At 38.6% G+C, this 72089-nt stretch overlaps 2 protein-coding genes across 2 annotated transcripts; both read left to right on the plus strand.

Annotated features, from left to right (window-relative positions):
- The first annotated feature begins 5795 nt into the window (after positions 1–5795).
- Positions 5796–6293, plus strand: LOC132561685 (uncharacterized). The gene has a single exon (XM_060226387.1). The coding sequence runs from the start codon at positions 5796–5798 to the stop codon at positions 6291–6293; it is 498 nt and encodes a 165-aa protein (XP_060082370.1).
- A 14467-nt stretch (positions 6294–20760) lies between these two features.
- LOC132561686 (uncharacterized) lies at positions 20761–49381 on the plus strand. Its single transcript, XM_060226388.1, has 7 exons — positions 20761–20795; positions 21170–21413; positions 39277–39393; positions 41699–42332; positions 42488–42653; positions 43015–43439; positions 48720–49381. The coding sequence occupies exons 1-7, from the start codon at positions 20761–20763 to the stop codon at positions 49379–49381; spliced, it is 2283 nt and encodes a 760-aa protein (XP_060082371.1).
- The last annotated feature ends 22708 nt before the right edge of the window (positions 49382–72089 follow it).

A 72089-nucleotide genomic window follows, 5' to 3' on the forward strand; every position in this document is an offset into this window, starting at 1 on the left:
ATAATTCCGAGACTGAATCACGTCTCTTTTACAGCAATTTAGAATAAGGAAATGAAAGCATTTTTAATTAGGTAATCTATGTACCATGCACGCTGAAAATGTTACGCTATTTTCAAACATGAAGACGTAGTCTTCCTTCAGTTCTAGTAATTTATTTGTGGGGCAGTTTTATAACATGTTTACAGCTGTGGGATCACACAACGTGCACGATCTATGCACGATAAGACAGCTGGACGAAATTTTCGCACGTCGTGGGGTTCAATCGTGGTTGAAATCAATTTAGAAACGACTTTGAGAAAAATGTGGGAGACAGCTTATTTACTTTCTAAATACATAATAGTACAAGTATATTTCCTAATCAAGCCGTTAATGTAAAGGTTGGACACATGTAGATCTATCACGTACACACCAAATAGTTAGATACACTCTTAAGTGTTTGTTATACGGATGACGGGCACGGATGCTGACCTGTTACGTATATACCGTAAAGGTACGTTTTGTTGCTCGCTGCACCACCACTCGCAACTCCCTGAGGTGTTAAACTTTCTACGACAAGACGAATTAATGCAGGGCCCAGTGTTACTTCGAAAACTATTAAATTGAAAATGACTTTTACAATCACCGATCAATTCTATTAAACATGTGATCGCTGTTAAGTCCTAAATACACAAGTTTCACGTTTAATTTTCAATCCGTAATATCAGCCAACCATTTGTACCAAACCGCACGGTGAGTATGTCATCAGATTGCGACTTTCAAGTATTCGTCCTGCTATATCTACCAGCTTAGATAAGCATTCCCATAAAAAGTTCCATGTGATTTTATCATCTTTTCGTGATGTATAACACAAACAGCCGTATTCAAACAACCAACAGGTTTTACAGACCAGCACTGAAAACATCGCAAGTTCAGGTAGTGATATGTGTTGTGGTCTTATTGGTTGGACATCTATAGAAGGTTATATTGATATTAAAAAACTGTTATTCTTTGGAAGATTGTGTTGTCTAGATAGAACTACGTTAACGTTTACTATATTCTTAAGACGACTTTACTCGCCACTTCTTAGAATGCCGAAAGATAATGTAGGAATTGTAGATGACATGATCAGAATTATTAAAAAGTATAACCTATATGGTATATTAGAAACTTTTATACAAGGAAGTGTATTCCCCTTCAAAGCGGCAATGGAAAAAACTAGTGAAAGCGAGTGTATGGTTGAAAAAAGAGCAAGAGTGGAAAGAACGTATGTCACGTGATAGTGAATTTTATATATTTAGAAATGTTCATTGTAAATTAGAGCCACACATATTTTGGAAGCTCGCAATGAAATTTCCTGAATGTAGAAGTTCAATACATTATGTCATGAAAATAATTGCAACTAGTTATATAAATGACCACCCAGAGTTGTGTCATAAATGTGGTATTTTACATAATGATATTTTAACTCATGTTGTGTTAGTATGTACTTACACAGAAGATGTACGTGATCTATTATGGTGTTCTATTTCCAATATTAACAATGACGGTATTTCACTAAGTGTTTATCTACATTCCCTATCAAGTCAAGAGTTATTATACATCCTCCTAGGAGGACAGATGACTTGTGATTTAAATGAGCATGATATGTATGTCTTTAGATTACGATCAGTGATATTTATTGAGAAAAGTTTTAAAATGTATCACCTCTGGTAGCATATGATCGCCTAACTGAGAGCATGTGCAATTCATATCATTTTTTTTCTATACAAGAATTATGTACATCATAAGGATAGTGAAACTATTAAATGAACTGTATTTCTTAATTATAATTGCCAATTATGTTTTTCAATTGATGTATATCTAGTATGCTCATGTAATGTTATTGTTAACAATTGTATATGCGTTGATATGTAAATGACTATTATTCTGTTTGTAAAATCTTCAGCTTGGAGGAAATAAAGAGAATAATAGTATAACACAAACAGCCGTATTCAAACAACCAACAGGTTTTACAGACCAGCACGAAAAACATCGCAAGTTCAGGTAGGATTTGTTTGGTTTTACAGATAACCCTGATAAAATAATGGGTTATCACGCCCTATATGTACAGGACAGGGGCGGTCTAGATATGTGTTAGTGTTTTTGTCCACATTCACCTCTTATATTGTATAACTATTTTAGATAAATCTTGAAGACTTAGACTCTGCTGTGATTTTCACGATTGGTCAGCTTTTTTTTATCAATTTCAGTGAGATGGTGTCGTGATCGACTGCATTATCGAGTGCCACTTACTGTCATACTGTTATTCTGAATAACATCCATGTTTTTACCGGATCAAAATATCGGGGACATTATTTTTCAGTTGTTTGTTTGTCTGTCTGTTGTCAACATCAACCTTACCCATAACTATTGCACCATTATAGGTAAGGTTTTCATATTTGACATGTGTGTGTAGTGTTCTCCTATTTGATACAAGCACTGATATGAAACAGACTATAAGCACGTGTTATGCAATTTCCACGTATGACGCCATCTTGAATTATACCGAGTCCACGAAGCTGACGGTCTTGTTTATCTGTCTTAATTAAGTAATTTATCGAGGACTGAATAATAGAACATGGTGTCAGAATTGAACCAGTGAAAAACTTTTAAAACACCTACAGAACAGACCAGTCGAAAAAAATGGCCACTTATCAGGTTACCGCGCCAGAACAATTTAATTTCTCGAACCCCGAGGAATGGCAGCGATGGGTAAGGAGGTTTCAGAGATTTCGCCAGGCATTCGGTCTTAGTGATAAAAGTGAAGAAACACAAGTGAACACACTCATTTATACTATGGGTAGTGCAGCCGAGGACATTTAGGCTTCATTGAACTTGTCCGAGGAGGAACGTGTCTATGACACAGTTGAAACCAAATTCAATGACTATTTTGTTGGGAGACGAAACACAATTTATGAAAGGGCCAAATTTAATCAGAGGAAGCAAATGGACGGTAAGTCTGTCGACACATTTATTACTTCCCTCTATCATCTTGCTGAACATTGTGGTTGCGGTACCCTACATGATGAAATGATAAGGGACAGATTAGTTGTTGGTTTGAGAGATGAACGGCTGGCCGAAAAGCTGCAATTATACTCAAAAATTAACACTTGAAAAGGCCATGAAACAAACTCGCCAAAGCGAAGCTGTAAAGAAACAACAGTCGGTTGTTAGAAATGACGTCATGAACAATAGTGCCGATCATAAACCCGTAGATGCAGTACACAGTAAATTTGTTACAAATGTAAACAAATCGCAACAGAACTTTCGCCAAAACAAACAATATCGGGGGAATACCAAGCGTGGCGGAGGCACCACATCTGGGGGTTCTAAATACAGAAATGTTGCTCAACAGGGTTCTTCCAGTCCGAGATGCGGGTATTCGCCTAATCACCTCAGGGAAAGGTGTCCAGCTAAGGATATAACCTGCAGTAAATGCAAGAGACGTGGAAATGTTGTCTGGGAAATGTCGGCGAAGTTTACGAGTATGACCATGATAACGTGAACTATTATGAGAACCCAAGGCCAGAGGAAGTCGCATTTCTCGGAGAAGTCGGGTGTATAGATTCGAATCCGTGGTTTGTGAATGTTCAACTTGAGCAGAGACAAGTGAAATTCAAAATCGACACTGGCGCAGATGTGGCAGTCATACCGAAAGTGCAAAAACGTAAAATTGCGGCGATCAGACAGAATTCTACACGGACCGTGCCACAATAAATTTGAAGTGTGCGGAATGTTTACCGGAAAACTACACGTCGGAAATAAAGTCGCGAGACAAGATATCTACGTCGTGAATGGTCTACGGCAACCACTACTGGGACGACCGGCAGTCGAACTTTTGGGACTTGTGACTAGAGTTGAGGAAGTCGGCGCCGGAGAGGAAACCGATTTCAAGGTCAAATATACGAAATTATTCACGGGTTTGGGAAAAAAATCAAAGTTGAATACCAGATTAAACTCCGCAAAGATGCATTTTCTTTTACGTTAACAACACCACGTCGCGTACCGATACCGCTCCTTCCAAAGGTGAAGGCCGAGTTGGCTCGGATGGAAGAACTATGCGTTATAGAGCGCGTCGACAAACTATGTGACTGGTGCGCGGAGATGGTGGCAGTGCCGAAAGCCAAAGGAACTGTGCGCATTTTTGTAGATTTGACTAAGCTCAACGAGAGTGTTTAAAGAGAAAAACACCCCCTACCGGAAGTTGATCAAACGCTAGGACAGCTAGCGGGTGCTAAACTTTTCACAAAGCTCGACGCCAATTCTGGATTTTGGCAAGTGGAACTGGTCAGAGAATCAGCGTTACTGACAACCTTCATCACGCCGTTTGGACGGTATTACTTCCGAAGGTTACCGTTCGGAATCTCGTCAGCGCCCGAGCATTTTCAAAAGAAAATGTCACAGATCTTGGAAGGCTACGAAGGAGTCGTGTGTCAGACATACGATGTTCTCGTTTAAAATAAAATCGAACACGACCGACGAGTAAACGCCGTATTACAGAAACTTCAAAACTCTGGTGTCACACTGAACAGTGAGAAATGTGAATTTTCCAAAACCGAAATTAAATTCGCCGGACATGTCATAAACAGTGATGGAATTTCACCTGACCCCGACAGGATCAAGGCAATCCGCGACATTGATTCGCCTACAGATATTTCTGGAGTCCGTCGATTTCTGGGAATGGTAAACCAGATGGGAAAGTTCTCGCCAAACCTCGCAGAGAAAATGACACCGATTCGCGACCTGCTCAGTAAAAAGAACATGTGGCCATGGGGTAGCGCCCAAGAGCAGGCATTTTCGGACATAAAACAGGAACTTTGTTCTAACCCAGTTGTAGCCCTTTACGATCCGAACAAGGAGACGCTAATATCGGCTGACGCGTCGTCATATGGAATCGGGGCAGTCATCACACAGGTGCAGGAAAACGGAGTGCGGAGACCGGTAGCGTCATGTTTGCGTGCGTTAACTCCGACGGAACAGCGTTACGTGCAAATCGAAAAAAAGGCTATAGCCCTCACGTGGGCATGTGGCCGATTTAGCGTCCTTATCATAGAATTGAAGTTCCGAATGGAACTTCCGCCGCGTATTCAGCGTTTCCGTATGCGACTTATGATGTTCAGCTATGACATAATCCACGTGCCGGGGAAGGAACTTTATACACCAGACACGTTATCCCCCTCCCCCGTGCATGGGGGTATTTCAGCCGAAGAGGAGAATTTCACCAAAAACACACAGTGTTTTGTGGAGTCGATTGTGGACAATTTTCCCGCGACAAACTCTCGGTTGGAACAAATAAGGACTGAACTAAAATCCGACCCAGTATGTTCAAAGTTAATGACATTGGGAGAATTGCCGAGTGACAAAACACACCTAGACGAACTTGTGAAACCGTATTGGGGACTGCGAGGTGAAATCCTCGTGGTTGACAGATTGATGTTGAGAGGTGATAGACTTGTTATACCGCCTATTCCGGGATCCTAGAGAAATTGCACGAGGGCCACTTAGGAGTCGCGAAGTGTCGAAAACGCGCGAAATCGTCAGTCTGGCGGCATGGTCTTAGCAGCCAAATCGAGGACGTGGTAAATTCTTGCCATATCTGTGCCGAGGCAAGGAACGACTCTGCCGAACCGTTAATACCAACTCCGCTACCGACACGTCCATGGCAACGCGCGGGTACAGATCTCTTCCATTTCAAAGGGAAAACAGACCTTCTTGTTGTTGACTATTTCTCACGTTTTGTGGAAATCGCCAAGTTGTCGTCAACGTCATCGGAGGATATGATCGTACATCTCAAATCCATATTTAGCCGTCACAGGATACCAGATGTGCTAATTTCTCATAACGGACCACAGTATGCGTCTGAAGTGTTTGTGCGATTCGCAAAGGAATTTGGATTCCAACACGTAACCAGCAATCAGAGATATGCACAGAGCAATAGTGAAGCGGAACGCGCCGTGCAAACCATCAAGAAACTGTTGCGCAAAAACAAGAATCCGTACGTCGCCCTAATGTCGTATCGTGCGACGCCCTTATCGAATGGGTATAACCCTGCCGAACTTCGCATGGGTAGACAAATACAAAAAAAAGTGCCAGTTAAGCCAGAAACACTCATCCCAAAATGGCCTTATCTAACAGAGGTGAAGGACAAAGATACTGAGCTGTGCGACAACCAAAAACGGAACTATAATCAGCGTCATCGCGTCAAAAATCTTGCACCGCTCAATCCAGGAGATCGCGTTTGGATAAGGGCAGTGGGACTCGTGGAGAGGTCGTGAAATCTGCACCCACCCCTCGATCTTACGTCGTTAAAACACCAACAGGCGAAGTGCGTAGAAACCGTCGCCATATCGTACCAACGACTGGACCAAAACTTCCGGAACCTATAGAGTACGATAACATTCCTACAGCTAGTGTTACGCGACCGCCGATCGTTGACCACCACCAGAATCGTACCGAGCCCGCGTCGCGTCCGATGGACAGTACACGTAATGGCTACCAAACAAGATCTGGACGGATGTCAGTGCCGCCAAAGAGGATGGACTTATAAAGTTAAAAGGTTTTTTAAAAGTTTAAAGTTTAAAATGTTTATCTTAGTTCTCATTAACATTCGTGAAAAAACTTTGACAGTTTTAGTTTAAAAGTAGTCGAAAAACAGTGCTAAAGGAACCTTGAAAGGAGATGTAATGTTATCCTATTTGATACAAGCACTTATATAATCACTATAATCACGTGTTATGTAATTTCCATGAATAACGCAATCTTGAATTATACCGACTCCACGAAGCTGACGGTCTTGTTTATCTGTCTTAATTAAGTAATTTATCGAGGACTGAATAATAGAACAGTGTGTTTCTTGTGACAAGATCTTTCTGGTTGTATCAAAATTTTGACCATGTGATTTTAATGTTGTTGCAACCATAATGTCATAATGTTTCATAAACACATCATATCTCTGGTGATAAGGTCGTGTGAATCAAACGAAGGTAACATTTCTTTTCAGAAAGTCAAACTAGCTTTTCAATTATATAAGTTTTATTACTGTTATAACTCTTTGACAAATTTGTATTTCTAGTACATTATTTTACAACACTTTATCTATTTCATTTCTAAGTTATGTTTTTAACTTTTAGAAGAAAAACTGTTTTAAGACTGAGTTAGTGTTAACTGATATGTAACTACTACAGCAGATAAGAGAGTGTTAAATGTAACATAAAATGGCTGTGAACCCGTTACGTCCTCCATTAAAACACCTATCCATCACAGCCTAACATACCTTTGTCTCATCATGAAACTATGAAGGCTAAATGGGAAAAAAATCACACCTTTTCAGCCTTACCAACACATTTGACTCGTTGGAAATTTAAGTTCAATAGTTACACATTATCAGATATAGAAATGCAATATGTCGATTTATATTTTTGTCATTGCAGTAACAGGATAACGATATTAATTTTTTTAACGTTTTCTCATTTGCACCACCAGAATTTTAACCCCGCTAGCCAACCACAAGGAACACAGGAAATGAATATTGTGTTATCACGACTGACAGGGGACGTACATTTCCATAGGGTGTGAGCTGACACGTGTACTGGACATCTACTTACATATCTGTACTAGACACGTGCACGGATGTGTGAAATTGGACACGTGGTTACACACGTTTTATTTCTGTACGAGTGTGTGGTACTGGGTACATGCTTACACACGTGATATTTCTGTACTGGTGTGTGATACTGGGTACATGGTTACACACGTGGTATTTCTGTATTGGTGTGTGGTACTGGGTACATGGTTACACACGTGATATTTCTGTACTGGTGTGTGGCACTGGGTACATGGTTACACACGTGGTATTTCTGTATTGGTGTGTGGTACTGGGTACATGGTTACACACGTGGTATTTCTGTACTGGTGTGTGGTACTGGGTACATGGTTACACACGTGGTATTTCTGTACTGGTACACACGTGGTATTTCTGTACTGGGTACATCGTTACACACGTGGTATTTCTGTACTGGTGTGCGGTACTGGGTACATGGTTACACACGTGATATTTCTGTACTGGTGTGTGGTACTTACTGGGTACATGGTTACACACGTGGTATTTCTGTACTGGTGTGTGGTACTGGGTACATGGTTATGCACGTGGTATTTCTGTACGGGTGTGCGGTACTGGGCACATGGTTACACACACGTGGTGTGGGTACATGGTTACACACGTGGTATTTCTGTACTGGTGTGTGGTACTGGGTACATGGTTACACACGTGGTATTTCTGTACTGGTGTGTGGTACTGGGCACATGGTTACACACGTGGTATTTCTGTACTGGTGTGTGGTACTGGGTACATAGTTACACACGTGGTATTTCTGTACTTGTGTGTGGTACTGGGTACATGGTTATGCACGTGGTATTTCTGTACGGGTGTGCGGTACTGGGCATGTGGTTACACACGTGGTATTTCTGTACTGGTGTGTGGTACTTGGTACATGTTTACACACGTGGTATTTCTGTACTTGTGTGTGGTACTGTGTACATGGTTACACACGTGGTATTTCTGTACTGGTGTGTGGTACTGGGTACATGGTTACACACGTGGTATTTCTGTACTGGTGTGTGGTACTGGGTACATGGTTACACACGTGGTATTTCTGTACTGGTGTGTGGTACTGGGTACATGGTTACACACGTGGTATTTCTGTACTGGTGTGTGGTACTGGGTACATGGTTACACACGTGGTATTTCTGTACTGGTGTGTGGTACTGGGTACATGGTTACACACGTGGTATTTCTGTACTGGTGTGTGGTACTGGGTACATGGTTACACACGTGGTATTTCTGTACTGGTGTGTGGTGTGTGTGGTATTTCTGTACTGGTGTGTGGTACTACACATGGTTACACACGTGGTATTTCTGTACTGGTGTGTGGTACTGGTGTACATGTTACACACGTGGTGGTTGTGTACTGATGTTTACACACGTGGTATTTCTGTACTGGTGTGTGGTACTGGGTACATGGTTACACACGTGATATTTCTGTACTGGTGTGTGGTACTGGGTACATGGTTACACACGTGGTATTTCTGTACTGGTGTGTGGTACTGGGTACATGGTTACACACGTGGTATTTCTGTACTGGTGTGTGGTACTGGGTACATGGTTACACACGTGGTATTTCTGTACTGGTGTGTGGTACTGGGTACATGGTTACACACGTGGTATTTCTGTACTGGTGTGTGGTACTGGGTACATGGTTACACACGTTTAATTTCTGTACTGGTGTGTGGTACTGGGTACATGATTACACACGTGTTATTTCTGTACTGGTGTGTGGTACTGGGTACATGGTTACACACGTGGTATTTCTGTACTGGTGTGTGGTACTGGGTACATGGTTACACACCTGGTAGTTCTGTACTGGTGTGTGGTACTGGGTACATGGTTACACACGTGGTATTTCTGTACTGGTGTGTGGTACTGGGTACATGGTTACACACGTGATATTTCTGTACTGGTGTGTAGTGTGTGGTACTGGTGTGTGGGTACATGGTTACACACGTGGTATTTCTGTACTGGTGTGTGGTACTGGGTACATGGTTACACACGTGGTATTTCTGTACTGGTGTGTGGTACTGGGTACATGGTTACACACGTGGTATTTCTGTACTGGTGTGTGGTACTGGGTACATGGTTACACACGTGGTATTTCTGTACTGGTGTGTGGTACTGGGTACATGGTTACACACGTGGTATTTCTGTACTGGTGTGTGGTACTGGGTACATGATTACACACGTGTTATTTCTGTACTGGTGTGTGGTACTGGGTACATGGTTACACACTTGGTATTTCTGTACTGGTGTGTGGTACTTACTGGGTACATGGTTACACACGTGGTATTTCTGTACTGGTGTGTGGTACTGGGTACATGGTTACACACGTGGTATTTCTGTACTTGTGTGTGGTACTGGGTACATGGTTACACACGTGGTATTTCTGTACTGGTGTGTGGTACTGGGTACATGGTTACACACGTGGTATTTCTGTACTGGTGTGTGGTACTGGGTACATGGTTACACACGTGGTATTTCTGTACTGGTGTGTGGTACTGGGTACATGGTTACATACGTGGTATTTCTGTACTGGTGTGTGGTACTGGGTACATGGTTACACACGTGGTATTTCTGTATTGGTGTGTGGTACTGGGTACATGGTTACACACGTGGTATTTCTGTACTGGTGTGTGGTACTGGGTACATGGTTACACACGTGGTATTTCTGTACTGGTGTGTGGTACTGGGTACATGGTTACACACGTGGTATTTCTGTACTGGTGTGTGGTACTGAGTACGTGGTTACACACGTGGTATTTCTGTACTGATGTGTGGTACTGGGTACATGGTTACACACGTGGTATTTCTGTACTGGTGTGTGGTTCTGGGTACATGGTTACACACGTGGTATTTCTGTACTGGTGTGTGGTACTGGGTACATGGTTACACACGTGGTATTTCTGTACTGGTGTGTGGTACTGGGTACATGGTTACACACATTTCTGTACTGTGTGTTGGTATTTCTGTACTGGTGTGTGGTACTGGGTACATGGTTACACACGTGGTATTTCTGTACTGGTGTGTGGTACTGGGTACATGGTTACACACGTGGTATTTCTGTACTGGTGTGTGGTACTGGGTACATGGTTACACACGTGATATTTCTGTACTGGTGTGTGGTACTGGGTACATGGTTACACACGTGGTATTTCTGTACTGGTGTGTGGTACTGGGTACATGGTTACACACGTGGTATTTCTGTACTGGTGTGTGGTACTGGGTACATGGTTACACACGTGGTATTTCTGTACTGGTGTGTGGTACTGGGTACATGGTTACACACGTGGTATTTCTGTACTGGTGTGTGGTACTGGGTACATGGTTACACACGTGGTATTTCTGTACTGGTGTGTGGTACTGGGTACATGGTTACACACGTGGTATTTCTGTACTGTGTGTGTGTGTGGTTACACACGTGGGTACTGGTGTGTGGTTACTGGGTACATCAATACACACGTGGTATTTTTGTACTGGTGCGTGGTACTGGGTACATGGTTACACACGTGGTATTTCTGTACTGGTGTGTGGAACTAGGTACATGATTACACACGTGATATTTCTGTACTTGTGTGCGGTAGATATAATACATTGTTACATCAGTTTACAGGTGTACGTTATCCTTGTTATAACACAATTAGTTCCTGTGTGATATCGAAGTTCTTATAACACAACTAGGAAAAGATTTGAGAGTCACTAGTACTGACATACGTAGTATACGAGATGGTATGGAATCGACCAAATTTTTTCGGTTGTCCTGTGGACCAATGTAAATTAAGGTCGAAAATAGTGTGACGAGATGGTAAACAGATTACAGACTAAATATACACAGGATGGTAACAATGTATTGAAGTCAAATTCGGCTGCGGTTTAAGACTTGGTCATAGTGATATATGCGAGAGTCTTGTGTAGAATTATTTGTGAGTGTAGATTTCTTTTTTCAGGAACAGAGAAGGCTTTCACTCTGATCTGGTGAATGTGTCGTCTTCCTGGGATCCCGAGTCTTTCTGATGTTCATTCAGTCGGGTCCCGAATCTCCTGCCTCTTTCTCCGATATATGATGCGTCGCAGTTCTTGCATTCGATTCTGTATACATATTCTGTGACATTCTCTTTGAGTGTTTTATCCTTAGGATGGACTAGCATATTTCACAGAGTGTTGTGGGGTGTCATAGCGGCTGCAATGTCATGTCCACGATAAATCCTCTGAATGGTTTCTTTGATGTAAGGGATGACATCTTATCCTTTCGTTTCAGTCGTTTAACTTTTACCAAATTCATTGTTATCTTTCTGAATAGCTCAATCCGGGTATTCACATATTTTCATGGTAATATGAATGTATTTTTGTTCTTGCTTCTTGTTTTGTTGTTCTGTGACAATCCTTTAACATCTGTAAAGGGAAGGTGCGTACAACGCCAAACTTCTGGTGTAAGGGGTGGTGAGACCGGAAGTTGGGGTTTGCGCCTATAGAGCAATACTTTGATAGTTCCGTTCTTTACTAGGAAGGTGTCAAGGAATGGTATAGTACCACCGATTTCCTCCTCAGAGGTGAATTTGATGTTATTAGTGATGTCTACGGTATTGATAAGCTCTGTCAAATCCTTCTGTGACCCTTTTTTAAGTAAATGTCATCAACATATCGTTTCCACAGACTAAGCTTACATTCTACAAGGGCCGTGGCTATTGCCTCTTTCTCCAAGTGCTCCATGAATAAGTCAGCCTTAGTCAGAGATACTGCACTTCCCATGGCTGGGCTGAACCATTAGTCTTTGAAAGCAGTGTATGTTGTTGTAAGCACAAATTCTAGAAAATCCTTGATGTCTTGGATATGAAGATTGGTGTTCTTCGCCATGACCGGTCTTGCTCTAGGCGGCTCGGAATGATACCAAGTGCTTTGTCAGTGGGTGTGCTGGTGAAAAGATCCATTCCTGATCGTTTTGGATAAGTACCGTGGGTATACTTTCTGCAAGGTCTTTCGAGTGATGTTCAGATTTCCCACCAAGGGCCCGAGAATGTCTGCTAATGACCTGGAGACATTGTAACCAATGGAACCAGTATAGTCCACTGTAGGCCGTAATGTATTACCTTCTTTGTGGTACTTAGTTGTGCAGTAGATACAGGTGTCTGTATTGTAATTGGGTGCTCTTATTATTTTACTTTAGTTTTGATAAGATAACTACCAGGTGCTTTATTTTAACTTTCATACCTTTTGTTGTTTCCAAGCATAGCCACGAATTGTTCTCATATTCGTCGGAGTCCATGACAACTGGGGCTTTCCAGGTGCTCGTAACACCATGATAGATCTGTCCTTGCTCGGTTGTTTAAGTGAGATGTATTCGTAAACAGAATTGAGTACAGTCTATAATCTGTTTACCATCTCGTCACACTATTTTCGACTTTAGTGTACACAGGATTATAGTACAACCAACAAGGCTTGCCGATCCTTACCATCCCGTGCACTACGTACGTCAGTGCTAGTACACTGGTCATTTGTCTGGTGTAGGTGACCGTGTAGTCATTGAAACGTCACACTCAAATCTGCTGTTGGTTGTGTTATAAGAGGAAGGTGACCGTGTAGTCATCAAAACGTCACACTCTTATCTTCTACTGACTGTGTTATAAGATGAAGGTGACCGTGTAGTCATCAAAACGTCACACTCTTATCTTCTACTGACTGTGTTATAAGATGAAGGTGACCGTGTAGTCATCAAAACGTCACACTCTTATCTTCTACTGACTGTGTTATAAGATGAAGGTGACCGTGTAGTCATCAAAACGTCACACTCTAATCTTCTACTGGCTGTGTTATAAGATGAAGGTGACCGTGTAGTCATCAAAACGTCACACTCTTATCTTCTACTGGTTGTGTTATAAGATGAAGGTGACCGTGTAGTCATCAAAACGTCACACTCTTATCTTCTACTGACTGTGTTATAAGATGGTGACCGTGTAGTCATCAAAACGTCACACTCTTATCTTCTACTGACTGTGTTATAAGATGAAGGTGACCGTGTAGTCATCAAAACGTCACACTCTAATCTTCTACTGACTGTGTTATAAGATGAAGGTGACCGTGTAGTCATCAAAACGTCACACTCTAATCTTCTACTGACTGTGTTATAAGATGAAGGTGACCGTGTAATCATCAAAACGTCACACTCTAATCTTCTACTGGTTATGATTTAGGAACTTCTATTCTGCAGACATTACCAACCTGATAAAAATGTTCTAAAATGAAAAGTAGAAACGGAATTTTTTCACCTTTTCACTCTCAACATTTTCATTGTTTCTTTGGAAAATTGTTAAAGCATTATCGAACCTCTTAGGAACTCCCCAACACTATCAGAACGGTATATTGACAGAGAATTGATCGCCGATTACAGCATTGGGGTGCTCTGTTTGTAATATGACTGACATTCCGGCCTGAGGGCACAAGGTCACACCGCTCTATTATCATTGTAAATGTATCAAGGTCAAGACCAGATATATTTTTACAAATGGCGCCAAGTCGTTATCTCTCGCTTACTAAGAATGGATTTTGTCTCAAATGTTTCTGTAACTGTCGTTTGCTTAAATGTTGCCAAATACCTCGCGGTATTTTGTCGTAGTTTTAGCGATATTCTGTTAGACTCCAAGTGTTCTATATTGTAACGCTATCATGTCCGGTTACGTTGTTAATGTACCGCGACAGAACTTAGATTAAAAGTTTTATCTGAAATAACAAAAAACATTGAACGGTAAATGACATACCGATAATCGTGGAATATTGCTTTATTTCTTTTTGTTTTGTTCAGTTCATTAAAAGCTTGATACGAAGAAATATTTAGAAATGGAAAAAAGCGGATCCGAACTGGCACACACTTTGTTGTCATATATTTTTTCTATGCAAGACAAAAGGAATGAACAGGACTGAATTGTGCAGCTTCTATAAACAAATATACAGTGGCAATTTGGTAGAATATCCTCAACAGACTCACGTTCGGCGAGACTTGGCCGAGATTTCTACCCCTGTCTCTCAGAGCTGAAATGTGGCCAAAGTAATATTGTATTGTCACGGAAACCTCCCTTTTGATGGACTGAAAAATGTTACACTTTACTTGAAATCTAACTAAAGTTCTGATATAAGGTTGTTTGTTGAATGTTTTCCCAAATTCATTTTGTTTTTGTTTGTAATTCCTCACAATTTCATACAATCAAGACCTAGTTACATGTCATTTGCCTTCAGATATTGTCTTCCTTTTTAATTAAAACACACCAACTCATTATGTCATTTAAGATTATGTTTGATAACTATTAATATTGCGTAGCTAGATATAATCTGTCAAATGAGGGGGAAACTTCCATTAAATGAGATTGGAACTTATTGGAATGGTAAACACTCCGTCCGCGAACTTGATGAAATCTTTGAAAACAGTGAGCAGATCGAGAGAAAACCAACAAAGGTAATCGGATATCCTTCTTACTTGATAACCTCTCTGTATCCAAAGGTTTAGTCATTAAAAAGAAAGAAACAAACAAAAATCAGATAAACAGTACTTTGTAGTACAGCTTTAGAATGATGTACTATAGAACCAGATATTAGCTGTATTGACATAAGTTTTGTCCTTCCAAAATTCGTAAGTGATGCAGAGGGTCCCGATTTTGAAGCTTAGAAAGCAAGTGTCGATAAATTTAGTATTTTTTTATATCTGATAATTTCAGAAGAACATCAAGTACATGTATATATTCTGAACCGTGCTACTATTTGAATGAATTGGCGTGTGGCATTCAGATCCACCAGCAGTGTCTTAAACACTATACAAAATACACACAGGATGATAGCATCTTTTAGTACAATCCTAGTACGTGATTGGAGCCGTGTAACCCGTATCAATATTTAACACAATATCTAATGTACAACCACAATGAAAACACATACTTTTTAATATGGATATCTCAACAGCGTTTTCTCAGAGAACCAATCTTTGTATTACAACAATGATAAGGCTTTCCATCCAGATAGACAATGCTACGATTCCCAGCAGAAATAGCACTATGTGTGATACAGTATAGTGAGTTGTAGGCAGTCACAATGCTTATTTTTTAATCTATTTCTGTGTTTGAATAGCACAGGACGTATAACAGAAGCTAAGAAAGTGTTGTGTGGTTACATGAAGTTACTCTTAATGTTGGATACAAACTAACGAACGTATGGGGAAATTCCAACTCAATGGAACGGGGCAAAATATAAACGAAATAAAGTATAAAAAAAATGTGCAGGATGAAGAAAGGGAACAATCTCTTCTGCTTCATCTTTTGACATCTTGTGGTGTACTTGACGTTGTTCTAAAATTGTCAGATGTAAGAAAATTAGGAAATTCCTAGAAGTGAGGGGATAGAACACCTACTCCATATAGACATTGACTTTTCTTTCGATCACTTTGGATTTTCCTCAGTCGCCTCCTAGGTTTCAAACTCTTTTGATCACTGACGAGTCCTACAAGTAGGACACAGCTGCATGGTGCAGTTTAGATCATCTTTGGCTATGCATATCTAACTAAATTTATATTAAAGGTGACCTTCACTTGTGCGTCTTTTATACAATCTTGGACATCCACGGGAGTCGTGATATTACATAAAGTCACATTGTATGAAGATTTCATGTACAAATAAAAACAGATAAATGTAACTTCTTAAATGTGATTTACAAATATATGCAGTACATACATAATGATACTTAATTCATACTTATGGAACATTACCCCTCCTTCTGGTACATCACCCCTCCTTCTGGTACATCATCCCTCCTTCTGGTACATCACCCTCCTTCTGGTACAACACCCCTCCTTCTGGTGCATCACCCCTCCTTCTGGTACATCATCCCTCCTTCTGGTACATCACCCTCCTTCTGGTACAACACCCCTCCTTCTGGTGCATCACCCCTCCTTCTGGTGCATCACCCTTCCTTCTGGTACAACACTCCTTCTGATGCATCACTCCTCCTTCTGGTACATCACCCCTCTTTCTCATGCATCACCCCTCCTTCTGGTGCATTACCCCTCCTTCTGGTACATCACCCCTCCTTCTGGTGCATCACCCCTCCTTCTGGTACATCACCCTCCTTCTGGAACAACCTCCCTCCTTCTGGTGCATCACCCCTCCTTCTGATACAACACCCCTCCTTCTGGTACATTACCCCTCCTTCTGGTACAACACCCCTCCTTCTGGTACATCACCCCTCCTTCTGGTGCATCACCCCTCCTTCTGATACAACACCCCAGCTTCTGGTACTACACTCCTCCTTCTGATACAACACCCCTCCTTCTGGTACAACACCCCAGTTTCTGGTACAACACTCCTGTTTCTGGTACAACACCCCTCCTTCTGGTGCCTCACCCCTCCTTCTGGTACAACACCCCTCCTTCTGGTAGAACACTCCTGTTTCTGGTACAACACTCCTTCTGGTGCATCACCCCTCTTTCTGGTACACACCCCTCCTTTTGGAACAACACTCCTTCTGGTGCATCACCCCTTCTTCTGGTACAACACCCCAGCTTCTGGTGCATCACCCCTCCTTTTGGTACGCACCTTCCTTCTGGAACAACACTCCTTCTGGTACACACCCCTCCTTTTGGAACAACACTCCTTCTGGTGCATCACCCCTTCTTCTGGTACAACACCCCAGCTTCTGGTGCATCACCCCTCCTTTTGGTACGCACCTTCCTTCTGGAACAACACTCCTTCTGGTACATCACCCCTCCGTCTAGAACATCACTCCTTCTGGTACATCTACAACAAAATAACTATACAGGTGTTGACGTTTTAATTTTACATCAGGACGATACTTGTGCTCTCTCGTTCATAGACCTCTCATTCCACACGTCTAAAAAGGGATGGAGACTATTCACCCATTCGTTAGAGTCCCTCTATCCCTAGAGTGGATTAATTGTCTGCACTTTCAACAGTTATACTTGCAAAAAGGAAATGATAACCTTGGAAGGTCACCAGGAGGTTAGGAGGTTAGGAGGTCAGGAGGTCATCAGGAGATTAAGGGGTCACCAGGAGGAGGTCGCCTGATAGCCCACATATCCTGATGACTGATTTGGAAGTTTTATTGCAGAAGCGAATCTTTTGAATGTTGCCGGCAAAGTTCTGCCACTGTATGGAGCCTGTCTGTTACACACAATACCTTCCAACGACATGTTTACATGTTGGTACAAAGATCGCATTGTCATCAGGCATTACTGTACGTTTTAGTAATTTTCGTCGATAAATGACATTAAAAAAGTTTTCTTCATTCTTCCGTGGTTCTGTTCAGCGGCTTTGTGTTTTCTATCTACTATTTTACATATGCTGTTTTCTGACTACACATCACAAAATCACAATAGAACTGTATGTTTAATATATGCCTACTTGTATCTCGGAATAGACATGTTCATTGTATCTATTCGACAAATATTGACGACCTTTATCGTTCCTTCCTTAGTCCTTTCAGTTGACTTTAAATTAAACATTAATTTTTCATCCATCAATTTTCAGTAATTGATTTGCCGTTACCGCCTTGTCACCTTATCATAAATACATATCATAATGGATTATACCCCCGCAGCGACTTTCAACTCTTCCCGACAATACATCAACTGTAAAAAATCGAAGTATTTCATATCACAACAGACATGTTACATATTTTTACAATATATTGAAGCTGATTAGAATTCCTAATTTTACCTGAAAAAGACCAGCTTCCAGTTGATCTATACTTACCTTATATTGGAAATACAAATAAGCTTGCACAAACTCGTGTCTCTACGTAGTCGCCAGGCAATTCAGTATTTACAATGGATTTGTTTCGGTACAAAAGCTCTTCCTGAAATGACAAAAGACAACTCTAAAAAAATCTTTCATCTGATTTGGAACATAAATCAGTACCGTTTATAACCTGTATTCCGATTTCTTGTGGTCTTAAGTATCAGAGAAAAAGGTTGATCCTGCAGGGCGACATAAAACATGAGTAAGACAATAGCAAGAAGACAGACGTAGATGTAATAGTACGCGTCCGTGTACAATGAAAAAGAGAATTCCTATCAAGAGTTCTGGAACGATAAGACCTCTCGGCTTCGTCGACGATACCTGCATTGCATAGTCCTTGAAAAACACAATTGATGAAGGATAACCTACGGCACATCACAATAAACTAGGAGAAGAACTGATCCGCAGTCTTTGTTTCTGTAAATGTGGTTATATTTGTGTTGTCTTAATGAAGTAAAAGATGTTTAAACCAAACCTGACACAATTTGGATATTATTTGTTAATTCATGATTGATCGCAGAGTACCAAAACTTTGTTATACATAAATTTGTAAGTAAAATACTTTGTTATTCTCCTCGTTGATAGTGGAACAACTATTTTTGTTGACAGTGGAACAACTATTTTTGTTGACAGTGAAACAACTATTTTTGTTGACAGTGAAACAACTATTTTTGTTGACAGTGAAATAACTATTTTTGTTGACAGTGAAACAACTATTTTTGTTGACAGTGGAACAACTATTTTTGTTGACAGTGGAACAACTATTTTTGTTGACAGTGAAACAACTATTTTTGTTGATAGTGGAACAACTAGTAGAACAGTGGTTTTGTTTATAATTGGACCGGCCATTTTTGTTTATAAGTAGGACAACTTTTTTTATATGTTATACAGCTATTATGTTTAATGGTGAAACAACCATCTATGTAGATGATAGAACAGCCATTTTTGTTGATAATAGAACAGCCATCTTTGTTGAAAACAAAACAACCATCTTTGTTGATAATAGAACATCCATTTTTGTTGATAATAGAACAGCCATCTTTGTTGATAATAGAACAGCCATCTTTGTTGAAAACAAAACAATCATCTTTGTTGATAATAGAACAGCCATCTTTGTTGAAAACAAAACAACCATCTTTGTTGATAATAGAACATCCATTTTTGTTGATAATAGAACAGCCATTTTTGTTGATAATAGAACAGCCATCTTTGTTGATAATAGAACAGCCATCTTTGTTGAAAACAGAACAATCATCTTTGTTGATAATAGAACAACCATCTTTGTTGATAATAGAACAGCCATTTTTGTTGATAACAGAACTGCATTCTTTGTTGATAATAGAACTGCCATCTTTGTTGAAAACAAAACAATCATCTTTGTTGATAATAGAACAACCATCTTTGTTGATAATAGAACAGCCATTTTTGTTGATAATAGAACTGCCATCTTTGTTGAAAACAGAACAATCATCTTTGTTGATAATAGAACAACCATCTTTGTTGATAATAGAACTGCCATTTTTGTTGATAATAGAACTGCCATCTTTGTTGAAAACAAAACAATAATCTTTGTGGATAATAGAACAACCATCTTTGTTGATAATAGAACAGCCATCTTTGTTGATAATAGAACATCCATTTTCGTTGATAATAGAACAGCCATCTTTGTTGATAATAGAACTGCCATCTTTGTTGAAAACAAAACAATCATCTTTGTTGATAATAGAACAACCATCTTTGTTGATAATAGAACAGCCATCTTTGTTGATAATAGAACAGCCATTTTTGTTGACATGTGGAACAGCAATGAGTGCGCCTTGTCACGACTTTTATTGTAATTTTGTGTAATGGAGCGCCGCGATATTTGAAGACCAGCAAGAAATGCTGTATTTTTGATATGAGGATGGCCCAGTAGAAGTGTAAACTGAAAACACATTTCTATTATCACTGACATTGACCTTTAGATAATTTGATGTCGGATAAACCCTGTAGTTATAAAACATTGTCTCACGACAGTAAATGTTTAATGTCAGTGGATGTGAGAACTGGACAATCATATTGATTCTTAAAAAGAGAACCATAACTTCAGGTCGAAAAACTACAATCAAAACCTTTAGGTATAACAATGTTAAAAAACAACAATAAAATTACAACATGTAGAGCAAACTGAATAAAAAAATAATAATACACCAAGACTCCAGAAAAAAAAAAAAAAACAGGTGTTCCGAAAGAGCAAGCGTCTTCTGCTTCATCAACGACATCCTACATATAAACTTTGACTGCACATTACATTTTCTCTGACATATTAGAATACTTTATTAGGCTAGTTTTCAAATGCTTAACAAAATGGCTAGGGGTCCAACAAACGAAGTGAATGGGTTGTAGTATAAAAATTTACCAGTGTACATTACCTAGGACATGAACAGAAAATTCAATATCAAGAAAACGTCTCACATAATTTGTTTGGTGGGTTGAAATATGCATCATTTGACGTGTATATAAACTAAATTTAGAATTGCACTATTCCGAAAAGCAGCATGAAACATGAAACATTCCTAAATTTACAAGCGGTATCAGGAGTTATCTAGACCTTCATGTTATATTTTCGTGTGCCCCGGATCTAAAAAGACAACGTAATCGCACTGTAATTAATTTTATCATGGTTACTCAATATTACTACAGGTGATACAAAAGAATTCCATCTGTTTATGACATTACAACAGTTGTTTCATCAAATCTCCCTTTTGTGTTTCAGACCTAAGGCGGTATTAGAGAAGCACGAGTCGGCCTTGCTGATGCTGCTCGGGTTCGGTGGGTTTTCCATCATACTTGCCATGTTGCATAACGCCGTACGTAAACACATCTTCCACGACGAACACAACTTGGACACGACGTTTGACGCCGGCGGAAACGTTAGTATGAGTCTGACGGCTGTCACTGTTGCGTCACAGCTGTTCTGGCCCGGGGACATCCTTCACAGTGCTACACTTACTACCAAGGTTAGCATTTGGTATTCACTTTGTATTTGTCTTGACGTTAACCACTTACGATCACAATCTTACGTGATGGACACTACTAACATGGTTTGATCTGTATGTTACCTTGACAATGGTATTTGTGTGTTAACTCGACAACTTTGATTTGTGTGCTTCGAAGACAACCCTGATCTGTTAAATACCAAGACAACCTTGATTTTTGTGTTTCTATGATAATCCTTATTTGGTTGTTTCCATGGTAACCATGCTATTTTGTTACCATGACTACCCTGACAACCTTTATCGGTGGCTGCTTAAAGTGAGCTCTATGTCAGGGATTCTGAATAACGTTAGTTCAATTGGACACTGAAACTCTGTCCCGTACTCGCTAATGATACTCCCTTGTCACAATGAATGTCCTCACACATAATTACAGTATTTTAGTTTCAAATCATTGCTAATGCCCTCCAAGGTTTGGCGTATTTATACAGCAGTAGTCCGTGTTGTATCAGTGATATGATCTTCTACAAGAATTTGCCTTTCACATGTACACATGTACTTGACGCTGTTCTAAAATTATCTGATATATTGAAAATTATGATTTTGCTGGTGCACCTCCCCTTCTACCTTTTGACTTTCTTTCCGATCACTTTGAAATTTTCGTCAGTCGCTAACTGGCTTCAACATTTATGTCCTTAGCATTATTGGCGAGTCCTAGAAGGATGAAACAGGTGTATGGTGTACCATCACTGACGAGTCCTAGAAGGACGAAACAGGTGTATGGTGTACCATCACTGACGAATCCTAGAAGGACGAAACAGGTGTACGGTGTACCATCACTGACGAGTTCTCGAAGGACGAAACAGGTGTACGGTGTACCATCACTGACGAGTCCTAGAAGGACGAAACAGGTGTATGTGTACCATCACTGACGGGTTTTAGAAGGACGAAACAGGGGTATGGTGTACCATCACTGACGAGTTTTAGAAGGACGAAACAGGTGTATGGTGTACCATCACTGACGAGTTTTAAAGGGACGAAACAGGTGTATGGTGTACCATCACTGACGAGTTTTAGAAGGACGAAACAGGTGTATGGTGTACCATCACTGACGAGTTTTAGAAGGACGAAACAGGTGTATGGTGTACCATCACTGACGAGTTTTAAAGGGACGAAACAGGTGTATGGTGTACCATCACTGACGAGTTTTAGAAGGACGAAACAGGTGTATGATGCAGTTTCATTCATTATTTGGCTCTGTTGTATCTAAATCTGAATTATTTAAAGGTACTTTTCACTTCTTGCGTACAATCTTTGAAATGGTGAAATTTGTCATCATTTGCTAACTGACGGACTCTGATGTCCTCATTACGCACAGTCTTAACAGAACAGAGAAAATATCACATTTCCAGAAAATAAGAATGAAAGTAATTGTAATGATTAATTTAATGTTTTTAAATTTAACTAAAACGTTAAAAAGACCTTTTAAACAGAGATAGGTGCGATAAATGACAAATGATTCATAACTCCGAATTCTTAACATCCTTCTCAGACAATCAAAATGTATGTTCCTTCAACAATTGTAGTCTTGTCCATTCACGGATTAGTCCTGTCAACCTCCCAGATTTCCACTGGTCAGTAATTCTGCCTAGTCAGTAACCGCCAATCTAAAGGGATGTGTCTCGTCAACATAATCACAAAACGACCAGTCAGTCACCCTGGACAGTGGTGTTTACGTGGTATAATGGCGGGTCCATGTCTGTGATGTTCTGTGATGGCTGTACCATATAAATTCGGGATGTGTTTCAGTTTCTCATCTAAGTATGACCTAGATATAGTTCCTTTAGAAACACGGGTCTGGACAAACCCCTTACCTTAACAACAGAGTTGAGTCCAACACTTTATTATAAAGACTTCCTACGTAACAATGTTGTCAGCTTAAAACCTGTCCCCATAGCAACCAGTCGTACTCAAAATATAGTTATCAAAGAAGTGAGAACTAGTTTGTTCCTATTCTTTTTATAAACTTAGGTCTTGGTAGGTTCACTTTCAACGGAGTCCATGAGGGCTAAGGTTACTCGCTTATTCCTGTGATTCTTACTTACATAATCTGGCATATTTAGTATACAATGAAAATCTTAACGACATTAAAAGTAAGTTTACTTACTGTCTCAGGTTATCCATAAAAGACACATTTTTCTTCATATAACATCAAAGTCTATGATCTCACGATGCTGAGTAGGCTTTAGGGGCCAGTGTTTTGTTTGAAGGCTAATTGGCCATATCCCATACGAACACGTGTCCGCTACGTGATGCGCACGACGTTTTAATATAGGAAGTAGGAATAATTCTGTTTGAGTGACTGGACGATAGACTGACATTCTGGCAATAAAAAACTCCTCTTTCTGAATTACAATGTGACGTCACCGTGGTGACTGGGTTCTGGGTTTGTTTCTCTCCTTCTTTTTCTATACCTTTTATATCAGTCCAGTTAACAATAATATTTATTTCTGATTTATACATCTTAAAGATATTGATATATCTATACTGATATAACTATTAACGACACTCATATATATATTAATGATACTGATATAACTATACTGATATAACTATACTGATATAACTATTAATGATACTGATATAACTATACTGATATAACTATACTGATATATCTATACTGATATAACTATTAACGACACTGATATAACTATTAATGATACTGATATAACTATTAATGATACTGATATAACTATTAATGATACTGATATAACTATACTGATATAACTATACTGATATAACTATTAATGATACTGATATAACTATACTGATATAACTATACTGATATGATATAACTATTAATGATACTGATATAACTATTAATGATATAACTATTAACGATACTGATATAACGATACTGATATAACTATTAACGATACTGATATAACTATTAATGATACTGATATAACTATTAACGATACTGATATAACTATTATATGATACTGATATAACTATTAATGAACTGATACTGATATAACTATTAATGATACTGATATAACTATTAATGATATGACTATTAACTATACTGATATAACTATTAATGATACTGATATAACTATACTGATATAACTATTAATGATACTGATATAACGATACATAACTATTAATGGTACTGATATAACTATTAACGACACTCATATAGATATTAATGATACTGATATAACTATTAATGATATAACTATTAATGATACTGATATAACTATGATATAATGATACTGATATAACTATATACTGATACTGATATAACTATAATGATACTGATATAACTGATACTGATATAACTATTAATGATACTGATATAACTATTAATGATACTGATATAACTTTAATGATACTGATATAACTATTAATGATACTGATATAACTATTAATGATACTGATATAACTATGATACTATACTGATACTGATATAACTATTAATGATACTGATATAACTATTAATGATACTGATATAATGATACTGATATAACTATTAATGATACTGATATAACTATACTGATATAACTATTAATGGTACTGATATAACTATTAACGACACTCATATAGATATTAATGATACTGATATAGCTATTAATGATACTGATATGATATAACTGATATAATGATACTGATATAACTATTAATGATACTGATATAACTATTAATGATACTGATATAACTATTAATGATACTGATAACTATTAATGATACTGATATAACTATTAACTGATACTGATATAACTATGTGTGTCGGTGTATGATATAATGCTATATAGAGTGTCGGTGTATGATATAATGCTATATAGAGTCCCCCTCAGTGTGTGTCGGTGTATGATATAATACTATATAGAGTCCCCCTCAGTGTGTGTCGGTGTATGATATAATGCTTTATAGAGTCCCCCTCAGTATGTGTCGGTGTATGATATAATACTATATAGAGTCCCCCTCAGTGTGTGTCGGTGTATGATATAATGCTATATAGAGTATGATATAATGCTATATAGAGTCCCCCTCAGTGTGTGTCGGTGTATGATATAATGCTATATAGAGTCCCCCTCAGTGTTTGTTGGTGTATGATATAATGCTATATAGAGTCCTCCTCATTGTGTGTCGGTCTATGATATAAGGCTATATAGAGTCCTCCTCAGTGTGTGTCGGTGTATGATATAATGCTATATAGAGTCCCCCTCAGTGTTTGTCGGTGTATGATATAATGCTATATAGAGTCCCCCTCAGTGTGTGTCGGTGTATGATATAATGCTATATAGAGTCCCCCTTAGTGGGTGTCGGTGTATGATATAATGCTATATAGAGTCCCCCTCAGTGTGTGTCGGTGTATGATATAATGCTATATAGAGTCCCCCTCAGTGTGTGTCGGTGTATGATATAATGCTATATAGAGTCCCCCTCAGTGTGTGTCGGTGTATGATATAATGCTATATAGAGTCCCCCTCAGTGTGTGTCGGTGTATGATATAATGCTATATAGAGTCCCCCTCAGTGTGTGTCGGTGTATGATATAATGCTATATAGAGTCCCCCTCAGTGTGTGTCGGTGTATGATATAATGCTATATAGAGTCCCCCTCAGTGTGTGTCGGTGTATGATATAATACTATATAGAGTCCCCCTCAGTGTGTGTCGGTGTATGATATAATACTATATAGAGTCCCCCTCAGTGTGTGTCGGTGTATGATATAATGCTATATAGAGTCCCCCTCAGTGTGTGTCGGTGTATGATATAATGCTATATAGAGTCCCCCTCAGTGTGTGTCGGTGTATGATAATGCTATATAGTGTGTGTCGGTGTATGATATGCTATATAGAGTCCCCCTCAGTGTGTGTCGGTGTATGATATAATGCTATATAGAGTCCCCCTCAGTGTGTGTCGGTGTATGATATAATGCTATATAGAGTCCCCCTCAGTGTGTGTCGGTGTATGATATAATGCTATATAGAGTCCCCCTCAGTGTGTGTCGGTGTATGATATAATGCTATATAGAGTCCCCCTCAGTGTGTGTCGGTGTATGATATAATGCTATATAGAGTCCCCCTCAGTGTGTGTCGGTGTATGATATAATGCTATATAGAGTCCCCCTCAGTGTGTGTCGGTGTATGATATAATGCTATATAGAGTCCCCCTCAGTGTGTGTCGGTGTATGATATAATACTATATAGAGTCCCCCTCAGTGTGTGTCGGTGTATGATATAATACTATATAGAGTCCCCCTCAGTGTGTGTCGGTGTATGATATAATGCTATATAGAGTCCCCCTCAGTGTGTGTCGGTGTATGATATAATGCTATATAGAGTCCCCTTCAGGGTGTGTCGGTGTATGATATAATGCTATATAGAGTCCCCCTCAGTGTGTGTCGGTGTATGATATAATGCTATATAGAGTCCCCCTCAGTGTGTGTCGGTGTATGATATATAGGGTCCCCCTCAGTGTGTCGGGGTATGATATAATACTATGTAGAGTCCCCCTTAGTGTGTGTCGGTGCATGATATAATGCTTTATAGAGTCCCCCTCAGTGTGTGTCGGTGCATGATATAATGCTTTATAGAGTCCCCCTCAGTGTCGGTGTATGATATTGCTATATAGATTCCCCTCAGTGTGTGTCGGTGTATGATATAATGCTATATAGAGTCCCCCTCAGTGGGTGTCGGTGTATGATATAATGCTATATAGAGTCCCACTCAGTGTGTGTCGGTTTATGATATAATGCTATAAAGAGCCCCCCTCAGTGTGTGTCGGTGTATGATATAATACTATATAGAGTCCCCCTCTGTGGCTGTCGGTGTATGTTATAGTACTTTATAGAGTCCCCCTCAGTATGTGTCGGTGTATGATATAATGCTATATAGAGTCCCCCTCAGTATGTGTCGGTGTATGATATATAGAGTCCCCCTCAGTGTGTGTCGGTGTATGATATAATGCTATATAGAGTCCCCCTTAGTGTGTGTCGGTGTGTGATATAATGCTATATAAAGTTCCCCTCAGTGTGTGTCGGTGTATGATATAATGCTATATAGAGTCCCCCTCAGTGTGTGTCGGTGTATGATATAATGCTATATAGAGTCCCCCTCAGTGTGTGTCGGTGTATGATATAATGCTATATAGAGTCCCCCTCAGTGTGTGTCGGTGTATGATATAATGATATATAGAGTCCCCCTCAGTGTGTGTCGGTGTATGATATAATGCTATATAGAGTCCCCCTCAGTGGCTGTCGGTGTATGATATATGATATAAGTGTGTGTGTGTGCTATATAGAGTCCCCCTCAGTGTGTGTCGGTGTATGATATAATGCTATATAGAGTCCCCCTCAGTGTGTGTCGGTGTATGATATAATGCTATATAGAGTCCCCCTCAGTATGTGTCGGTGTATGATATATAGAGTCCCCCTCATTGGCTGTCGGTGTATGATATAATACTATATAGAGTCCCCTTAGTATGTGTCGGTGTATGATATAATGCTATATAGAGTCCCCCTCAGTGTGTGTCGGTGTATGATATAATGCTATATAGAGTCCCCCTCAGTGTGTGTCTGTGTATGATATAATGCTATATAGAGTCCCCCTCAGTGTGTGTCGGTGTATGATATAATGCTATATAGAGTCCCCCTCAGTGTGTGTCGGTGTATGATATAATGCTATATAGAGTCCCCCTCAGTGTGTGTCGGTGTGTGTGTGTCGGTGTATGATATAATGCTATATAGAGTCCCCCTCAGTGTGTGTCGGTGTATGATATAATGCTATATAGAGTCCCCCTCAGTGTGTGTCGGTGTATGATATAATGCTATATAGAGTCCCCCTCAGTGTTTGTTGGTGTATGATATAATGCTATATAGAGTCCCCCTCAGTGTGTGTCAGTGTATGATATATAGAGTCCCCCTCAGTGTGTGTCGGGGTATGATATAATACTATGTAGAGTCCCCCTCAGTGTGTGTCGGTGTATGATATAATGCTATATAGAGTCCCCCTCAGTGTGTGTCGGTGTATGATATAATGCTATATAGAGTCCCCCTCAGTGTGTGTCGGTGTATGATATAATGCTATATAGAGTCCCTCTCATTGTGTGTCGGTGTATGATATAATGCTATATAGAGTCCCCCTCAGTGTGTGTCGGTGTATGATATAATGTTATATAGAGTCCCCCTTAGTGGGTGTCGGTGTATGATATAATGCTATATAGAGTCCCCCTCAGTGTGTGTCGGTGTATGATATAATGCTATATAGAGTCCCCCTCAGTGTTTGTTGGTGTATGATATAATGCTATATAGAGTTCCTCTTAGTGTGTGTCGGTGTATGATATAATACTATATAGAGTCCCCTTAGTATGTGTCGGTGTATGATATAATGCTATATAGAGTCCCCCTTAGTATTTGTCGGTGAATGATATAATAATATAGAGACCCCTTAGTATGTGTCAGTGTATGATATAATGCTATATAGAGTCCCCCTCAGTGTGTGTCGGTGTATGATATAATGCTATATAGAGTCCCCCTCAGTGTGTGTGTGTGTGTATGATATAATGCTATATAGAGTCCCCCTCAGTGTGTGTCGGTGTATGATATAATGCTATATAGAGTCCCCCTCAGTGTGTGTCGGTGTATGATATAATAATATAGACACCCCTTAGTATGTGTCGGTGTATGATATAATGCTATATAGAGTCCCCCTCAGTGTTTGTCGGTGTATGATATAATGCTATATAGAGTCCCCCTCAGTGTGTGTCGGTGTATGATATAATGCTATATAGAGTCCCCCTCAGTGTGTGTCGGTGTATGATATAATGCTATATAGAGTCCCCCTCAGTGTGTGTCGGTGTATGATATAATGCTATATAGAGTCCCCCTCAGTGTGTGTCGGTGTATGATATAATGCTATATAGAGTCCCCCTCAGTGTGTGTCGGTGTATGTGTCAGTGTGTGTCGGTGTATGATATAATGCTATATAGAGTCCCCCTCAGTGTGTGTCGGTGTATGATATAATGCTATATAGAGTCCCCCTCAGTGTGTGTCGGTGTATGATATAATGCTATATAGAGTCCCCCTCAGTGTGTGTCGGTGTATGATATAATGCTATATAGAGTCCCCCTCAGTGTGTGTCGGTGTATGATATAATGCTATATAGAGTCCCCCTCAGTGTGTGTCGGTGTATGATATAATGCTATATAGAGTCCCCCTCAGTGTGTGTCGGTGTATGATATAATGCTATATAGAGTCCCCCTCATTGTGTGTCGGTGTATGATATAATGCTATATAGAGTCCCCCGGTGTATGATATAATATATCAGTGTGTGTCGGTGTATGATATAATGCTATATAGAGTCCCCCTCAGTGTGTGTCGGTTTATGATATAATGCTATATATAGAGTCCCCCCCAGTGTGTGTCGGTGTATGATATAATGCTATATAGAGTCCCCCTCAGTGTGTGTCGGTGTATGATATAATGCTATATAGAGTCCCCCTTAGTATTTGTCGGTGAATGATATAATAATATAGAGACCCCTTAGTATGTGTCAGTGTATGATATAATGCTATATAGAGTCCCCCTCAGTGTGTGTCGGTGTATGATATAATACTATATAGAGTCCCCCTCAGTGTGTGTCGGTGTATGATATAATGCTATATAGAGTCCCCCTCAGTGTGTGTCGGTGTATGATATAATGCTATATAGAGTCCCCCTTAGTGTGTGTCGGTGTATGATATAATGCTATATAGAGTCCCCCTCAGTGTGTGTCGGTGTATGATATAATGCTATATAGAGTCCCCCTCAGTGTGTGTCGGTGTATGATATAATACTATATAGAGTCCCCCTCAGTATGTGTCGGTGTATGATATATAGAGTCCCCCTCAGTGTGTGTCGGTGTATGATATAATACTATATAGAGTCCCCCTCAGTATGTGTCGGTGTATGATATAATGCTATATAGAGTCCCCCTCAGTATGTGTCGGTGTATGATATAATGCTATATAGAGTCCCCCTCAGTGTGTGTCGGTGTATGATATAATGCTATATAGAGTCCCCCTCAGAGTGTGTGTCTCAGTGTGTGTGTATGATATAATGCTATATAGAGTCCCCCTCAGTGTGTGTCGGTGTATGATATAATGCTATATAGAGTCCCCCTCAGTGTGTGTCGGTGTATGATATAATGCTATATAGAGTCCCCCTCAGTGTGTGTCGGTGTATGATATAATACTATATAGAGTCCCCCTCAGTGTGTGTCGGTGTATGATATAATGCTATATAGAGTCCCCCTCGGTGGCAGTCGGTGTATGATATAATGCTATACAGAGCCCCCCTCAGGGTGTGTGTCTGTGTATGATATAATACTATATAGAGTCCCCCTCAGTGTGTGTCGGTGTATGTTATAGTACTATATAGAGTCCCCTCAGTATGTGTCGGTTTATGATATAATGCTATATAGAGTCCCCCTCATTGGCTGTCGGTGTATAATATAATGCTATATAGAGTCCCCCTCAGTGTGTGTCGGTGTATGATATAATACTATATAGAGTCCCCCTCAGTATGTGTCGGTGTATGATATAATGCTATATAGAGTCCCCCTCAGTGTGTGTCGGTGTATGATATAATGCTATATAGAGTCCCCCTCAGTGTGTGTCGGTGTATGATATAATGCTATATAGAGTCCCCCTCAGTGTGTGTCGGTGTATGATATAATGCTATATAGAGTCCCCCTCAGTGTGTGTCGGTGTATGATATAATGCTATATAGAGTCCCCCTCAGTGTGTGTCGGTGTATGATATAATGCTATATAGAGTCCCCCTCAGTGTGTGTCGGTGTATGATATAATGCTATATAGAGTCCCCCTCAGTGTGTGTCGGTGTATGATATAATGCTATATAGAGTCCCCCTCAGTGTGTGTCGGTGTATGATATAATACTATATAGATAGAGCTATATCCCCCTCAGTGTGTGTCGGTGTATGATATAATGCTATATAGAGTCCCCCTCAGTGTGTGTCGGTGTATGATATAATGCTATATAGAGTCCCCCTCAGTGTGTGTCGGTGTATGATATAATGCTATATAGAGTCCCCCTCAGTGTGTGTCGGTGTATGATATAATGCTATATAGAGTCCCCCTCAGTGTTTGTTGGTGTATGATATAATGCTATATAGAGTCCCCCTCAGTGTTTGTCGGTGTGTGATATATAGAGTCCCCCTCAGTGTGTGTCGGTGTATGATATAATACTATATAGAGTCCCCGTCAGTGTGTGTATATGATATAATGCTATATAAAGTCCCTCTCATTGTGTGTCGGTGTATGATATAATACTATATAGAGTCCCCCTCAGTGTGTGTCGGTGTATGATATATAGAGTCCCCCTCAGTGTGTGTCGGGGTATGATATAATACTATGTAGAGTCCCCCTCAGTGTGTATCGGTGTATGATATAATGCGGTGTATGATATAATGCTTTATAGAGTCCCCCTCAGTGTGTGTCGGTGTATGATATAATGCTATATAGAGTCCCCCTCAGTGTGTGTCGGTGTATGATATAATGCTATATAGAGTCCCCCTCATTGGCTGTCGGTGTATGATATAATGCTATATAGAGTCCTTCTCAGTGTGTGTCGGTGTATGATATAATACTATATAGAGTCCCTCTAATTGTGTGTCGGTGTATAATATACTATATAGAGTCCCCCTCAGTGTGTGTCATTGTATGATATATAGAGTCCCCCTCAGGGTGTGTCGGTGTATGATATAATGCTATATAGAGTCCCCCTCAGTGTGTGTCGGTGTATGATATAATGCTATATAGAGTCCCCCTTAGTGGGTGTCGGTGTATGATATAATGCTATATAGAGTCCCCCTCAGTGTGTGTCGGTGTATGATATAATGCTATATAGAGTCCCCCTCAGTGTGTGTCGGTGTATGATATAATACTATATAGAGTCCCCCTCAGTATGTGTCGGTGTATGATATAATGCTATATAGAGTCCCCCTCAGTGTGTGTCGGTGTATGATATAATACTATATAGAGTCCCCCTCAGTGTGTGTCGGTGTATGATATAATGCTATATAGAGTCCCCCTTAGTATTTGTCGGTGTATGATATAATGCTATATAGAGTCCCCCTCAGTGTGTGTCGGTGTATGATATAATGTTATATAGAGTCCCCCTTAGTGGGTGTCGGTGTATGATATAATGCTATATAGAGTCCCCCTCAGTGTGTGTTTAATTCGGTAATTATTCTAAATTTCACGGTATACTTTAGTTAACTGACCACAGGCCTGCGGTCAGTACCCGGTGACAGCTCCACTTAGGTCTCGAACCCATGACCCAGAGGTGGAAAGCCAGTGATAAAGACAATGAGGCTCCTTAATCACTCTACTACCGTTGAATTCCTTTGATGTCCGTTTTAAAATTGGACGGAGATTCACGCTTAGATTCAAACATACGCTGTCATTATTTATTTATAATAGAAAGTTTTTAAATACTAGAAAATAATTGTAGCTTTACATATTTTTAAACGGTGAAATATTAGTGAAGTACTTTGTATGTCACCTCAATGATCTTCCGTCGGTCTTGATCAGATTCATCCGTAATATCTTACAACGGAGACTGTATTTCATGAGCGCTGTCCTCCAAAGCCAAACATCAGAAGTGATGTCCCCTATATCAGAACATCAGGAGTGATGTCCCTATATCTGAACATCAGGAGTGATGTCCCCTTTATCTGAACATCGGGAGTGATGTCCCCTATATCTGAACATCGGGAGTGATGTCCAATATATCAGAACATCAGGAGTGATGTCCCCTATATCTGAACATCAGGAGTGATGTCCCCTATAGCTAAACATCAGGATTGATGTCTCAAAAAGCTGTACATCAGGAGCGATGTCTCATATAGCTTTACATCCTGAGTGATGTCCAATATAGCTGAACATTGGAAGTGATGTCCCTATATCTGAACATCAGGAGCGATGTCCCATATAGCTGGACATCAAATATAGCTTAACATCGGAAGTGATTTCCCTATATCTGAACATCGGGAGTGATGTCCCTATACCTGAACATCGGGAGTGATGTCCCTATACCTGAACATCGGGAGTGATGTCCCCTATAGCAGAACATCAGGAGTGATTTCCCCTATAGTTGAACATCGGGAGTGATGTCCCTATACCTGAACATCGGGTGTGATGTCCCCTATATCTGAACATCGGGAGTGATGTCCTCTATACCTGAACATCAAGAGTGATGTCTCAAAAAGCTGTACATCAGGAGCGATGTCTCATATAGCTGGACATCCTGAGTGATGTCCAATATAGCTGAACATCAGGAATGATGTCCCCCTATAGCTGAACATCGGGAGTGATGTCCCATATAGCTGAACATCGGGAGTGATGTCCCCTATATCTGAACATCAAGAATGATGCCCCCTATAGCTGAACATCGGGAGTGATATCCCATATAGCTGAACATCGGGAGTGATGTCCCCTATATCTGAACATTGGGAGTGATGTCCCGTATATCTGAACATAGGGAGTGATATCCCCTATAGCTGAACGTCGGGAGCGATGGCCCCTATAACTGAATATTAGGAGCGCCGTGGTCGGTATATGGCCACTAGAAAGCGTTGTTCTCTTGTCCGATTAACATTGCGAGCTTTACAGACAATCAACCTTGCTAATACCACGTATTCCATCAGCAGCTTCGTCCCCGACTCCCAATAAACAATCAAATTTACACTGGGGTGTCAGCAGCTGAATCGTTTCACCGTTACCTCCCCTCTATCTCCATCGCAATGCAATCAGCGCCCCTGGCGGCTTAATACCCTCATTACTCCTATTTCCTGGCTCCCCCTTAGCTTGTTCAAATTTGATGATTTTGTAAGTTTATCATTCTGAAGAATGCCAAGCCGTATGGAACTAATTGATTCTATAACTAATATGCTTATCAAACGACAACAAGAGACGTCGTGCTTGTTGTAAGGGATTGGACCTCACAATTTGATTAGGAAATATTATCATTGAAAACCTCTGCCCGGAATAAATATTCACTTAAGAGGACAACCCGTGTCAATTAGAGGTGCTAAAATCAATCGTACTTACAGTTAATCTGGTATCGTGTCCCAGTGTGGAGCACCACACTCAGCCGTCTCAGTAAAATTAAATCCTACCTTCTGTATAGTTGATACGGTCGTAAGTGTCCCTGGTTATACAGTAGGTATAAACACTAACTTTTGTAATTCTTGGTTAGTAACGACAGAAACATTTACCGGGCCGAGTCTACCTAGTACATATCCTTTCAACCTAGCTCTGAGTGGATATAGTCCAGAACTGACTGTAAAATAAGTGAATGTTGAATATCAACAATGACAGGACAAAGGGAAAATTGTGGCATTATTTTTTTCAATGTTTGAGTCATTGCCATTTTCCCAAGATTCCTAGATTATCTGTCGGAAAAAAACCCAAAAACCTAGCATCTATATAGTTTATCACTTTGTCACAAAGTTTCTGGTGTGAAAACACTTTGCAATGGTAGAATAACTTACGTTCATATCAAACATTTTAGTTTAAACGATATGAGTTCCTCACTCTAACCCACATTCTCTTACTTATAAAACAATTCTGCGAAAGGTAAAAGGCATCCAGAGTGTTATTGATGAAGCAGAAGATGCTTACTCTTCTGGAACACCTTGTCTTATTCTCCTTGTAATTTAGTAGCGTCCGTGTAAGTTTTTCATTTGTTCATACTTATCCCCTTGTGTTAATAAATTAAGGGTATGAATTAAGATTTTCGTGACATGTCGGTAATTGCATATTTGACTTTTTTGGGTTTTTTAAAATTTATGTTTGAACCATTTAGACAAAATAAATATTAACATCGTGCACATTGTATCTACCGCCAGCCTCAATTACATCTTAATTAAAAAAACAATTATCTCTATATGTTACAGTGAAACAACATCCAAAACAGAAATCGCTGAAGAGATTTAATCAGGTTTTGTAATAACTATGTGTAACAGAAATTAGTTGTTTTTTTTAAAATTCAGTCTGATCAAACCGCTGGGTAAGCTGTGTTAGAGAAACCAACACCCCTCTACTGCCGATAAACACCACCGTGCTGAATATTTAACCCCACAACGCATACCAAGGCAGTCTAATGTAATCTATTCACTTTAAAAAAAATCTGTAAATATGCATTGGAAGTTTTTGTTATAGTATTCAATAGGTTTCCTCCTCAACAGACACTTGGGCACGCCCATCCACGGTGTTTACTGTTTACTTTGAGTTTTAGCAGCCACAGTGAGGACACAAAGCGGTGCCTGTTTTACTGTGTCTCAATAAGTTGCAGTATGTTTGTTACAATGAAAGCCGCTTTGACACGGGGTTGTTGGCAACTGTCACACTACTGAAGGTAATCTAGTCCATTACAACTGAGATATTAAGAAAATTAACACACACACACACACACACACACACACACACACAACCTTCTTTCTTTTAAACTGTTTCCATAATATAATGATTTGAGTTGTCCCTATGGCTACTTGGCCTAATCACCTTATTGAGCATGTAACTTATTCAAATACTCGTTCATTGTGTGTATAGGCACACTTCATATTCTAGAAAAAAAACCATAGCTTCATTCCTGAAAAAGGTTTATACAAAAGCACACCCTTAAATACAAATGATTAAGAAATGGAGTGGAACTAGACTTTGAATTAAACTTCATCATACCACTCTTTCGTCGTTTTACGTCTCGTCAGTGATACGAAAGGCCTTAATCGTTCAAAACCCACGAAGCGACTAAGGAAAATCAGGAGGTGCACCAATCCTAAAAATACGCACGCTTACAGAATCTCCCTGTAAACCTTTTGTTTGTTCATATTTTGCTTTAGGTTGATTGAATCTGAGTTTGGATTATGATCATGTTGCCATGTTGATATTTTCTTTTTTAATTTAAGATGAATGATAACTTTTCATTAGCATCATTCTGTCCTGACTAGTACAATGTCAATTTATCAGTGTACATTCAATACTTTATACTTATTATACTTTATACTTGTTATATTTTGTAGTTGTTATATTTTGTAACGTTATATTTTGTACTTGTTATATTTTGTACTTGTTATATATTGTAATGTTATATTTTGTAACGTTATATTTTGTACTTGTTATATTTTGAACTTGTTATATTTTGTAGTTGTTATATATTGTAATGTTATATTTTGTACTTGTTATATATTGTAATGTTATATTTTGTAACGTTATATTTTGTACTTGTTATATTTTGTACTTGTTATATATTGTAATGTTATATTTTGTGCTTGTTATATATTGTAATGTTATATTTTGTACTTGTTATATTTTGTAGTTGTTATATTTTGTACTTGTTATATTTTGTACTTGTTATATATTGTAATGTTATATTTTGTACTTGTTATATTTTGGTTATATTTTGTTCTTGTTATATTTTGTAGTTGTTATATATTGTAATGTTATATTTTGTACTTGTTATATTTTGTAGTTGTTATATTTTGTACTTGTTATATTTTGTACTTGTTATATTTTGTAGTTGTTATATATTGTGATGTTATATTTTGTACTTGTTATATATTGTAATGTTATATTTTGTAACGTTATATTTTGTACATGTTATATTTTGTACTTGTTATATTTTGTAACGTTATATTTTGTACTTGTTATATATTGTAATGTTATATTTTGTACTTGTTATATTTTGTAGTTGTTATATTTTGTACTTGTTATATTTTGTACTTGTTATATTTTGTACTTGTTATATTTTGTACTTGTTATATTTTGTATATTGTTATATTTTGTACTTGTTATATATTGTAATGTTATATTTTGTACTTGTTATATTTTGTACTTGTTGTATTTTGTACTTGTTATATTTTGTACTTGTTATATATTGTAATGTTATATTTGTACTTGTTATATTTTGTACTTGTTATATTTTGTTGTTATATTTTGTACTTGTTATATTTTGTACTTGTTATATATTTGTAACGTTATATTTTGTACTTGTTATATTTTGTATCGTTATATTTTGTACTTGTTATATTTTGTACTTGTTATATATTGTAATGTTATATTTTGTACTTGTTATATTTTGTACTTGTTATATATTGTAATGTTATACTTTGTACTTGTTATATTTTGTACTTGTTATATTTTGTAACGTTATATTTTGTACTTGTTATATTTTGTAGTTGTTATATTTTGTACTTGTTATATTTTGTACTTGTTATATTTTGTAGTTGTTATATATTGTAATGTTATATTTTGTACTTGTTATATATTGTAATGTTATATTTTGTACTTGTTATATTTTGTAGTTGTTATATTTTGTACTTGTTATATTTTGTACTTGTTATATATTGTAATGTTATATTTTGTACTTGTTATATTTTGTAGTTGTTATATTTTGTACTTGTTATATTTTGTAGTTGTTATATTTTGTACTTGTTATATTTTGTTATATTTTGTACTTGTTATATATTGTTGTTATATTTTGTACTTGTTATATTTTGTAATGTTATATTTTGTACTTGTTTATATATTGTAATGTTATATTTTGTACTTGTTATATTTTGTACTTGTTATATTTTGTACTTGTTATATTTTGTACTTGTTATATTGTAAGTTGTTATATTTTGTACTTGTTATATTTTGTACTTGTTATATTTTGTAGTTGTTATATATTGTAATGTTATATTTTGTACTTGTTATATATTGTAATGTTATATTTTGTACTTGTTATATTTTGTAGTTGTTATATATTGTAATGTTATATTTTGTACTTGTTATATATTGTAATGTTATATTTTGTACTTGTTATATTTTGTAGTTGTTATATTTTGTACTTGTTATATTTTGTAGTTGTTATATTTTGTACTTGTTATATTTTGTACTTGTTATATTTTGTACTTGTTATATATTGTAATGTTATATTTTGTACTTGTTATATTTTGTACTTGTTATATTTTGTACTTGTTATATATTTGTTTGTTATATATTGTAATGTTATATTTTGTACTTGTTATATATTGTAATGTTATATTTTGTACTTGTTATATTTTGTACTTGTTATATATTGTAATGTTATATTTTGTACTTGTTATATTTTGTACTTGTTATATTTTGTACTTGTTATATTTTGTAGTTGTTATATATTGTAATGTTATATTTTGTACTTGTTATATATTGTAATGTTATATTTTGTACTTGTTATATTTTGTAGTTGTTATATTTTGTACTTGTTATATTTTGTACTTGTTATATTTTGTAGTTGTTATATATTGTAATGTTATATTTTGTACTTGTTATATTTTGTACTTGTTATATTTTGTAACGTTATATTTTGTAGTTGTTATACTTTGTAATGTTATATTTTGTACTTGTTATATTTTGTACTTGCTATATATTGTAATGTTATATTTTGTACTTGTTATATATTGTAATGTTATATTTTGTACTTGTTATATTTTGTACTTGTTATATATTGTAACGTTATATTTTGTACTTGTTATATTTTGTACTTGTTATATATTGTAATGTTATACTTTGTACTTGTTATATTTTGTAACGTTATATTTTGTAGTTGTTATACTTTGTAATGTTATATTTTGTACTTGTTATATTTTGTAGTTGTTATACTTTGTAATGTAATATTTTGTACTTGTTATATTTTGTAGTTGTTATACATGTACAATCTAATGGTTTTATATTTCGGACTTTATACATTGTACCGGATATCTGTATAACTGAATGTTTGTTTACATTTTCTTTTAAAGTAAATGTAACACATTGTACATAACAATAAGATTCTGAATGTTATTTCTCTATGCAACAGAACGGAATCGCCGGACCTTTCTGGTATGCTGTTGGAATCATGATCAACATCTTCATCTTCCCCATATTCTCAGTGAAGTTTAAGACCCGCGCCCCGGGAGCCAAGACCTACCTACAGGTAACGTACATCCTATCCCGACAAAATAAACAAAACGTTTTATCTTCTGTTAGTTATTTAATGACACTTCCAATTGTTTACGAGCAACATCACCCGTATTGCTGGTGTCACCAGATATACACAGGTAGAGTTGTCTTTTGTTCCACCTTTCGAAGTTTGATCTTGGCAAATTAATCTAGGTTTACGCTAATCAATGTTTGAATAAGCGTACATGTTACCTTCTTAGAACGCCGAGACAAAGTCATTGGATGAAAAAAAAAATAAATAAAAAGTACGGCAGGTGGCCGAGTTATCACCACAACAACATTTATCTAGTAAAATGATGTTGACATTATTCCTGGACAACTGTACAAAATACATCATGGAATAACACCGTCCAATACCAATTTATATAGATACAGTACCTAGAACATACAGCTGTTACTTCTAGGACTTGTCAGTGATGGTAGGAACCTTAAGTATGAAAATCTAGAAGCAAAGAATAACAAAATCGCCCGAATGAAGATTGGGATACGAACTCTCCCCAGAATTTATTCTTTTATTGACATCAAATTACTAATAATGAGACGGTATTTAGAGCAGCGATTGTTCCTGGCGTCTTTTTTCTCAGATGATCTTTGTAACATATGGTCTTGTTTCTTCTATTACATTCTGGTCTCTATGACAGAACCCAGTTTTCTGTAGTTCTAAAACTGGTGTTGAGATAAGTTACAGGGAACAGTATTAGAAGGGAGGCGAGTATAGATTTCATTTAGACATGTTAAGAGTGTCGTTGCTTTGATGTAATTACATGTGTTATTTGAACCCAGAATTACATTGGTATTACAATCTTTGGTGCAATGTTATTGTAATATAAACATGCGCGATTTCCGTGTTGTGGAAGGTCCTGTTTTATCTTCTGCCTTATCAGTTTACAAAAGAGCAAGACCATTAACGAGATTGATTAATATTAAGTGCTTATTATACAAACTAAAACATTTATTACTAACCGGCATATTTTGTTGCATTGAACTACTAAGCAGACTGATGTTTACAAGTACATTGCATGTCAGCGATCGTTGACTGAAGGAACCTGACTGCAAAACGCTACGTCTGATTGATTCCAACTTCAATGACAAAGGAGTGTTTCCAACAGGAGCACCTGGTATACACCTGTATACTGTCGTATATGTGACTCACCTGTATCACAACTACCTGTGATGTTCCCTTCCGTTCGATACTGTCGTCAAACTGAATTTCCTATTCTATTGTCGAAATATTTCAGATTATCGAAAATAATTTATTGATTATTCTAGATGCAGTGTTCACATGGTTCCCATTATAAGATAATACCAAACATCTTTCTTCTTTGTTCGATTAAAAACCACCTGATTTTCTTAATAGATTTAAACGGCAGTGATTTCGAAATCCCTTAATATATTCCGAGTTAACCTTTTGTAAACACCAAACGTGATGATACACTCTACAAAACTTTGTATTATGTATTCTGAATGGATACTTCAAGTGTTTCAGATCACAAACACATAATTATACATAGAATCTGAGGGTGTGACGTCATTTGATTACATAATCGTGCCGTCTCAGTGATAGATATAGTGATGCATCACATATATTATAATGTAATGTAGTATATTTCACGTTCTGATATACTGTACACAGATAGTTCCTATGTTAAAGTGCAAAAACGCAACAGAATATTCCATTTTACAGTGATAAAAAGCTAAAAAGATGGGAATTGTTATTCAAATGCCAGTTGTAGGATAAAAGAAGTGTGTAACGTTAAGTCATATATAACAAGATAATGAATACATCAAGCAAAAAAGATGGGATCAATGGAGGAATCAACAAAATAGGGGAGGAGGTGGGTCAAAAATATCTGGTCAACCAAAATTTTTCTGTGCACAAAATTTTTTCACCAGTCACATGATCACATAAACCAAAACATCACGTGACTTCCCCTCACTGTGGCGATAGTATTAAACAAAAGGAGTGTAAGCGTGATCCGGATAAGAATGTATAATATTCTGACAGAAAATTGATAACATGCTAATACATTCAGATAAATATATAAAAACTAATCAGATAATATAAATTACTTTATGCCTTGCATAAATACAATTATTAAGGCGCTCTTTTGCAATAAGAATATATCTCGCTGTTATTTCCCCATTCAACAATGCTGATATGTATTGTAGATTAAAATGTCAGTACAAATCTAATATTTTATACTCGTATGTTAGAGAATCTCCGTGAATAAGTACTATCTCTCCAACTCTTAACTTGGAAATATCAATTTCATTTACAGGTTATCCATGCCAGATTTGGAAAAACAGCACACATCGTCTTCTGTTGTTTTGCTCTTCTTACGAACCTGGTCATCATGATCGGCCTGTTATTGGCTGGACGGGCTACAATCCAGTCACTCACTAAGGACGCGTCGGACGAATTCTGTTTACTTGTGATGGCCACCCTGTTTGGGTCCTACTCTCTGATTGGTGGAATTGGAACAACATTCTATGTCTCCTATTTTAACGCCTGTCTCGTGTTTACGCTTTTAATAGTGTTTGTTGTCAAAATCCTCCATAGCGAGAGTGAATTTGATAATATTGGTGACGTCACTAAAATGTATAATGTTATTTCTTGCGTAAAAGGACCAAAAGAGAACGCTGAATATAGTTTCATCACTTTCCGGTCTGGAGTAGCCCTTTTGTATGGCGTCATTGAAGTTTTTGTATCATCTGCTGTTACATACTGCGATCAAGCGTCTTGGCAGAGCAGAATCGCCGCCAAACCTGTTCAGGGCGTATGGGGATTCATTCTGGCCGGCTTTATGTGGTTCTCCATCCCTTCAACTATGGCAACCACAACAGGCATGGCCTACATTGCCCTTAGTGCCGAAAATGGCACACATCTCCTCAACAACGGTCAGCTAGATCAAGGTAAATGACGCGAATATATCCACAGTAAGAATTTCCTATTTCTGTCCTAAACATGCCAATAAAAGAAATGAAATCAAAGTTTGTAGCATACAACGACAACCTATCTGTTCAAAGTTAATTCAAGCACCAATTTTTAACCGATTGTCTCGTAACAGGGTTAGTGACCCCATTGATCGCTGAGAAGATTCTTGGATCTGCTGGTGGCATCCTGATTCTAACGATGGGTGCTATGGCTCTGATGTCGACAGGATCTGGCGAGGTGATGGCTATATCATCTATTGTTGTCTACGACATCTACCAGACCTACGTCAGGCCGTTCCGGTAAGTCCTCAGTGTGTATGATATCTACAAGACCTACGTCAGGCCGTTCCGGTAAGTCCTTAGTGTGTATGATATCTACCAGACCTACGTCAGGCCGTTCTGGTAAGTCCTCAGTGTGTATGATATCTACCAGACCTACGTCAGGCTGTTATGGTAAGTCAGACCATATTTTATGACAAATTTATTTTTCTTGATATAGCTGATGTACTGATCATTTCTTGTAGTTATCGTGTTATAACATTTAGATCTCCCATTGGACTTTTAACTAATATCAGGATTTTGATTTCTTTTCGGTTGTCACTTGTATGTTACACACGGCAGAATTTACTTAATATATGTGCTTTCTTGCTTTCCGTTTCAGTCAGGGATTAAAAAGGACTCACTGTGTGTTATGTGGTCGTACCAAGAAGCAGACTATAACAGCTACATATGCAAACGACTCTGAACGTGACTTGCTTTGCCAGTGCCGTAGCGTTAGTCGATGTCACCACTGTGTTGAGGACATGCGCAGAGTGAACCGGAAGTCAGCTTCGGGTATACAACCCCATTATCAGTGTCCGGTTCACGGTCGGTACCGTGAGTACCAGGACTACTTGATCGAGTTTAAGAACTGGTGTATTATATGGGTTACTATTTCCATCATACCTCTTGGACTTATCATATTTGAAACCGGTATCGACCTCAACTGGATATTCTACTCTGGGGCCATCCTCACCATCCCGTGTTTCCCACCCGTCATGCTGTCCATCCTGTGGGTTAAGGCGACGTCGAAGGGACTTGTGTCAGGTGAGGGTGCACTAATACTACGTCATCTGTATGTCATTTCAATGCTTTCGTTAACAAACATGGCAACATATTCATAATTCGAACTCCAATTCTATAAAACTAGGGCCAAATATGAATAAAAGAAAGAATTACACGGATACTCTTGAAAAAGTACAAGGAGAATAAGACCGGGTATTCCAGAAAAGTAAGCGTTTTCTGCTTCGTCGACGACATCCACCATGTAAACCTTGGTCAATCCAAGTAACCAACAAGCAAACTAACGAGCATCAAATACGTTCTTTGATTTCCAGTTCTGGTGGATATATACGATGGATGTAGTTAATAAATTTCTTGTTATTTAAAGACAAGACGTCATCAATATATCTGAAGATGAAAATAAACAGTATTTCAAGGTCTTTGTGAAATAAGAATCGTTGGCAGAATTATGAATATTTCGAATATTTAGATGAAATACAGGCAATTAAAAATGGCAACGTCCGTCGGTTTCAGCTTTAAATGCTTTTTCGAAAAAAAAAAAATGGTTGAGTAATACATTTTGGTATTGAATTTTCCTTTTCTTGAGAGTAACAACCATTTTATAATATATTCCTATATTACAATATTTTTGTGCTAACAAGTTTTTCTAAATACCATGTATTTAATGATAGATGTCGATTGTTTTAATTCAAATATCTACTACCATGTATACATCGCATATTAAACCAAATTGTTCCGGAAAGATATACTTCTGTAGATATATCTGTGTCCACATCACTCCTTAGGTGTGGCCTGTTGTTGAATTAAGTATGGAGTGCTCATTTCTCATCGGATCCGGTCCGTTGTTGTATCGACCTTGAGTACTGAGTTTAGATTTTCATCAAGTCTGCTCTGTTGTTGTGTCGACTTAAAAATATAAGTTATTTGGGTACTGAGCGAACATTTCTCATCAGCTCGCTCTGTTCTTGTATTGACTTTGGGTACTGCGTCTAAATGTCTCGTCACTTCGGTCTGTCGTTGTTTCTTGTTTTACTTTTTTTCGTGTGATATTTTTATGGTATATATAACATTTGACGGCTTAACTTTTGTTATTATTTACTGTTAATGTGTTGCCTTAATGTTTATGTTAATTACCGAGTTTTGTCATTCATTTAGACATTACAGGTATAAACCATGTCAGTTCTACAAATTCAGCCTTAGATACATAAACCGATTGGGAACGAGCCATAAAATAACAGCCGTTTTTTTTGTTGGCTGTGGCTTAACCCATATGTTAGGCCTTTCATAAGGAAACATCAACAAATACACCTCCTGGAATACTGCCAGTCATTCCACCTGTCCGAACGGCATCAATATCATACATTTTATCCAGACAGCACCTCGTACCAGTCCCATTGACAATGGCGCCTACTGGCCGGTGGTTGGCCCGGTAATGAAAAATACCAAGTACAAAGGTCATGACTCAAAATAACCTATAAAACCGAAGGTGGATTTCGCCAGCGCAGAGAGCCGTTTTACGTATCAATTAATTGGGTGTCTTTGCGAAAGTGATGAATGTCTTCTGTAAGCTAATCAATGGGCAATTAATCACTAGCCACTGGCCAATAAAACTCTTATCGGTGTCGACAGCCTCGCTGTGACGTCACATTTGTTTACGGTATAGTGCTTACTCCTTCATAAATAGAAGAGCGATCATCAGAAGTTTGGAGTTATAAACAAAATTGTATCGGATCTCGGATTAGGTGGCAAATAGTTCAGCAATGTGTTGCGATGTCAAAACAAAAATACCATGCCAGGGAAAAAAATGAGTGTTACAGAATATGAAAAGACAAAGAGAAACGTTGTAAGCAGATTTGGGTTAACACTAAATGAACGAGCACGTTCATCTTCACCAGGACAGTACGGATCCGTCTTCGCTGCTGATAAATTGACTCTTGTTTAATTTCAAGTCTTTCGAATTAAAACAGAAATATTCATTTACTAGAAGCAGATGTACCGGTATCAAAGTTAGTGCTCCTACAATCTGTTCCCGTTTTTAATTGATATATCTGTAGCTGAATTAAACGTTACTAATGTTTATGTTGGTGCATTGAGTTCAATATAAAGAGAGGTTTCTTAGCTCCGTTATCGGAGGGAGCCGTTTGTAAAGCTGTCGTTATAATACCGTTTTATAATGGTTCATTGAGTTTCAGACAATATTATTCTCAAGAGTTGGCGTGAAATTTATAGTAATGTTTGGCAGTAATTATAGATACAAACACTACTGTAATAGGCATTGTAAATAAATCAGATATGACATCATCCTAAAGGCGATTAATCATATCGAAAATAGTAAAATCTATAGACTTTTAGGATTATTTCACCTGTCTGTTTGTTTTTGGACATTCAAAACCAAATTAAATCCTCCACGTTCACCTCCAAGGTTTCAACAATTTAGGCTGTAGCATCACTGACGTAAAGGACAGAAAAAAAAGCTTTAGAAAGCAGTATAGTCCAGTATCTGGCCCTATATCATTCTAGATTTATTGAAAGCGTTATGCACTTCTGTGTCTTTTGGTCTATCAGTAAACAATATCAGAAATGTACAAATTTATATTAAGGAATACAAGCCCAAACAAATCCCAAATCATCATCATCACATGTACGGTATTCTCGCGGGTGTAGACAATAAAAGAATATATATAGAAATACCTTCTTAAGTGAGGTGATCGTTGAACAAGATACACAAATGACTTAGCACCTCGTGACAATCCATGGTCACAAGATCACGTCACCTCTCTAGTTTAAATTCGGTAAAGCTGCGTTCCAACAGTGATAACAACATGGATAGCTTTCCCTCCAGGTTAAGACTGGTATTGACCAATATTAGTAAACGCTTACTTTGCCGGAACACCTGGTGTTATTCTCCTTGTTCTTTTTCAGGAGTCTTTGTGTAAATCTGTCGTTCGTTCATGTTTTGCCTTCGTTTTATTGACTTGGAGTTTTTGTTAACGTGTCGTTTTTGTTGTTTTTGTGACCTGTAACGGAGAGGGTACGTTCCGATTTATTGCTTGTTATAACTGTATGCTATTATATCAATTAAGCTTATATTTAGCGTCGATGAGCTTATTGATGACAATAAGAATTTTTGTTATCTCTAGAATTTATTTACTAACTGAGAATACTCTGAGAATACTCTCCATAGCAAAGGTCCAACGTTATATATAGAGAGATTACACAAGCCAAGGGAACTGTGTTGATAAGTTAAAGCACTGAAATCGTGGGGTCATCTATGTTATACGTTGATTTCCTCTGTAGTAGTACCTCATGATGCAGACGTGGCAAACTAATAAAACAATCTTTAATAAAAGCTACAATGTATTCAGCAAGCTGTGAATATTTAAACTATATGACAACGCTACCAGAGATCTAGGTCAAAAAATGAACTTATGGTAGAGATGTTACGATATCTTTACCAATTAATGATTAATACATAGTCATAGTCGGTCAAACGACGGTTTGATATGAAAAATGAGACATTATAAGTTGAGAAAGTACCAGGCAAATAAAACGAGCTGTTCCGAAGAGTAAGCGTCTTCTGCTTAATTGCCATATACATGTAGGTCAAGGTATATGATGTTACGTTCACAAAATAAGCACCGGGGTAATATTATCCAACACGCTAACAAACAATCAACAGATGGACCAAATGGATATGAAAACTCTGTGCAGTTAGTTGTTTTCGGCCAATTGCCAATGGTTTTAACGAAAATCGTAATATTGACAAAACACACTGACATCTGTCATCAACTTATACATGGAAAATAATGAATTTTGGGGAAAACACTTTACACTTCACACTTCACCATTCAGCACATTTTAATAACTAATTTCCTTGTGATGTGAGCGTTGCTGAACAATGGCATTATATTTGACTTCGAATTATTTATTATCATTGTTTGTGAAAATCGTGACTAGAACCAAGATATTGTGAGTTAAGTATACAATAGTGAAACTTTCCGTTAATATATAATGTCACCGGTATGGCAGAATGTAAATATATTTTCTTTCCAAAGACAAGGGGAAGGGAAAGCTGTCATATTCTTTAGATAATGAAGGCGTTACGTTTGTCAGCGTTGTGTCTTCCGCTACTTTATCCTGTAGTTATAAGCTACTCTCACCAAGGAATGGCTGGTCAAATGTAATAAGATATTAATTTCAAAGCAATCCCACAGTGTACACTATTCTATTATAACTTTCCATTTCTTTGTAGAAACGTTCTTTCATTCACCGCTTCATTATCGGTATTGACAGATGATCTGTTATTCAATTCAATTTCAATGACTTTTCGGCATCACGATTTTCTGTGATATGAAACGATTGCTGACGAGGAAAACTTACCTGTTAGGTCGCCATAATGATTGAATAGGGAAATACTAAATACGAAGTTTGTGGTAATCATTTATTTGACAATAGTTTCGCTGTCGCTACCCAGGTCATCATCCAAAAATCGCATAATATAGATACGACCTAGATTTAAAAGTGTCATCGATGAATCAAGAAAACTCTCCCGGAACACTTTTCTTGTCCTCTTTTCCTCAGAAAACATTCTCCAATGGTTCCGTGTTAGAAATAAAAATTTTTAAACTTGATATTTCGTTCTTTTGGTTTTAAAAGGATACCATCATCTTAACATATATTAAGGAACTTAAGAAGATCACTGGTGCCAGCACTGATGGACTCAGAAAGTCTCATGGAACAACAAAAACCAGTCGCTTAGCTAGCAAATGAACTTGGGTTGAAGTCCCCTTTTTTTGCATGTAGGTTTGCTGTGAGATGTAAAGGATTGCGTTTAGCAAAAAGCACAAGGTTCAAACAGACGAAAAAATTTACAGGGCGAATGTCCTGTTAATCAAGCAACCTAATTTTGATAGCAGTGATAGGTCATGTTAAAGGTGACAGGTGACACTTTTCGGTTTGCAGTAATGGTATCAAATCTATTTCAATGGCTAACATTCTCTATTACTCTCTGTTTTGATTGTCGTAATAATTCGGAGGAAAACTTGCTGTGTCTAACCGGAAGGAGCAGTTAATGTCATATCTCCGCATACTTTTTGTATCAGTTAACAGTCAAGGTGTATTAGAACACAAAAATATATATCTTTGAGACGAATGTATCACCCTCACTTCAAAAACAAACATCAACAATATCATTAGGATGTTGATTAAATGCTATATCCGTTTTTACTCCGAGTGATGAGCAAACGCGTTTCGATATTTTATATTACAATCCACTGGTTGATATATGTGTTTGTGTCATTACAGGTGGGCTTGCTGGACTGTTTCTGGGTGTGACGGCTACACTGGCAGCCGCGTCCATGTACGAGGGGGGACTCAGCAACTTCCTTCTCAACACCGTACAAGACTATACCATTCTAGCTGGCACCTGCTGCAGTTTTGGAGCTAGTTTGATTGGCTGCATAGTTGTGTCTTTATTCACCAATCAAATTAAAACGAGTTCTGACGAAGATATTGAGTGGCAGAAGTTGTATGATATAGACAACCCGCTGAATCCGTGGGAACTCAACTACCGCGAGGAGCTTAAGGGTCTCCATTATGATACCAAACCAACCTTCGAGCAAATGTCTTCTACTTTCCGCAAGGCCAAGATGACGGCCTATATTGGCGGGACGTGCAGCATCGTCGTCGTCGCCTTCATTATTCCTGGTATCATGGCCAGTTTCCCGATGATGGACGAGACACAGTTTGTAGTGTGGTTCGGGTTTACGCAGGCCTGGGCCGTCATCATGGCTCTCGTCGTTATCATCGCCCCGCCAGCAGAAGAAATTACCCGTATCGTCAGACAATATCGAGTGAACAAGGAGCGACAAAAGGATTACACGAACGGTTGTCTAGAGGAACAACCAATGAGCGAAATCACGGATAAAACTCTGTTAGACGGAAGTACGCCAGTAGCAAAGTTATAGTCGGATTAATCTGGTCATTAGTATGTTCCCTTATAATGTAACAACTCACCATGAACGGGTAACTGGGACATTTCGCTTGAAATTATCACTGAAGGGAAGTGTCACTCGAGAATCGCCATGCTTTTCTCCGAGATTTTTTTTTAAAAATCAACATTAATTCTAGTATGTCCATATGAGGAAAAATCAAAATTTTCAATGTTTGGTTCGTTTTTTAGGAGAATTAATCGGAATGTAAGAAGCCAATGAAAGAAAGAGTTTGTTTTATGTCAAATGAACGAAAACAACATGGTTCACGTAATTTTATAGGAAATAAGTGGATACTTAACCTTGATATGTGAAAAGTATTCAATGTGTACGGAACAACCTATATGTGGATTTTATTACAAAATCGTGAGAAATAAGTATACAATACACATAACAGTGTGGCTCAATCGTACTACAGTCATGATAGGCGGTCGATTATTGGTTACTAGACACCAGGAGAGATATGAGAGGCGGTCGATTATTGGTTACTAGACACTAGGAGAGATATGAGAGGCGGTCGATTATTGGTACTAGACACCAGGAGAGATATGAGAGGCGGTCGATTATTGGTACTAGACACCAGGAGAGATATGAGAGGCGGTCGATTATTGGTTACTAGACACTAGGAGAGATATGAGAGGCGGTCGATTATTGGTACTAGACACCAGGAGAGATATGAGAGGCGGTCGATTATTGGTTACTAGACACCAGGAGAGATATGAGAGGCGGTCGATTATTGGTTACTAGACACCAGGAGAGATATGAGAGGCGGTCGATTATTGGTACTAGACACCAGGAGAGATATGAGAGGCGGTCGATTATTGGTACTAGACACCAGGAGAGATATGAGAGGCGGTCGATTATTGGTTACTAGACACTAGGAGAGATATGAGAGGCGGTCGATTATTGGTACTAGACACCAGGAGAGATATGAGAGGCGGTCGATTATTGGTACTAGACACCAGGAGAGATATGAGAGGCGGTCGATTATTGGTACTAGACACTAGATTTTTAAATGGTATGTAATTGTTAAGTTCTTGTAACAAATCATCATTAATACTAGATATACAATTTTATAAAGAGCACCATTTTGTATGAGGCCCTCATGGAATTATACAGTCAGAATCCGAAATGGTTTGTAGTATTTTGTGTAACTGTAAACAATATTCGCTTCAAAATATTTTCTCAAAATGATCCGCAATCACACATTTCAGTTTTTCGCATTTATCACGCACTTGCACTTAGGTCGTTTCCTCCAATATCACGGATATATGTCTCCTCGGTCACTAGTGTATATCGGGACATTCTTGTAGACAGTTTACTCACATGAACGACAGGAATGTCTCAAAGGAACTCAAAGAGTATACTGGGGACAAAGACGGGAGATATACAGTCCACATGGTCGATTGTATGCATGACAAGAGTATACTGGGGACACAGACGGGGGATATACAGTCCACATGGTCGATTGTATGAATGTCAAGAATATACTGAGGAGACATACGGGGGATATACAGTCCGCATGGTCGATTGTATGAATGTCAAGAATATACTGGGGGAGACATACGGGGGATATACAGTCCACATGGTCGATTGTATGCATGACAAAAGTGTACTGGGGAGACATACGGGGGATATACAGTCCACATGGTCGATTGTATGCATGCCAGGAATATACTCGGGGAGCCAGATGGGGGATATACAGTCCACATGGTCGATTGTATGCATGACAAGAGTATACTGGGGAGACATACGGGGGATATACAGTCCACATGGTCGATTGTATGCATGCCAGGAGTATACTGGAGGAGCCAGACAGGGGATATACAGTCCACATGGTCGATTGTAGGCATGCCAGGAATATACTGGGGAGACAGACGGGGGATATACAGTCAACATGGTTAATTATATGCATGCCTAGAGTTTACTGGGGAGACAGATGGGAGATATACAGATCACATGGTCGATTGTATGCATGCCAGGAATAAACTCGGGGAGCCAGACGGGGGATATACAGTCCACATGGTCGATTGTATACATGACAAGAGTATACTGGGGAGACATACGAGGGATATACAGTCCACATGGTCGATTGTATGCATGCCAGGAGTATACTGGAGGAGCCAGACAGGGGATATACAGTCCACATGGTCGATTGTATGCATGCCAGGAATATACTGGGGAGACAGACGGGAGATATACAGTACACATGGTCGATTGTATGCATGCCAGGAATATACTGATGACACAGACGGGGGATATACAATCAACATGGTTAATTATATGCATGCCTAGAGTTTACTGGGGAGACAGATGGGAGATATACAGTCCACATGGTCGATTGTATGCATTCCAAGAGTATACTGGGGAGACAGACGGGGGTATACAGTACACATGGTCGATTGTATGCATTCCAAGAGTATACTGGGGAGACAGACGGGGGTATACAGTACACATGGTCGATTGTATGCATGCCAGGAATATACTGGGGAGACAGACGGGGGATATACAGTCCACATGGTCGATTGTATGCATGCCAGGACTATACTGGGGAGACAGACGGGGGATATACAGTCCACATGGTCGATTGTATGCATGCCAGGAATATACTGGGAAGACAGACAGGGGATATACAGTCCACATGGTCGATTGTATGCATGCCAGGAATATACTGGGGAGACAGACGGGGGATATACAGTCAACATGGTCGATTGTATGCATGCCAGGAATATACTGGGGAGACAGACGGGGGATATACAGTCCACATGGTCGATTGTATAGACGCCGTTTTCATAGACTATTAAGTTTTTTGCGTATCTTTTTCAGAATGTAGGAATTTGAAAACGTCGTCCATACTTCATCATGGAAGGTAAAGTGATGTTTGTCATATTGAGTGGTGCATTTCATGTGATGTCACGGTGTCATCAATTTATTGGTAAACTGTTGATTACCGTAATAAATGCCGCAATATTTTATTTTACTCAAAAATGGATAGTTTGGTGATGATAGCCATATTGTTGATCGCCATTGTAATCGAGAGAACGCCATTCAGAAATGTATGGGAGGGAGTTGGTTGTTAAGTTGCTAATTTTGAGTAGAGACACCACTCTGTTAGAGATTAGTGACGATATGGTGGTGGTGTGTTGAGAATTTTCTTGAATATGATTGTAATGCCACTCTCACCTAGACAGCGGTTAAGTGGTGGTTGTATATAGAGGTTGCCATGGATATGGGTAGGATGCCACTCTCACCTAGACAGCGGTTAAGTGGTGGTTGTATAATGAGGTCGCCATGGATATGGGTAGAATGCCACTCTCACCTAGACAGCGGTTAAGTGATGGTTGTATATTGAGGTTGGCATGGATATGGGTAGGATGCCACTCTCACCTAGACAGCGGTTAAGTGGTGGTTGTATAATGAGGTCGCCATGGATATGGGTAGAATGCCACTCTCACCTAGACAGCGGTTAAGTGGTGGATGTATATAGAGGTCGCCATGGATATGGGTAGAATGCCACTTTCACCTAGACAGCGGTTAAGTGGTGGTTGTATAATGAGGTCGCCATGGATATGGGTAGAATGCCACTCTCACCAAGACAGCGGTTAAGTGGTGGTTGTATATTGAGGTCGCCATGGATATGGGTAGAATGCCACTCTCACCAAGACAGCGGTTAAGTGATGGTTGTATATTGAGGTCGCCATGGATATGGGTAGAATGCCACTCTCACCAAGACAGCGGTTAAGTGGTGGTTGTTGAGGAATGACTTTGGTTTATGTACACTCGTGAAAATGGCGGCAGCAAAAACGTTTCATGTCAAATGGTAATCGTAAAATCACTGATAATACTTAATTCGAAGTAAACTACCTCGGAGTCATTAACCTGTTCGCCATACCTGTGTGAGTATACAAAGTGTGGCACGTCAGTCAATCAATGCTGTATGTAGATATTGTACCGAGTTGTTCTTGTTTCCCTATGGTATAACTATATATGTATCGTGATATCAATGTTACCTGTAATTATTAATATTCAGACACGTTATAAACATGCTGTACAACATTATATATCAATGACAATGTGCAACCGGAACGTTTGCTTGTAACATTAGATATTTCTAAAGACAGTGGCGAAACAATAATGTATGTCATATGCTTAGGCCTACGCTCAAAACAGCGATTATTGTTAACAAAAATTATTGCTGCATTTTGTTATTTTGTTGAACAAATTATGCCCTCAGACCCCCATCGGGGCTTTTCCCTTTGACAGTCTCTTTAAAGCATACACTCTTTGAAAACATTTGCTACGCCGCTGTAAACATACTGTCTGGAGTGTGAAATGCTCTTCAGTTGATATTAATGAAATCTGTTTCTGTCTGTGGTTCTATGTGATGTCCAGTCAAGACTGACCACCACTCAATCTGCTGTTAAACCCACAACATCTTACGATTATATACGTACAGCAACTTCATATTACATCATAATTTTTATAACGATGAATCATCACCATCATCACCATATCTCTCACGTTACAGTCTACAGATACCATAGTTACATCACCATATCTCTCACGTTACAGTCTACAGATACCATAGTTACATCACCATATCTCTCACGTTACAGTCTACAGATACCATAGTTACATCACCATATCTCTACGTTCTCTCAGATACCATAGTTACATCACCTTATCTCTCACGTTCTACAGATACCATAGTTACATCACCATATCATCACCTTATCTCTCACGTTACAGTCTACAGATACCATAGTTACATCACCTTATCTCTCACGTTAGAGCCTACAGATACCATAGTTACATCACAATATCTCTCACGTTACAGTCTACAGATACCATAGTTACATCACCATATCTCTCACGTTACAGTCTACAGATACCATAGTTACATCACCTTATCTCTCACGTTACAGTCTACAGATACCATAGTTACATCACCATATCTCTCACGTTACAGTCTACAGATACCATAGTTACATCTTATCTCTCACGTTACATCACCATAGTTACATCACAATATCTCTCACGTTACAGTCTACAGATACCATAGTTACATCACCATATCTCTCACGTTACAGTCTCTACAGATACCATAGTTACATCACCATATCTCTCACGTTACAGTCTACAGATACAGTTACATCACCTACATAGTTACATCACAATATCTCTCACGTTACAGTCTACAGATACCATAGTTACATCACCATATCTCTCACGTTACAGTCTACAGATACCATAGTTACATCACCATCACCACCATATCTCTCACGTTACAGTCTACAGATACCATAGTTACATCACCTTATCTCTCACGTTACAGCCTACAGATACCATAGTTACATCACAATATCTCTCACGTTACAGTCTACAGATACCATAGTTACATCACCATATCTCTCACGTTACAGTCTACAGATACCATAGTTACATCACCTTATCTCTCACGTTACAGTCTACAGATACCATAGTTACATCACCTTATCTCTCACGTTACAGTCTACAGATACCATAGTTACATCACCATCATCACCATATCTCTCACGTTACAGTCTACAGATACCATAGTTACATCACCATATCTCTCACGTTACAGTCTACAGATACCATAGTTACATCACCATATCTCTCACGTTACAGTCTACAGATACCATAGTTACATCACCATATCTCTCACGTTACAGCCTACAGATACCATAGTTACATCACCATATCTCTCACGTTACAGTCTACAGATACCATAGTTACATCACCATATCTCTCACGTTACAGTCTACAGATACCATAGTTACATCACCATATCTCTCACGTTACAGTCTACAGATACCATAGTTACATCACCTCATCTCTCACGTTACAGTCTACAGATACCATAGTTACATCACCTTATCTCTCACGTTACAGTCTACAGATACCATAGTTACATCACCATATCTCTCACGTTACAGTCTACAGATACCATAGTTACATCACCTTATCTCTCACGTTACAGTCTACAGATACCATAGTTACATCACCATATCTCTCACGTTACAGTCTACATCACCACCATACCATAGATACCATAGTTACATCACCATATCTCTCACGTTACAGTCTACAGATACCATAGTTACATCACCATATCTCTCACGTTACAGTCTACAGATACCACGTTACAGTCTACAGATACCATAGTTACATCACCTCTATCTCTCACGTTACAGTCTACAGATACCATAGTTACATCACCATCTCTCACGTTATCTCTCATAGTTACATTATCACCATATCTCACGTTACAGTCTACAGATACCATAGTTACATCACCATCATCACCATATCTCTCACGTTACAGTCTACAGATACCATAGTTTACATCATCACCATATCTCTCACGTTACAGTCTACAGATACCATAGTTACATCACCTTATCTCTCACGTTACAGTCTACAGATACCATAGTTACATCACCATCATCACCATATCTCTCACGTTACAGTCTACAGATACCATAGTAACATCACCATCATCACCATATCTCTCACGTTACAGTCTACAGATACCATAGTTACATCACCTTATCTCTCACGTTACAGCCTACAGATACCATAGTTACATCACCATATCTCTCACGTTACAGTCTACAGATACCATAGTTACATCACCATATCTCTCACGTTACAGTCTACAGATACCATAGTTACATCACCATCATCACCATATCTCTCACGTTACAGTCTACAGATACCATAGTTACATCACCATCAGCAACATATCTCTCACGTTACAGTCTACAGATACCATAGTTACATCACCATATCTCTCACGTTACAGCCTACAGATACCATAGTTACATCACCATATCTCTCACGTTACAGTCTACAGATACCATAGTTACATCATCATCAACATATCTCTCACGTTACAGTCAACAGATACTACAGTTACATCACCATATCTCTCACGTTACAGTCTACAGATACCATAGTTACATCACCATCATCACCATATCTCTCACGTTACAGTCTACAGATACCATAGTAACATCACCATCATCACCATATCTCTCACGTTACAGTCTACAGATACCATAGTTACATCACCTTATCTCTCACGTTACAGCCTACAGATACCATAGTTACATCACCATATCTCTCACGTTACAGTCTACAGATACCATAGTTACATCACCATCATCACCATATCTCTCACGTTACAGTCTACAGATACCATAGTTACATCACCATATCTTTCACGTTACAGCCTACAGATACCATAGTTACATCACCATATCTCTCACGTTACAGTCTACAGATACCATAGTTACATCATCATCACCATATCTCTCACGTTACAGTCTACAGATACTATAGTTACATCACCATATCTCTCACGTTACAGTCTACAGATACCATAGTAACATCACCATCATCAACATATCTCTCACGTTACAGTCTACAGATACCATAGTTACATCACCATATCTCTCACGTTACAGTCTACAGATACCATAGTAACATCACCATCATCACCATATCTCTCACGTTACAGTCTACAGATACCATCGTTACATCACCAGTGACACATCACGGTGAATCATAACCGTATTTATATAGCAGTATAATAGTGATGTAAGTAAAGGCCTCTTAATAAGATCTAGCCTATCACACTGACATAAGGACTCGTTAATCCGCCCCTTCGATGGTGCATGAATAAAAATGGAACACTAATGCAGAGTTGTGGGTTGATGAGGTTGTCAGAGGTACCGATGTATAATGTATACATATTGTTTGATATTGTAGGTAGCTTGTATATAACCAATATTAGGACTATGTTAGCCCATGTCGAGTGAGTCCCGTGTTTATCTTCCTAACCAACAATGGCGAGAAATAAAGGTCATGTAATGTATGAAACATGATCAAACCAGACAAGAGTTTAACAATAACTCATTGGGTTATAGATGCATCAGTGTCGGCATATCTCATCTGTTATTTACCGCAGTATAGAACGTGTTTATCTGTTGTTTTGTGTAATATAGAATTAGTCCGACTGGGGAGAAATTACCCAGAAAGTTTGTTAGAGAGCCCGTGAATCTTGTACGATATCCTATAACCACAAAATATCTGTTGTGTAAGTATCAAGTGAGCTTTGATATGAAATGTATTTCAAAAATCTGTTTTGTGGCGTTTGTATATTGAAATAGATTTATTAAATAAAGATAAAATTAGTATACAGTCTCGTTTTTTATCGTTTGACCTCGAACAACGTAAAAGCGCTTATTTCTAAGCCCACCGGAAGTAGTCATTGTGAAATGTAGAGTTAATGAATGTGTAAAAAACAACTTGTAAGACAGGAATGATATCTCTTTAACTCTGTATGTTACTTACCGACTCCACATTTCTGAGGAAGACAGGAATGGTATCTCTTTAACTCTGTATGTTACTTACCGACTCCAGATTTCTGAAGAAGACAGGAATGATATCTCTTTAACTCTGTATGTTACTTACCGACTCCAGATTTCTGAAGAAGACAGGAATGATATCTCTTTAACTCTGTATGTTACTTACCGACTCCACATTTCTGAAGAAGACAGGAATGATATCTCTTTAACTCTGTATGTTACTTACCGACTCCACATTTCTGAGGAAGACAGGAATGGTATCTCTTTAACTCTGTATGTTACTTACCGACTCCACATTTCTGAAGAAGACAGGAATGATATCTCTTTAACTCTGTATGTTACTTACCGACTCCACATTTCTGAAGAAGACAGGAATGATATCTCTTTAACTCTGTATGTTACTTACCGACTCCACATTTCTGAGGAAGACAGGAATGGTATCTCTTTAACTCTGTATGTTACTTACCGACTCCAGATTTCTGAAGAAGACAGGAATGATATCTCTTTAACTCTCCAGATTTTGAAGAAGACAGGAATGATATCTCTACTTGACTCCACATTTCTGAAGAAGACAGGAATGATATCTCTTTAACTCTGTATGTTACTTACCGACTCCACATTTCTGAGGAAGACAGGAATGGTATCTCTTTAACTCTGTATGTTACTTACCGACTCCACATTTCTGAAGAAGACAGGAATGATATCTCTTTAACTCTGTATGTTACTTACCGACTCCACATTTCTGAAGAAGACAGGAATGATATCTCTTTAACTCTGTATGTTACTTACCGACTCCACATTTCTGAGGAAGACAGGAATGGTATCTCTTTAACTCTGTATGTTACTTACCGACTCCACATTTCTGAAGAAGACAGGAATGGTATCTCTTTAACTCTGTATGTTACTTACCGACTCCACATTTCTGAAGAAGACAGGAATGATATCTCTTTAACTCTGTATGTTACTTACCGACTCCACATTTCTGAGGAAGACAGGAATGATATCTCTTTAACTCTGTATGTTACTTACCGACTCCACATTTCTGAGGAAGACAGGAATGGTATCTCTTTAACTCTGTATGTTACTTACCGACTCCACATTTCTGAGGAAGACAGGAATGGTATCTCTTTAACTCTGTATGTTACTTACCGACTCCACATTTCTGAGGAAGAAAGGAATGGTATCTCTTTAACTCTGTATGTTACTTACCGACTCCACATTTCTGAGGAAGAAAGGAATGGTATCTCTTTAACTCTGTATGTTACTTACCGACTCCACATTTCTGAGGAAGACAGGAATGGTATCTCTTTAACTCTGTATGTTACTTACCGACTCCACATTTCTGAGGAAGAAAGGAATGGTATCTCTTTAACTCTGTATGTTACTTACCGACTCCACATTTCTGAGGAAGACAGGAATGGTATCTCTTTAACTCTGTATGTTACTTACCGACTCCACATTTCTGAGGAAGACAGGAATGGTATCTCTTTAACTCTGTATGTTACTTACCGACCCACATTTCTGAGGAAGACAGGAATGGTATCTCTTTAACTCTGTATGTTACTTACCGACTCCACATTTCTGAGGAAGAAAGGAATGGTATCTCTTTAACTCTGTATGTTACTTACCGACTCTTGATTTCTGAAGAAGACAGGACTGATATAAATAAAATCATAAAATAACACCAAGCTGACTGTTAAAAGCAGTAAACTAACGTCCCGTCATTTGCAAAATATAACATGTTATCAAATAACACGATGCAGAAATACTTGCGTACGAATGACTGATTTTTTTTAATCTACTCCATATGTCACCTGGAACGTTGTATACGTAATCAATGATGATACAAGTGTTAATATGAATTGTTTGGAAATCAAAGCACTTCACCAACACCAATCGGACGGAAACTGTGGGCAACGTAACGGCTATATATTAAATGGCTATAAATCTTAAGCGCTTTCTTGTTGTAATTCATCGAGTTAATCAACAGGCTGCAGCAATTAGACTTTAAAAAGAATGGAACAAAAACAAAAAACAAAAAAAAAAAAAACCCAAGAGGTTCATGGAGGAAGATAACAACAAGCAAATACTCATCATCGATAAAACAAAAGATAGGTGTGTACAAACATCCTTGGAAAAGAGAACAAAACCTTGTGCTCCGGAAGAGTAAGCGCCCACCATGTACATCTTGGTCATTCCAAGTAAGTAACAGTGTGACGTCATTCCCAATAACGGAGCTATCAAGAAAGCTGATAAGTATAGAGCACATCCGCATAGAACACAAAATCATATAACACAAGGAAATAAAATATTTTCCAATGCCCGGTTTCGGAGCAGTCAGGGGCTATGAAGTGAATTGGGTGTTAGTATTTATCCACTGACAATGGAAATGTTTACGTCTGAAACACTAACTCTAACCATTGCTAGCAAAACAAAGGTATTTAAAACACACACACAACACTACCACCACCACCCTCCCTCATACACGTCGGAGCGCGCGCGCATTTAAGACGAAGTAAGAAACCCAATACCAAGCTATCAAAAAGTTTTTATTTTTTATTTTTATAAGATTATGGTTTCACAGTAATCCTGTTAGCCTTTAAACGACGTTTAAAAATGTTTTTTCCTAACCTTTAGAGGATAGTATATCACTACTATTAATACCAGTGTGTCGTGGTGGTATATACTCTAGAAATTACCAAATAGGATTAGCCGTTAGACAGATGATTTAGGAATCGTGCCTTCAATATCAGCCATATGTTAGTGATATTCACCACTTCCATCGTGTATTCCATACTTCAACAACGTCAGCCATTCGCCATTCCCCATCAAAGTTTTCACATTAAAACCAAGGTAAAGGATAACGATTCCCTTTCTTGATTGTAACATTGCCATGCTCCAGGTGATGTGTGAAGAAGTCCGTGTTGTTTCGAGAAGATCTAAGGTTGGCTAAGAACATCCGGGTATTTCAGGATTCAGCGATATAAAACTGAGTGGCCCAGACCATCACTCTTGAAGACAAAGCACATTATGTGACACTTACAAAGCATGCATCTGAGTTCGAACCCTAACTAGATTTTTGACGACGTCACATTCCATGTCTTGTTATTAATACACTGAACGACTTTTGTCTACAAGACAGAAGCGCACTCTTGTGGAGTGATTTTATTACGGTTTTCTTGCAAGTTACGATTTTTCTTCTAAATCTCTTATCTTATCACATGGTTGTTCAAATATTAGAGTTTTGTATACTAAATAAAGGTAATTCTTTCGATAGGCTAAATTTTTCTTGAAGATTTAAAGCAAGATTTTCTCTTAAATTTCTATTTTGGCTTTTTACCTTCCTGGTAAACCACAATACTCTCTATTAGACAATATCATCGCAAAGATTTCTAACATAAAACAGTCGCGATTACACAGTATACAAGATACAAGAACGTCCACAGTACGCTCTGTTAGACAGTTTTATTACAAACAGTTTTATAATAGAACAGTTACACAGTAGACAAAGTAGGAATCTAAGAAGGAAAATACAATTGTACTAAATATATGAACTGGTTTCTGCACGCATTGTGCATCATTAACGATATCTCATTTCGTCACAGAAATTGATGTTGTAATTCTGCTCGGCCATCAGGATATGTCCGTATTAACCTATATCACCGCGTCCTCCGGAAACGAGAGGTTATCGTATTCCTATCATACATATTTAAACTAATTGATTAGAAAAAGATGGAGAAGAAATAGAAAATCTATTTAAGATTTTCAGAGACAAATTTAAATCCAAGGACGCGTCTGCAGTCGGTTGACCTTGAGGTAGGGACAAGGACAAAGGGACAAATACATCGGGCTAGTCTATTCTCGCCTTATCTAATATACACACGTGTAATGCATGCTTAGTGCTGAATTGATTACTATAATCAAACCAGTGACGTGACAGTATCCAATCAATATTCAAGCTTGTCAATACGGCTGTTGGTTTCATCTCCTTAAATCGGAAGTATTTTAGATTAACGGACGATAACATGACATTACTTTGTCAACATGTGGACAACATATTCCGGACAAGAGTAAGGTCTTTCACCGGTAAAAGAAATTTATATAGATGAATTGTCATCACTGCATATACTAACCTTCCTTTTTGCCATCTAAACATTGCATGACAATAACTTTAAGTCCTGTGGATTTGTGCACCGTTTGTTATTAATGGGGACTGAAGATATGTTTATGCAACGCAATTTCCATCAACTTTGTCGTGTGCATGTTCCATAACATACCCTCGCAAAGCAGGCTATTTTTTTTAGTTTCAAAGCATGACTTGCATTCAATGAAACTATTGTTAAATATGGACAGAACAAAAATTTACACTAAAAGTACCAAAAAAGTCAAGCCAGGTACTCCGGAAGAGTAATCGTCTTCTGCTCTATCGACGACACTCGTCATGTAAATCTCGGTAAATCCAAGAGAGTTATGTCCCCTTCCAAAACGAGATCAGCATACACGTTCCAACTTTATATGGCACAAGAAAGATTGTACAAAAGACACGCAAGTAAATAGCATCTTTGAAAACTAACTTAGAGTTAAATACAGTAAAGCCAAACAATTAATTAAATTGCATCATACAGCTGTTTCGTCATTCTCAGACTCGTCAGTGATGCTACATCATACAGCTGTTTCGTCATTCTCAGACTCGTCAGTGATGCTACATCATACAGCTGTTTCGTCATTCTCAGACTCGTCAGTGATGCCATGGGCCTATATTTTGAAGTCTCTGAGGCGATTAAGGAAAATCCAAAGTCTGGGCGGGAAGGTGCATTTGCCCCCATAATTAAATAATTTTTTTCATTTTCATACATCATATGAATTTAGAACAACGTAAAGTAAGTGTGTATACCCGGAAGAGTTCTATTTCCTTATACGATAGAAGTTAGATGTGTTTGATGCTCTTTAGTATATCTCTTGGTTATTCACTGTGTTCCTATACGGAAAAGTGATATTAACAAAGTTTACATGGCGGATGTCGTCGAAGTTACGAAAGACGCTCACTCTTCCTCTACATCTCATCTTATTTTTCCAGCTTGTTTCAGGAGTCTCATATTTCATATATAGCCCTAGTTTTATCAAATTTGCATTGGATTCTGTTGATACATTGATATTTTCTCTGTACAGAGGATATCTTAATGTTAATTGAAATAAGTGTAGAACATGCTTTGAAAATCTATTATGAACTTCATTTACGCTATCGAATCAGGGTTACGGTACTTTTTACTCAAGAAGTAGAATTCATAGCATGTGGATTTTGAAGAACTCCAAAGAGCTTTATACCAATCTTCAACACCCTCCTTTTAAACAATTTCCACTGTGTTCACCACCAAACCCAATTCTAAAGTGAAGGATTGCCTTAGTTCACTTGTTAGGACGGATTTCTTCTCCAGGAAATATACGGAGGACGAAATAATGAAAATTAAAAACTTTCTGGTTAACTTGATTTTGTTGAATTTATCTATGAGCTTATCAAAACAGGTAAAAAGGACCTTGCAAAGTCGTTTAATGTAACTCTCAGATATACTGATGACGTGTTGTCTTTAAATAACAAGGAATGTATTGACCAAGTCCATCGTATATACCAACCAGAATTGGAAATCAAAGATACGACAGACTCTTCTACACCAGCCGCTTATCTCGATCCTTTTTTCACAGCGAAACCAACATGGACAAATGATTTCAGTTTTCGTATGATGAATTTACCATTTCTGGATAGCAGCATACCTGTTGTATTTCCTATTCCCTTCGCCTGTACCCATTATCATAATTTCCGTGCAAGAAGTTGTCAACTGACTGACAAACTCGAAACACAGGCTTTCAAAAGATGTAGGTTGATGAAAATCATGGGGAAGTTTTCGGTCGTCATGGAGATCTCATAGGTTGGCCAGAATTTACATGACCGGTGTCGTAGATGAAGCAGAAGACGGTTATTCTTCTTTTGTCCATATTTTGCCCTTTAATTTGGATTACGATTATGTTGACATGTCGGTATTTTCTTGTTGTTTTTATACAATCAACAAAGCAAAAATAAAACAATTATGACAGTTTCAAAATTGAATTAAACAGTCATCATTTCGCGATGATTAACGTGACTGTAGCCCTAATAAATAAATGTGAGTGAATGTTTTACCGTCTCTTAACAGCCAAGTTGAATTAGTGTAGTAGTTCTGACCTCATGCTCTGGTAAAAATCTATTGTAATTATATCTTCTAAATACGAACGTCTGTCTCCTTTGACCTGAAACTGCAGTATGGATTAAAGGTGCACCATCCCGATACAAAACACGGAGACCTTGTTCTGGCGCGTTAATTACTGGTTACACTTGTCACAAGTGTTGAGTTAAGTCAGTGTGACCTGTAGGAGGATGTTCCTTTTGGTGGTGATTTGGGGTCGGCCGTGTAATGATGGGCCATCACCCACAGCCGTCTGTTGCCTGTCGGCTTGTCTCCCCTGCCCCCGGCACGTGCTGCTGGAAATATGGCGCCTTGAGGCGGTAAATCGCACGTGGCTGCGCCGATACGCGGTAAGTAGTGTCAGTTAAATAACACCGTACGTGACATGAGGGCGATAGACTTGTACAATAGTTTGTGATGGGGATATAGCTGAGAGCATGTGATCGATGCTGCTTCAGCTACATCTGGTCAGGTATATATATATATTGGAACAATGCGAGAGATTTATGTGACCCATTTGTCTCCCAGCGTAAATGTTTAACACTTAGCTGTATTTTACTTCTACTCTTGGTCATTTTTCCCGATGATATTCTTTATATTTCAAGTTACAAATTAATTTATTTTGAATCACAATTGAGACACTTCAAAGACATACTTCTGTCATTTCATGTATCTTGGATTGTCTTACTCTAAAAAGAATTCATGTCATAATTAATGCAAGCAGTCATGTTATTGTACTTCGCATTTAGTCAAACTTTGTCAACATATCGCGACAATTATATTTTTTGGGTTGATAACTTGATAACATGATATCTTGACAGGCCGTGATAATTAGCCAGAAATACAGACATAATTTTGATCTGAAATATCGTTCTTAAACCGAATTCACACGATTTTCAGCAATAACAACAAAAAGGCTTGTTCAGTGACTCGACATGATATTACTGAATGACAGGAAAATGCCATCCTAACAAAACACCAAATCCGTTGATGATATTTACTTTAGTCAACATCAGTAAATGGGCATTGTCTGTGCATCCGTAATTGTTTGAAAGCGAAGCAATGATTCGTCCTTGGTTTGCAGTAGGCGTAACCGGCTCAGGTGGATCAGACTAACTGTGTTAAATGGTTTATCCTGATGTGTAATTGTGGCATTATAACTATGTACCGTGACGCGTATGGCAAGGATCATCCTTACTAACGGTGTCTGACTAAAATTCGAGACATTGAATCGCACAACGTAACACGAATTATGTCAAATTGGAGCGAGCGTAGTGTTATTACTTATGTAATACATTGCGATGAACAATTTTTTGGCGACAATAATCATTTAAATTTAAACAATTATCATTTCGGATAAGATACTGAACATGTAGTATCGTTCAGTCAGACACTTGTTGTATGCACACAAGTTGAACGTCTTGGTGAGTGAGACTATTTGTTGCTATGTCCGCAATATTGCTTTCCGCCATTTGCGCAATGCATTACTCGGAATTCCACTTCCGAATCCGTGTCAAAACTTCATGACTGATAGTATGTGTGAAATTTTTTTCACTTTTTTCTCCGCGCGAGTTACCTTTAAGGCTTGCTTCACAAGCGGTCCTCAACTCGCCATTATATATAACTACGATGTGCGCATGATAGGAAAACTTGACGAAATAACCTGTCGCACAATTGTGCGCGCGTTGTGCGGTTCTATTGCACACATGTGAGATTATCATGAGCGTGTTTTATTTCATTTGTGTAAATGGTCGATATGGTCTGAAACCAAGCGGGATACCAACAATTTTACAAGACTGCGTTTGTTCATAAATAATCGATAAGTCTTTCATGAAAACAAATTCACTCTATCAGGTTAATTTCGTTTACATACAGGCCAAATAAGATTGATGTTTTAGAATTAAATGTAATCAATAGAATAAAATCTTTTAGAAACAAGACCTAAATTCCTTCTAACATCGGTAATAACATAATTAACAGCCTCAGTAAAGTTGTACGTCAATCGGTATTGTTTATTTCAAAACAATGGTATTTCTACCAAATGTTGTTAAATTCTGAACTTATGATATACATTTTAATATCATAGTGCCTCCGTCGCATCAAGTCTCCTCAAAATAGTGGACATGCACACCATTCAGACGCGACCGAATGCGATCAAAATTATCACAATGCAACGCAGTTTTTAAAGGTCGTAAGGTGAATCGCAGCTGTCTATGCATGTGTTTTGCGACCATGCGACTGTTGTTCAACGTGTCTCATGTAATCTTGCAACGTTTTACTATCATTGCACGATTTATCAGCTCCAGTTTGCCATGCTCTTTCACTAGTATATATACCCTGTGTAAGCATCTCTGTTTTAGACCACAATTTACCATGGATGCTGCTGCACCAATACCTCCTCGCCGTCTCCTGGGTTTGCTGAATCTCCGAGCACAACTCCAAGAAATCCAGCAAAGACATATGGACGTGCTGGCGTTACTTACTCGCATTCAACTATGTCAACTGAAGAGCGTCGGAAACGGACGGTATATATACCCCCTCTGCTCACACAGGCATTCGTACCATGGAACGCATGATCGCACGAGCGCCGCACGTCCAATCGCATTGACGCACGTTCAATCTTTTTCTGCTTCATCGACGACAGCCACCATGTAAACCTTGGTCAATCCAAGTAACCATCAAGCAAAACTCACGAGCATCAAATACGTCCAGCTTCATGCTGCACAAAGAAATATTTTTTATCAAAGATATTACTATGGCGACCATAAAACTTCCTCATAATTTTCATCAACCTGCATCTTTTGAACCTTGTGTTATGAGTTTGTCAGTCAGTTGACGACTTGTGAAAATGTGATAATGGGAACAGGCCTTTGAATATCGAATAAAATGTGACATGTAAATACCATAGGTTGGAGATGCAGAGATATTGCTATCCCAAAGTTCAAACTTCTAGTCTTGAGGGTGAATTTTCAATAAACGAGGCAAGTAATGTTCTAAAAAATAAGAAGGACAACAAGACTCCAGATTGACGCTCAATTGTACATGAAATGTCTTAAACTTGGATGGGTCCGCAGGTTATTGAAATCAGACGGAAAATTGACTGTATTCCGAAACACAATAATAGACCAGAAGAAAATTGTGGTATTTATGTAGATCCCTTTGTTCTAATAAATTCTGCAAAAATGTGATTCATAGCTGGGTGCAAATCGTCACTCGTTATGAAGCATTTAATTAATCATGATTCTATTTTTAGAACTCCTCTCTGGTGCTAAAATGATATACACGTTGGTATTTAATGCAGGTATATTCACATTGAATGCCCTGATTAAAGATTTTATTCTATGCACTGTGTACCTTTTGTAAAAATTAACCAGAAATTCACTGCTTATGGCAATGTAGAGAAGTGCAAGGTTATTACAGGAATTTGAAAATCTTCTTGATATTCTGTTTCTGACATTCTCTTTCAATAAAGAATAATTTCTTTTTGGAAACATATCAACACACACTAGTTCAGTTGATAATGAAATCTTAATTCTAATTGAACAGTGTATTTATCAAACTAGATATTTCAACAAAGCTTTACATCTTGATGAACTTGTTCATGTTAATAAGAATCATTATGTGTGTCAGAAGGTATTTTGATGTGCAAAGAGCTAGCTCTGCATGGGGCAAAAGGGAACCAGCGTGTGAAAGCCTTCTTAGCTCGAACATGGCGCTGCAAGCTGCCACTCAGCCTCTCATAGACAAGCCTCCCGCGGTGACACAAGGTAACTGGGTACCTTGCAGACCCAGGCTGAACTACGAGGGCTCGGATGTGGTCTTCTTCACAGACGTGCGGCATGCCAGGCCTACTGGTGTACGGACACGCCCTGGTGCCCATGACGTTGACCCCTACCTGCTGGGCAAATGGCACCTTTATCTTAGGGTTTACCATTGGTTTGGAGAAGGCTAAGGGAGACAACCCCTACAGAAAATCTGGAATGTAGTTCCATGGGCAGATCAGTCGATCTGGTCCCAGACGTACTGGTTTCACCATTCTTTTGGACCTTACCAGCTAGACCGAGAGGGGAATTCTGCTGCATGGGCAACACAGTATCTCCACAGTTCTGTCCAGGCTAGCGCCCAGGAGAGGACACTCCTGCTAAGTAACACTGTGTAGATTCAACATGGAAAGGGACAGTCACCGGTTACAAGCCAACGCTGAATTGGCGTAAAGCAAGGCGCCAGGGATCACTTCCGACAGTGAGAGAGGTTATTCAAATTCACCAAAGACATCCCAAACAGGGAAGAACTGATATTACTTGGGCGTGGGCGTGGGCGGTGATAACGATGCCTGGCCCAACTGCCTTAGCAATTTCGGCGCAGGCAACTGCAGCGACAATGGTCAAAGCCTTCTGGAACTTTGTACATTCCATGAATTCTGTGTCACGAATACATACTTCAGCACCATGCCTCACCACAGAGTCTCTTTGAGACATCTAAGCTCAAAACATTTGCACGAACTGGACCTTGTTCTTACCAGACTCGGGAGCCTTACACGTACTTGTTACCAGAGCGTACCACAGCGTCGATTGCGACACAGACAATTCATTTGTATGTTTTTCAAACAAGACTCGAGCCTAAAAAGTTCCACTGCACAAAGAAAGAAGGAAAGCAACGGGTAGATGTAAGCAAGACAGTGGTCCCAACTCTTCAATAACTTCATCTCTTGCTTTACCGCTACCTTCGATGGAGCCTACCCGCATTTGACCAGTAGAACAACCTGAAGCTTACTACCCATACTACAGCACTTGCCACTTGGAAAAAAGAAAGAGACTCAAAACAGGATATATCCAGAGTCACAGTGCGGTTTTCGTGGGGAGAACAAAACCAACCTCTGTCCATAGCATACATAGACCTGACAAAAGCATTCGACCTAGTCAGCCGCGATGGTCTGTTCAAAATGTTGCCAAAAATCGGGTGTCCACCAAAACTCTTGAGCATAGTGAGGTCCTTTCATGATGGCATGATGAGCACAGTACAATTCGACACATCAGCAGAAAAAAAAACGCATTCATCTCCTCAGAAGATGGTGTGTACTTCCACTCTAGATCAGACGGCAGCCTTTTCAACCTTGCAAGACTCGGACCAAAGTCAGAAAAGTCCTCATCAGAGACTTGCTGTTTGCAGACGACGCTGCCATAGCTTCCCACCATCAACTAGGGCTTCAGAGACTTATGGACAGGTTCTCCAACTCTTGCGATCTCTTTGGTCTCACGACCAACCAAAGGAAGACCCAAGTCATGAGTCAAGCCACTCCAGTACCACCTCTCATTACAGTGAAAGGAGAAGAACTGGAAGTTTTATATCAGTTCCAATACCTCGGGTCTACCACATCGGACACATTTCCGCTAGAAACGGAGATCAGCAACCGTATAGGCAAAGCTTCGCCCACTCTCTAAATTCTCCAAGAGGGTCTGGAACAACAAGCACCTCACCATTCTCACAAAGATGAATGTCTTCAAGGCCTTCACCTCCGGTGCCTCCGCATAATACTCGGGATAGTGTGGCAAGACAAGGTATCAAACAACGATGTCCTGGCTAAAGCTTGTCTACTTATTGTCATCTTCACACTTCGTTTACGTTGGTTAGGACACGTCTACAGAATGGAAAACGGACGTATCCCTAAAGATCTCCTCTACGTTGAGCTTGCCACAGGTGCGAGAAAGACAGGTCATCCCCAGCTCCACTTCAAGGATGCCTGCATGAGAGACATGAAGGCTTGCAACATTCAGTCTAGGTGATGGGACGACTCAGCCAGCTCAAGAACCGTCTGGAAGCAGCAAGTAGCCAAAGGCCTGAAGGAAGGTGAGCTAGCCCTTAGACAACTGAACAACCATAAAAAGAGCAAGGAGAAAAGCCAGTCACATACCAGGACTGCAACAAAGCATGTGGATCAAGATTCGGTATCTACAACCACCGACGTAGATGTTTCGAGACGACTGAAGGATGCCAACCAATCAACAACCATGTTGTTCAAACGTTTCCAAACTTTAAAAATAGTGAAAAGATAAATATATTTATTGACATGAAGGAAGTAGAAGCCATTAATAAACCTGTAAGTCTATATATTTCTCTGTTCATTCATTTTATATTACAATTAAATATCTTTGTTTTGTTTTCTTGTGTATAAATGCTGTTTTTGTCTTCTTCAGGCAAAACAGTTTACGTTTTAAAAAAAACTTTCCCAGAACTTGACATGCGCCAAACAATCCTCTTATTTCTTATATACCGCATTGAATTTCCCATCGCTCGCTCTCTCTCTCTCTCTCTCTCTCTCTAAAAAAAATAACTTTCAAATGTGTGTGTGAAAGTATGTGAGGTGTGTGTATGAATGACTGTGATGTTGATGATGATGGAAATCGATTAACAGATTGATGATGATCACGATGATCATGATTCATATGTGTGAATGTTAGTAATGTGTGACTTGTGGTCCTGTAGGTACAATGTAAGCATTGATCCTGCTGTCACCATTGCATGATTCGTAAAAAGCAATTAAATTTGAGATTTCATCTTTTCCCTTTCAAAACATTATTTTTCCTTGTGTCGTCCTCACTGTCCCAAGTTTATTCTCTAGAGGAGCGTCCATACCTCAAAGGAAGGGAATTTCTGGATAATGATAAAATTATTCGGAATATTTTAAACGAAAGTTTATATCCGGCGATGCCATTACTGGTACGAAAATTTTGTTGTTGTCTACTAAATCTATAGGTTTAAACAACACTGAACAGTATGAGGATCTGAAGCGACTTTGATCAGTTTTAGTCTTTGACAGAACATGATTAGTCATAGTGTCTTTACCTGGTACTTGTCTTACTACCAAAATAGGGTATGAGAAAGCTTGTAGATTCAACGTTGATTGTCATTTTTTTCCAGGCAAGAGAACACGTTAAATATGATGACATGACATAGGATGGTTGGTTGGTTGGTTACAGGTATTTCCTTGTGAAGGAACTTGAAATTGCTCGAAGTGAATATGAACACAAGCAGTTATTGGAACTGGAGGAAATAGCTGAAGTTGATGCAACTTTCTATGAATTTTGTCCGTTCGCGACAGGTCAAAGGTTATGAAAACATCATAACTACGGGTTATAGGAAGACTTATGGTATATACCAGGGATAAAGGCAGACTAAGGGTATATACCAGGACTATAGGCAGACTAAGGGTATATACCTAGGCTAAAGGCAGACTAAGGATATATACCAGGATTATAGGCAGACTAAAGGTATATACCAGTACTATAGGCAGACTAAGGGTATATACCATGGGTATAGGCAGACTAAGGGTACATACCAGGGCTAAAGGCAGACTAAGGATATATACCAAGACTATAGGCAGACTAAGGGTATAAACCAAGACAACAAGCAGACTAAAGTTATATACCAGGACTATAGGCAGACTAAAGGTATATACCAGGACTATATGCAGACTAAGGGTATATTCCAGGGCTATAGGCAGACATGGTATATACCAGGGATAAAAGCAGACCAAAGGTATATACCAGGGCTATAGGCAGACTAACGGTATATACTAAGTACCAGGACTATAGGCAGACTAAGGGTACATACCAGGACTATATGCAGACTAATGGTATATACCAGGACTATAGGCAGACTAATGGTATATACCAGTACTATAGGCAGACTAAAGGTATATACCAGGGGTATAGACAGATTAATGGTATGTACCAGTATTATAGGCAGACTAAAGGTATATACCAGGGGTATAGACAGACTAATGGTATTTACCAGGACTATAGGCAGACTAAAGATATATACCAGGGGTATAGGTAGACTAAGGGTATATACAAGGACTATAGGCAGACTAAAGGTATATACCAGGGGTATAGACAGACTAACGGTATATACCATAACTATAGGCAGACTAATGGTATATACCAGGACTATAGGCAGACTAACGGTATATACCAGGGGTATAGACAGACTAATGGTATATACCAGGACTATAGGCAGACTAAGGGTGTATACCAGGGCTATAGGCAGACTAAGGGTATATACCAAGGCTAA

This window comes from Ylistrum balloti, unplaced genomic scaffold (assembly GCF_031769215.1).
Source record: "Ylistrum balloti isolate Yb309-2 unplaced genomic scaffold, AGI_CSIRO_Ybal_v1 Utg371264, whole genome shotgun sequence".
In the NCBI taxonomy this organism is placed as follows: Eukaryota; Metazoa; Mollusca; class Bivalvia; order Pectinida; family Pectinidae; genus Ylistrum; species Ylistrum balloti.

Excerpts from the sequence above, each read along its gene's own strand:
- LOC132561685 (XM_060226387.1), top strand. The coding sequence starts at position 5,796 with ATGATCGTACATCTCAAATCCATATTTAGCCGTCACAGGATACCAGAT.
- LOC132561686 (XM_060226388.1), top strand. The coding sequence starts at position 20,761 with ATGGCTAGGGGTCCAACAAACGAAGTGAATGGGTT. Across the intron at positions 42,333-42,487 it reads CAACGGTCAGCTAGATCAAG|GGTTAGTGACCCCATTGATC; the intron begins GTAAATGACGCG and ends GTCTCGTAACAG. Across the intron at positions 43,440-48,719 it reads GTCGAAGGGACTTGTGTCAG|GTGGGCTTGCTGGACTGTTT; the intron begins GTGAGGGTGCAC and ends GTGTCATTACAG.